The 72,089-nt window shown below is 35.4% G+C and overlaps 3 protein-coding genes across 16 annotated transcripts; 1 reads left to right on the top strand and 2 right to left on the bottom strand.

The window, feature by feature from the left end:
• Positions 1-30,477: 30,477 nt before the first annotated feature.
• On the top strand, positions 30,478-32,495 carry LOC141671500 (delta(3,5)-Delta(2,4)-dienoyl-CoA isomerase, peroxisomal). The gene is made up of 2 exons (XM_074477779.1): positions 30,478-31,192; positions 31,901-32,495. Exons 1-2 carry the CDS (start codon positions 30,559-30,561, stop codon positions 32,089-32,091), a joined length of 825 nt encoding a protein of 274 aa, XP_074333880.1. The 5' UTR covers positions 30,478-30,558; the 3' UTR covers positions 32,092-32,495.
• Positions 32,496-33,550: 1,055 nt separating this feature from the next.
• LOC141671487 (protein NRT1/ PTR FAMILY 6.1) lies at positions 33,551-36,510 on the bottom strand. Of its 2 annotated transcripts, none has more exons than XM_074477765.1 (5): positions 36,233-36,510; positions 35,838-36,151; positions 35,466-35,683; positions 34,795-35,375; positions 33,551-34,680 (listed from the first exon to the last, which is right to left on the bottom strand). In XM_074477765.1, the coding sequence occupies exons 2-5, from the start codon at positions 36,094-36,096 to the stop codon at positions 33,771-33,773; spliced, it is 1,968 nt and encodes a 655-aa protein (XP_074333866.1). In that variant the 5' UTR covers positions 36,097-36,151; positions 36,233-36,510; the 3' UTR covers positions 33,551-33,770. The 2 variants fall into 2 exon arrangements, with proteins under 2 accessions (XP_074333866.1, XP_074333870.1); XM_074477769.1 differs by having other exon boundaries at positions 36,281-36,510.
• A 472-nt stretch (positions 36,511-36,982) lies between these two features.
• On the bottom strand, positions 36,983-49,419 carry LOC141671419 (pentatricopeptide repeat-containing protein At3g62890-like). Of its 13 annotated transcripts, XM_074477755.1 has the most exons (16): positions 49,144-49,419; positions 46,662-48,924; positions 46,299-46,422; positions 46,086-46,171; positions 45,875-45,985; positions 45,581-45,673; positions 45,117-45,374; positions 43,854-43,964; positions 43,686-43,746; positions 42,718-42,842; positions 41,945-42,061; positions 41,447-41,568; positions 41,148-41,217; positions 38,831-38,962; positions 37,341-37,482; positions 36,983-37,257 (listed from the first exon to the last, which is right to left on the bottom strand). In XM_074477755.1, exons 1-2 carry the CDS (start codon positions 49,334-49,336, stop codon positions 46,946-46,948), a joined length of 2,172 nt encoding a protein of 723 aa, XP_074333856.1. In that variant the 5' UTR covers positions 49,337-49,419; the 3' UTR covers positions 36,983-37,257; positions 37,341-37,482; positions 38,831-38,962; positions 41,148-41,217; positions 41,447-41,568; positions 41,945-42,061; positions 42,718-42,842; positions 43,686-43,746; positions 43,854-43,964; positions 45,117-45,374; positions 45,581-45,673; positions 45,875-45,985; positions 46,086-46,171; positions 46,299-46,422; positions 46,662-46,945. The 13 variants fall into 13 exon arrangements, with proteins under 13 accessions (XP_074333856.1, XP_074333789.1, XP_074333795.1 ...); XM_074477688.1 differs by having other exon boundaries at positions 46,252-46,422; positions 46,662-49,419; XM_074477694.1 differs by having other exon boundaries at positions 43,854-44,039; positions 46,662-49,419.
• Positions 49,420-72,089: the final 22,670 nt, after the last annotated feature.

Genomic DNA, 72,089 nt, shown 5'->3' with positions numbered 1-72,089 from the left:
TTGACCCATATTTGGGTGTCTGCATCGAACTTTGAAAAGGTATACTCTGGGTCATTTACAATAAACCCAGAGCACCACTCTTCAAACCCAGCTGCGAAGCCGTTTTGGTAAACCAGCTTTTTCTCCGCTGTCCATCCATGCAGTCTTTCATCGTTCAGAGTGTCAAGCTCCAGCTGCATGGTGGAATTCAGTGTGATAACACTCTCCATTGTTTTCTCCATAGAGGAGACATTACCTTCCAACACGGCCTTCTCCCCCTCAAGACGCGTCTTCTCCTCCTCCAGGCGTTTGATCTCAGCATTCTTTTCTTGGACAAGCAGATTAATGTACTTTTCCAGAGATTTTATCTTATCTTCAGCTTGGCTCTTTGCAGTGTCGGTGGCTGCAAGACGCGCCCTGAGCCTTGCAGACATATTGGCACTTTACCTGGCGTGCAGGTGAAGCTCAGCTGCGGCCCTCACCATAGCCTCCTCTGTCTGTTTCTCTGTCCTGAAACTCCAGCCTCTAACTTCGTCTTCAGTGAAGTCGCCGGCTGAGGACGCGCCCAGATATCGAAGCACAAAAGATTGATCATCTGGCACTACTTTCTGACGTTTTGAAGGCGCGTCCTCCTCCTTCTCAGGGATGTCAAGCACAGTAGTGTCAATTATTTTTGGTGGAGGAGAAGGAGTTACAGCAGGAGTGGGGTTTTTGACCTTTGGATTAGACTTTGCAAGGGCCTGTTTTCTGGCCCTTAGCTTTTTGGAAGCTCCAATAGCAAATCCTTTTGGAAGAGAGGCCATATCTGTGATATAAGCATGGAAATGTGTCAGTTGAATAAAGAAGACGCGTCCTGATAAGAGGACGCGCCCATATTATAATATTAAAATTTTACATGCATACAGTTAAAGGCATGAAAGTGCATGAAAAGATGTCAAGTAAAACATATGTAAAAACATGTAAATGCATGAAAATATATCAGGGAAAGTATATGATACATGAATAATGCGTGTATGTGTCAAGTAAGAAAAGGATGACGTGTCCTAAATATATTGCGCGCCCTTCCTAAGGACATACTGGCTATAACGAGTTATGGGAAAAACATAAGTCACGGGAATATAGCATTGGCTGCCATGGTCATTTGTTCTAAATGATTTAGAATATTATATTCAGACATTCCATCTATATTCCATTCATAAACAGATGATGCATTGAATTTAGACTGGGTTAAAATTTCAGGTCTATTTTCAACTCCAATGTCTGGGGCTATGAATTTTGGAATCATTTGTCGGAGGTCATGAACCTGGGGCATGAAAGCATCTTCATCTGAGTCATGATGTATGACATTTAGTTGTTTAGATGAAACACTGTCAGCAGCTATTTGGGTTGTGGAAGAGGAAGCCTCAAGTCTGCTAAGATGGTCTTTGATGGCTTTAACGAATTCTGGTCTATTTTTTTGAATTTGTTGTTGGCTTTGTCTAGAAACTTGGTATGACTTAAATATGGGTTCTTGATTATTAATACTTTTGGGTAAATCTATTGTTTTTTGAATCCGGTCTTCTATTCGGTTTAGATGACTTCCTATGCTATTTAGGTGGGTGTTTGTGTAATTAATAGCAAGGATTGTATTCCTATTATTTTTTAGTATGTCATCATCTGGTCTTTTGATGGGGTGTGCCTCGATTTTTTCACTATGAACTGTTAGTGTGACATTTCTAAAAGGTGGGTGGTGTGATTCTATAGTTCCGCTGGTTGTTTCCCATTTTTTTTGTTTTTGGCTCATGCTTCGAGTGATGGGGTTTAGGTAATTTGTGAATGGGAAAAATAAGTTTTGGTCAGAGGAGTAAATTTCCAACCAATCAAAGAATATCATTTGGATTTTGTTTTGGTTAAGAAATTCATAATAAATTTCTTGAATTTGTGTCTTTTGTTCTTTGAAGTTGGTAAAAAACCAATTTTTTTTCCAGTGTTTTGGGGAGAGTAGAACTCTTCACGGAGAAAAGTTTAATTGATTTGGAATTCTATTTCAATTACATTTAGCTCACTTGGCATTCCCATATTCTCAGTTATAGCAGAGAAGGTTGGGGATGTTGGTGAGGAAGGGGAAACCGTGTTTTGGTTTGGTGGTAATTGACTTTGTTTATAGAATGGGTGAGGTATATTGGAAGAATAATCTACACCTCCCATAGAGGTATTGGGTATATCTGATGTAGAGTATCTTGATTTTGAGGTAGTGTTAATGATAGAAGGGATTTGAGAAATCTTTTCTAAGATTCTTGAGGAAGCATCGGAATATCGAGAACTAATAAAAGAGGCTCGGGATGATCGATCAAATGCAAGAGTGACTCTTCCATTATCATCTTGGTGAACTTGGTGTATTTGTGTGTTTGGTTCTAATCTTTCCGGTAATCTAGGGCGAGCTACTCCTTCTAAAACCCATTCAGTGGGAAGGGAAATGTCCTGCCATTTTATGGATCGAGGAATAACTGTGTTAGACCTTGAAAGGTCAGTTTGGAGAAGAATGGTTTCTCCTTTGACGAAAGCATTTTTATGCCCATCATCTCCAATGGACATTATTGCTTTGTAATGAATTCGAAAGATTAAAGCCACTGGAATTGATCCTTCTAACATTTTATAGTTGTGAGTTTTAACTTGGAGTGTCATGCTATGGATAACATTCCTGTCTTTAAGAGAAATGGATAAATTTGGATAACAACTAAAAGAGATGGGTCCGTTGCATAGACTTGATTCTATGAAACTTAACAGAGAGTCATTGAACTCAAGGAATCTAGCATCTCTTAAAATGGCTAGTATTGAGGTGTCTAATCCTTCTTTGGTTAAGGGCTTAATTCCGACTTGGACTAAACCTATATGGATGTAATTGTATGATTTTGCTAGTTTTTCTAGGGAACTTTTGGTGAGAAGGTGAATTGTTTCGCAAGATTTTGATAGGTGTATGTCCCTTTCTTCGTTTTTGATGGAAGAACTTGAACTATGCCATTTTGTATCATAAACTTGGCTTTTGGGGATTTTTGGGATGTCCCAACGCTCTATTGTTTTTTGGAGGTTTTCGACGTTGGTTTCGGCACTATGTGTAATATTTCTTGAATCTAACGTACTAGTGGAAGAGTTTGAAAGAGATGTAGTTCTGCAGAATACAGAATCCATGTTCTAAGATCAAAAAAGACGTAGGCTAAGCTTTTGCTTACAATCCTAGAAAAAACGGGTTTACTGCCTCCTATGGACTTATAACCGATACACTAGGAAAAACGACTCGGCAAAGGCTTAACTACAAAAATTTAAGAACTGAGAACAGAGATACAGTAGACAATAATAATACAACTCCCTCCTGGCTCTGATACCAAAACAAAATCCAAATGATATTCTTTGATTGGTTGGAAATTTACTCCTCTGACCAAAACTTATTTTTCCCATTCACAAATTACCTAAACCCCATCACTCGAAGCATGAGCCAAAAACAAAAACAATGGGAAACAACCAGCGGAACTATAGAATCACACCACCCACCTTTTAGAAATGTCACACTAACAGTTCATAGTGAAAAAATCGAGGTACACCCCATCAAAAGACCAGATGATGACATACTAAAAAATACTAGGAATACAATCCTTGCTGTTAATTACACAAACACCCACCTAAATAGCATAGGAAGTCAACTAAACCGGATAGAAGACCGGATTCAAAAAACAATAGATTTACCCAAAAGTATTAATAATCAAGAACCCATATTTAAGCCATACCAAGTTTTTAGACAAAGCCAACAACAAATTCAAAAAAATAGACCAGAATTCGTTAAAGCCATCAAAGACCATCTTAGCAGACTTGAGGCTTCCTCTTCCACAACCCAAATAGCTGCTGACAGTGTTTCATCTAAACAACTAAATGTCATACATCATGACTCAGATGAAGATGCTTTCATGCCCCAGGTTCATGACCTCCGACAAATGATTCCAAAATTCACAGCCCCAGACATTGGAGTTGAAAATAGACCTGAAATTTTAACCCAGTCTAAATTCAATGCATCATCTGTTTATGAATGGAATATAGATGGAATGTCTGAATATAATATTCTAAATAATTTACAACAAATGACCATGGCAGCCAATGCTTATACAACCCAAATAGGAACCCCAGACAAAGCTATAGCCGAATTACTCATAGCAGGGTTCTCTGGCCAATTAAAAGGTTGGTGGGACTATTACCTTACCCCTGAAAATCATCTTGAAATCCTAAATTCCATTAGGGAAGATGAAGAGGGAAAACCCATTTTAGATGAACAAGGAAACCCTATCCAAGGAGCAGTCGCACAACTCATTCTAGTCATAACACACCACTTCATTGGTGACCCTTCTCACCTGAGAGATAAAAATGCTGAGCTTTTACATAATCTCAAATGTAAAAAACTTAGTGATTTCCAAAGATATAAAACTACTTTCCTCACCAGAGTCATGCTCAGAGAAGACTCGAACCATGCAAATTGGAAAGAAAAATTCTTAGCCGGACTTCCAACCTTACTCGGTGAAAGAGTTAGAACCTCTTTAATAACTGAACACGGAAGCCCGATACGTTACAAAAACCTGACATATGGCCAACTCATAAGCCAAACACAACGAGAAGGCCTAAAGATTTGTCAAGATTTAAAACTCCAAAGACATCTCAAACGGGAAATGAAAAGAACAAAGCAGGAATTAGGGACTTTCTGTCAACAATTTGACTATAATCCCAACAAAAGCTATTCAAAACTAAAATGTGATGGTGAATGCAAGCCATATCAAAGACCTTATCAGAAAAGGTCTTTCACAAAGTCTAAACATTTCTACAAAAAATTGACAGAACCGTTCTATAATAAACCTTCCTACAACAAAAAACCTTTCAACAAAAATAGATTTACTAAACCAACCAATAAAGATATAACTTGTTACAAATGTGGAAAAAAGGGACATATATCTAGATTCTGCAGACTTAATAGGAAAATACAAGAGTTAAACATAGAAGAAAGCTTATCTAACAAAATCTCGGCTTTACTCCTTGAATCTTCCGACTCTGAGATATCTGAAATGTATGGAAATGATGAACCTCTTCAAATAGATGAGATTGCAACATGCTCATCTTCCTCTCATAATTCCTCCTCTGAAGACAAACGCATCAACGTCCTAACTAGAAATGAAGAACATTCTCTCGAAATCATAGAGAAGATAACTGATCCCCAAATAAGAAAAGAGCTCTTAGAAAAATTACTCCAACGACCAATTGAACCCAAACCAGAACAAAAACCTTCTATTCTCCCATCAACAAAAACTACATATGACTTGGCCACAATATTAAAAAAGCAAAACCCAACCAAAAATCCGTTCCAACAATACAAGACCTACACAAAGAAATTAAGGAAATCAAAGAAGAATTAAAAATCCTTAAAGTGCAGCAGAAGATAGATTCTGAAGTTTTAAATGTCCTTCTAGTTCATGAAGTAGAAGAGAAAAATACTGAACAAAAACAATTAAGTAGTTTAAACAATACTCCTGATCAAGATGAAGATTTCTTATATGAATTAAGGCAAGTTACCTACCGAAAATATCTCATAAAAGTCAAAGTTTTCTTCTCAGATGACTTTATCTTAGATACCATTGCTTTATTCGATACAGGAGCAGATTTGAATTGCATTAAAGAAGAAATAATACCAAAAAGATTTCATCAACATACCAACGAAAGATTAACCGCCGCTAATAACTCAAACCTCAATGTAGTTAGTAAGGTTGACGCCTCTATCAATAATAAAACCTTCCAAATTAAGACATCTTTTCTCCTAGTTAAAGGAATACATCATCTTGTCATATTAGGTACACCTTTCTTCAATTTAATAACCCCCTATACTGTCACCTACGAAGGTATTACTTTCAAAAGCCATAACACCAAACTTACCTTCCCATTTCTTGAAAAACCCAAAACAAGGAACCTCAATACAATAAAGGCATATTCTATATATAATAACGAGATAAATGCCTTAATACAAGGAAAACAGATACAATTATCCCATCTAAAACAAGACCTTTCCTCTCACAAGATTGAGAAGCAATTACAAGACTACTTTATCAAAGAAAAAATCTTAAAATTACTAAAACAAATAGAAGTCGAACTCTGTTCTGACTTACCAAATGCTTTTTGGCATAGAAAATAACATATGATTGATTTACCTTATGAAAAAGATTTTGATGAAAAGGAAATACCAACAAAAGCCAGACCTATCCAAATGAACTCCGACCTAGAACAACATTGCAGAAAAGAGATCACCGATCTCGAATCCAAAGGAATCATATCAAAATCTAGATCCCCGTGGTCCTGTGCAGCTTTCTATGTAAACAAAAATGCTGAAGTTGAGAGAGGGACACCAAGGCTAGTTATCAATTATAAGCCTCTACATAAAGCCTTAAGATGGGTACGATACCCTATACCTAATAAAAAAGACCTTTTACAAAAATTAAGATCTTCAATAATATTATCCAAATTTGATTTAAAATCAGGATTTTGGCAGATTCAAATCCACCCAAAAGATAGATATAAAACCGCTTTTACGGTCCCATTCGGACAGTATGAATGGAACGTCCTTCCATTTGGAATCAAAACTGCCCCTAGCGAATTCCAAAGAATTATGAATGACATATTCAATGACTATTCTACATTCTGTATAGTATATATTGATGATGTTCTAGTTTTTTCAGAAACTATTGAGCAACATTTCAAACACCTTAAAACTTTCTGCCAAGTATCTAGAAAAAATGGTTTAGTCATATCCAAATCCAAAATTTCCCTATTTCAAACTCGTGTAAGATTTCTTGGTCACTATATATCAAAAGGAACAGTTACACCAATTGAAAGAGCCCTAACTTTTGCAACAAAATTTCCCGATAAATCACAGATAAAACCCAACTCCAAAGATTTTTAGGAAGTCTCAACTATGTCCTAGACTTCTATCCAAACATCAATAGGATAGCCAAGCCCTTACATGACCGCCTTAAAACTAACCCTGTCCCTTGGTCATCTGAACATACCGAAATTGGACAAATCAAAGCTCAGGTTCTAGAAATCCCTTATCTACACCTTGCTGATCCAAATGCTTCTAAAGTAGTTGAAACAGATGCTTCTGAGTTAGGATACGGCGGTATACTAAAACAAGTAGTCAATGGTAAAGAACAAATAGTCCAGTTTACATCTGCACATTGGAATGATTGTCAAAGAAATTATTCTACTATAAAAAAGGAAATACTTTCAATTGTTTTATGTATTACAAAATTTCAAAGTGATTTATTAAATCAAAAATTTCTCCTTAGAGTCGATTGTAAATCGGCAAAAGAAGTTATACAAAAAGATGTCCAAAATATTGCATCAAAACAAATTTTCGCCAGATGGCAAGCATTATTAAGCATTTTTGATTTTGATATTGAACACATTAAGGGAGATATGAACTGTGTCCCTGATTTCCTGACCCGTGAGTTTCTACAAAACAGATAAGTTTCATGCCTCGAAAAAGCAGAGGTGGGGGAAAAACCCCAGCCTTTCCCGGAAACCTCCCGGCCACTCAACAAAGCAAAGCGAGTACTTCTTCAGGAAAACCGATCACATCTTGGATCGATAAGGTAATTGCAGATGAAGAAGACAATAACTTATTTCTAGCTCTTCAAACCATCAAAGCCCATGGCCTCAACATCCAAAATCCCTCAACAATCTCCCAAAGCTCTTCAGAAAAATCAACTAAAGTTACCCAACAAAACACTTCTTCCAGCCAACCTACAAATACTCCTTTTCAAACTACACAAACAGTCAGTTTTCAAAACCCAACCCTCTTAGTTCCTTAAAGATCCATGTCAAAACTAGATATAGTTACCCCAAAAATGCAAAACCAGGAGGTAGTAGTCAACCAGTCAAATTTTTTAAAATCTAATTCTGATTACTATACCAAAAGAAACCACCAAAAAATAGTGTCAGTCGAAAGAGGATTTAACAATGTCGATGCCTCCTTAGCAATTTCAAATATTTTCCCTAAAGGATGGCTGTTCAAACCCTGGGATCTATCAAAAAATAATGACTATTATCAAGCCATTCTCTTGTCTACTGAATCAGTCACATTCAAACATTTTTACAATGCCCAGGATAGAGAACACTCAACGCCTTCATACACAACATGTCAAATACAAAAGGTCATCCACCTAAGTCAATGGGGCCAAGAACTCCACAGTCCAAAATTTTTTCCTTCGAACTTCAAAAGACAACTAAACCACTGCTCCTCATATTCTTACTGGGATTACCAGCAAGCATGGCATAATTCATTCTTTATCCACAATCAGAAAAATAGTCATTCCTGGTTATTTTATTTCAATACCAAAATTCAAGTCCAGGAACTCCCTATTTCGTTCCTTCAATGGTGGGATTTCTTCGGAGCAATTGAAGACATTCTTACTCCAAATGCATCTGAATGTCTAAAACTGTTCAAAACACACTTCAAACCCACAGAATACGAAAGACGTTTTCCTCCTCTCTTAATGTTATGTTCAAAATTCTTCCTTCCATGGGTCTGTTCTTGGGAGTTTAAAATTCATTTCAACCAAATACAGTCATGTATTGTTCGGTCCTTTAAAGTCAAATGGTGGAGCAATTTCAAAGAAGACCAAAAGATTTCTAAAGAGATCATTCAAAAATGGTTATCAAGTCAAAATTTTATTACCAACAAAGAAGTTACCACTTTCTTTGCCCAAAAGTCAAATGCCCATGCATTATTAGCCCAAGCAAAAACCAGAAGCCAATACAAAGAATCCTTACTTCAACTCGCAAATTCAATTTATGATTCCGATGACGACAACAGTCCGGTTCATTTAGGAAATGACAACGAAGATGACTGTCACGGGATTTTTTCCCCTGTAGTTTCCACTGATTAAAATAAAAATAAAAATAAATAAATAAATAAATAGAAAAGGTCCAAAATACCCCCAAAAATTTCATCCAAATTTTCATCATTTCATATTGTTTAGTTTTCCTTTATTTCAATATTATAATCAGTTTGTAAAGACACTTCTTTACTCCAAATTATTAGGGGTAAAACGGTAAAAAAATAATAATTGTACATCATTTAAATTTTGTATCTAGTTTTTATTATATCAGCATTTCTCCCGAGACCACAAAGAAGACACTTCCCATTGAGACTAACTCATCATTATTCAAAAGAAGACAAAGAAGACACAAAAGAAGATTCCCACTGAGACCAACTCAGCAATATTCTCCAAACAAAGCAACTTTCGGTGGAAGAGGAATCATACTCAAAATCCTGTGAAGAAAGCAGCCTCCCACTCAGGAAAGCAGCCCCTCCACTAAGAAAAAGAGGACCTCCCACTCAAGTCATGCTGTCCACTCAGGAAAGCAGAACTCCACTACAAGAAAAACAATAATGCTGTTTCAAGAAATTAGACTCCTCATCCTTCTATAAATAGGAAGAAGAAGAGAGTAATATACACACTTGAAATTAGAGAGCAGATAATATACACATCTTGTACCAGTGATAGCAGTTCATATTTCCGAAGTTTATTTTCAAGTTTTCTCAAATTGTAACACAAAGACTGGCAGATTGCTTTCAGTTATATAATCAAAAGCGTTTCCAAGTAATTTCAAAACCTATTCTTGTTCATATCATGTTTTAATATTCATGTTTTAATATTTTGTGTTAATATGCATACCATGTCTTAGTATTACTATATTACTCTCCCTACTATTTCTATTAATACTTGTTGGTCCTATTACGTCCTTTTTGGTATATATATATATATATTATACTCGGGAACATCGACTCCCGGTTTAGAAATATGTTCACCTTTGGGTCCCCTATACTAAGGGTATACGCAACTACTGCTTATCTCTAGCATAGGTATTATGCAACTTATAAGCAATTGAATCAACAATTAGATATCAAGATTATGAAACAGACATGCATATATACCATATCAGCATGCTCCAATATATCGCAAGATTTGCTAATAACATTCATGCACTTATCACAAGATAATGCAAATACATATATACATCACAACAACAGTATAACGGGTAGAAAACTTGTCTGAGCAACTGGGGGTGGTAAAAGGCCTGGGACGAGCCTGGTAACCTATAAACAACATATAAGTTGGAATTAAACCAAAGTTGCTTAAGAATCTACACTTTAACCAACTAGACTCTAACGCTCGCTTTTGCGCTTAACGATTCACTTAAGTCGCTCGAGTACCCTCGGCTCCACCATTTTTAATAAATTAACCATTACGAATTTTAAGGAGATTCTTTCACGAGTACTTTACCAACTTCCTAATCCACATTACATAATTTTTTGTAATCTAATTAGTCTTTTAGGGGCCTTAACCAAGGTTTCAAAGTAAGGCGAGGGGTAATGGTCCGTTCGCGAAACGCCGTTATTTAAAACGGTCGTTTCTCCTAAACTGTACATCGGATTCAAGCGTACCACATATCAAAACGAAGCTCGTAACATGAAATATCTAATCATGGAAATGGTAAAAACTAACAGTGAGTTCACGGGTCCTGAACTTAAAAACAAAAACAGTCTAAGGAAAATTGGGCATTACGACGGCTATAACTTAGCAATTCCCAAATTTTTACCCAATCAATTCAATATGAAACCACCACCAATCAACACCATTCCACCATCATTCAACCACAAATCAACCATACAACTAAACTTCATCCAAATCCTATTAAATCAGTCCATTACTTCATGTTTTATCCATATTATTCAATCACAACAAGAGCTACTAACTATACTTAAGGTTCATCAACCAACAACCAAGATTTATAACCCAAAATCATTATAATTCCAACCAAACTCTAAACATATAAGAATCATGCTCTTGTGAACTATAACAAACAAAACTAAACCTAATACTCAAAGTAAAGTTAGGGTTTGGAGGGGTTATACATTCCTTGGAGAGTGGAGAATCACTTAAGAAGCCTTAAATAACCACTAACTATCTCTACTAAGCTTGGATCTTGAAGAAAATATAAGAAAACACAAAGTTAGTTTCTTGAAAACACTATTCACCAAGAACTTTGATGAATTGATTAGCTATGTTAAACATGGAATCTTGAGCTTAAACTTATGGCTCATCTAAGTTATGAATTATGGAAGCTAAAGAAACAAACCTCTTGATTTTTGAAGGTGTGTAGCTTGAGTTTTGAAAATTTTCCTTTGCTTTTCATGGAAAAGCCGAGAAAAAGAATGAGGGGGGAGAATAAATGCTTCTTGTTTGGTTGCCTAGGTATTTGTGTGATGATTTGCTTGTTAATAAGGTTGTTACCATGGTAAAAATTGTGTGGCTCACAATCATCCAACAATTCCTTCCCTTTTGGTCATGCTTAGGTTATCATTCTTATGTCATCTTCCCATGCTTGTCCTCTTCTTATTGGTTTGATGGCATCATCATCACTAACCTCTTTGATTAGCTTCTAATTACTTGGCTAATGACCGATGATCTGCTATACGGTTCACTTAACTTCCGTTCTCGTTTATCGTTTGAGGGATCATACCCGAGATCTTATTACCTGGGTTTCCTTAACCTTTCTTAATACATTATATTCCTTTTTTGATCCTCTCTTATAATCCTTGAATTTAAATCCTTCTTTTCATGTTACCTTGTACTCAATTCTTTCGGTATCTGGTGGATTTTCGGGAAAAATCAAAGTGTTCGAATTTGGATTCTAACGATCTTTACATACACTTATATACCATATAGAGTACTAATAAGATCTCAGAATAACAATAGAAGAACCCCTACATAGTGTGGCATGAAAAGTTTTCTTATTCAGCATAATCAGCAAAATCACTATTCATAAGGGTTACACCTTCAAAATCAATTTTGGTGTAAGCACCATTCTAGGGATCCTTTGGTTCCCAATGTTGAAGATGTGTGGCATCATGGTCCGAAGAGGGCGCGCCCAGATGCCCTCCATGTCATAATATTTCATGTGCCACTGGATCTCCAAGTTTGTTGCGGTGGAGTCGAGGGCTACACAGGCTAGCTTGCCTTCTTTCTTCCTCCTGGCGTTCTTCTCTGCCTCAGTTAAAGCATCAAGCTTGGTCCAGTCACAATCCACTTCGACATCCGAGGGTTCCCAGTGTTCGAGGGGTGAGTCGGATTTTTGAGGAGACACATGATACTTCTCAAGATCGGGACTTCTTTTTTCAAACTCACTTACGCTGAGAGGGGTCGCGTCCTGAAAAGGAGTCGCGCCCTGTGAAGTTGACGCGTCTTGAGATGGGGACATGTCCTCGTCTGAAACAGTCATGGTGGGTATAATCTCATCATCCGTCCAATCTTCGATGGCGGCCCTAGCATGTAGAATTGGAGTTCTTTTGCGTTTGAGTCCTTTCTTTTTCATTCTTGAGCTTATGGGGACGTGATCCATGGAATCGGAGATGGAGTCAGACATTATAGAAGTCTTTGAGTTGAGATATTCAAAGACGCGTATTTCTTCCTTAAGGAAGGAACTCGTCCTATGAGACTCAGGGAAGTCGGGTTTGAAGGAGATCAAGTGTGGGGAATAGATCCCAAGGCGTTTGTTGAGTACTTTGAATGGATGAAAGGGTGACGAAGAAGACGCATCCTCCAGCTGCAAAGAAGGAAGAAAAAACTGAGGACGCGTCCACATATATTAAAAAAAAAGAAAAAGAAGAAGATACTGGAAACATTCGAGGACGCGTCCTAAGAATCTGTCACAAGAGATGTACTACGAAGACGCGTCCTAGTAAAATATTGTCCCTATGTGACCTCTGGATAAAACGACATAAACATACGTCTTAAATAAGGGAAGATGGGACGCGCCCTGAAGGGTAGACGCGTCCTATGTGGTTGCAATTCAATGGAATTTTAACCGACTGTTAGTAGTTTGGGGAAATCCGATTAAAGCCCTAAACATATGATTACGGAATCAAAGAAGCAAAGTATGATACATTTATAGATATATACACATATATACACGACGAAAACGAAGAACAGTCAAAGTAAAAACGAAGCATATGAACGGTTTCTTGCTCTTTAAAGTCGATTTACTCAACCAAATAAGGAAATAAAAGAAGATATGCGTACCTTGTGAGTTGACGGTTGGATTGAGCTAAATAAATCAGGAAATGGTCGGCTGAATCGTCGGGGTTTTGAACTTGAAGTTTAGTGGCGATGACGGTGGTTATTTTATGAGAGGAGAAGGATAAAAATGTCGGTGGGAGTTCCCTCTTTGGGTATTTATAGAGGAAGGGATAGCTGACGTGGAGGACAGCTGTGTGCCACAAGTACGAAGTGAGGTTAAGGCGCGTCCTGTGAGCCAAATTTCGTTGCTTGGATTTAAGGATAAAAATTCTAATTTTGTTTTCAACTGCAAATAAAATTTGGGGGGTAGTTGTTATACCCAAAATTTGGCATTTAATTGACTCGGGTCAAATGCGGATTACGTGCGGTCAAACCCGGTATTGCGTTGTAGGAGGTTAGGACGCGTCCAGGCATAGAGGACGCGCCTACTTGTGAGAAGATGTGTTATAGCCTGGTAATGACGGAGCATGGGAGTGCATGATCGGGGAAGGACATGCCCAAGCTAGGTGGACGCGTCAACCATGGTGAAAGTACTTGGCAAATGTGATCTTATGGCAATGGAAGTTGGAGGACGCGCATGTCTCTATCAGGACGCGTCTTGTTGCTGTGGCATGCTGTAAGGAACGGTTGATGAAGAAACAAGGTTGGTTTTATAAAGGTGAGGACGCGCCCAGAGTCTTAGGACGCGCCCTGTGTTTGGTCAATACACTTTTGATGGTGACTTCAGGACAAAGCTTGCATGGAGAGGAGCAATGGAGATTATTTTTACTAACATATTTGTTGCAGGTACTATTTGAAGAATTCCCTCCTTGAGACGGTCAAGGAGGGGGATGTCCGTGAAAAGCTTGAAGGCCTCCAGGGGTATGCCTGATGATAGAAGGCCTCCTCCTGTATTCAACGGGTGTCCTCATTGGGGATGCGGGGTTAACATTGGTGTGTGCTTTGGGAACTCTGTTCTTGTATTCAACGGGTATCCCCGTTGGAGAACTTTGGAGTCATCCTGTACTTTGCACCCAAGAGCTTGGGATCACCTGTCCTGTTATCTGGTGGGTTATCCTCATTCGGGGGACAGGGATGCATCTGGCATTTGGGGTGAACTGTGGCTATACCTGCGTTCGTAAATAAAGGGAGATAGTTGTAGCGGAGTGTTGTCCTTACACAGGGAGATGCATTATCCGTGAAGTCCTGCGATTACGGACGAGCCTTGGGCCTTTGCGGTTGGGCCTCATAGTTGGACATTCCTAAAGCTAGCGGAAGACGGACTTTGGATGGACTTCTACCGGGCTTAGGGAATAAGAAGTCTAAGCCCATTAGATTTGTTGTTCCACAAGAACTACGTCAGGCTTGATCCCTATATAAAGGGTACGTAGGCACATTGAGAGGGTAAGAAGTTGAGAGCTGATAAGAGAGCCACCACTTACTCTGATCAATCTCAGCCTAAAACAACCACAAACCACCACACACTGTTTGATTTTCTGGCGAAGAATCACTGTCATAGATCTTAATTCCGGCGAGAAACCTCAATCTTTGTTGTTACCAGATTCCTCCATCAACACAAATAAAAGAGTTATTACCCAAAAAAGATAACAAAAATTGACAACTTAAATATGTTTTAGAAAGGGATAAGTACTGCATACTGACACAAATATTTTGTTTGTAGAAAGATTTAGATTTATGATACGCACCTTGCACGAAAGGAATGCTTATTCTTCGGTTTGTCTCAAATACTTACCGGTAGACGAGATCTAATAGTTAAATATTAAGAAAATGCCTATAAATATGTATGAGTTATATGAATATCTAGTGTACGATGATAATAAAATTAGGATTTTTTTAATCAAGTCATGTAATAACAGATTTATTCCCGAAAAAACCTTTGTATTTACCTAAGTAATTACCTACTTTTTTTTTCAAACAATAATAATTACGTACTTGGAGTATCAAACTCAAAAAATAATTTATTAAACGGTTTTTAATATTAAAAATTTGATAATTACATAATATAAATTTATAGTTATCGTAGTTGACATGATTTTTTTTCATTTTTCTTTTTAATCGTGAGCGCGTGCTCTTTCTTTCATGAGAGTCGCCCCCACCTCCCCCTAACCCTAGTTGCCCCATCTCATTTCCACTCTTTCTACCCATCTTCATCTCCATCCCTCTCCTTTTATTTGCCTTTTTTCGATAAAATCGAGTTTTGTTCCAGAAAATTCGAAAAATCTATTAGAGTTTTTCACGTTAATTTTCAGATATACTAAGATAAGAGCTCATATTTTATAATAAAAAATTGTTTTCGGATTCAAAATCTCCGGTCTAACAACATATTAAAATTTGGTGTTATTCCAAGATCTTTGAATTTTGGATTATTTTCGTTTTATTTTATTTGCGTTACTATTTGTGTGTTTAATTGTCTCGCTTTATACGATGTGTCTCGCTTTCTGCGATGTGATGGTTGTGCTGAAATTGAATTTGATGGTGTATTGGGATATCTAAATATCTCACATCAACAATACTTTCGGCATGTTTATAGTTGGTATCCGACAGGTAAATAGCTGGGCGCGCTTGGAACAGTGGTGAAAATCGCATGTGCACACGTCTCATAAAAAAATTTTGTTCATAAATGAGGTCTCTAATGTTAGATATATTTGATAATGTCATGACTAATATGATTTATGTTTATTTTCAGATCTTACTTAAATAGGACAAATCAGTACTTAACTGAAATCAGCACTTATACTGAAGTCAGAACTTAAGTTATCAGTACTTAAGGTTCAGGAGATATTTATCAGAAGATAATATCATGACTTAAAGGAAATGTTCAGATAAGGAAGGCGGCTGATTGATTAAAGAGAAGATCAAGACAAACGTAAGAAGAGATATGCATGAAGAAGGAATTCTATGAAGAATAGAATACTTGGAAGAAAAGATATCTGATTGATATATTTTAGGAAGCAGAATTATATTCCATATCAATTAGCGATTATCTTGTAACTATGTAGTATATAAACACAGACATAGGGTTTACACTATAAGTGTTATCATTATCGAGAATATTATTCTTTGTAACCCTAGCAGCTCTCGTAATATTTGTTCATCACTGAGAGAGGACAGTTCCGTATTGTAACAGAGTTTATTGCTTTGAATAAAGTCTGTTTTTCTGTTACTTGTGTTATTAGAATTCGATTTGATTGTGCTATACACTGTATTTAACCCCCTTCTACAGTGTATGTGACCTAACAAGTGGTATCAGAGCCTATCTGTTAACACACAAACAATTTAAGATCCAAAAACAATCATGTCTGAAGTAGAAACTCCAACTAAGCCCACCAAAACTGAAGAACCTCCAAAGACACAAATTTATAGCCGATATGAGGCTATTAGAGTTCCCATATTGAAACCATCTGAATATCCCATATGGAAGGTGAGGATGACTATGTTTCTGGAAGCTACAGATTTAGAATATCTTGATAGAATCAAGGAAGGACCTCACAATCCAACAAAACTCGCAGTTGCAGTTGCAGGTGAAGCACCAAAGTCTGTACCAAAGGAGAAGAATGATTACACTGCTGAAGATATCGTATCAATTGCTAATGATGCTAAGGTACGACACTTACTGCATAGTGCCATTGATAATGTAATGTCAAACAGGGTAATAAACTGTAAAACTGCAAAGGAGATATGGGATGCCTTGGAAACAAGATGTCAGGGAACTGATACGATTAAGAAGAACAGGAAGACAATACTCACTCAAGAGTATGAACACTTTGACTCAAAGGCTAATGAGTCATTGACTGATTTATATGATAGATTTGTCAAACTCTTGAATGATTTGTCACTGGTTGATAAGGAGTATGATCTTGAAGATTCAAACCTTAAATTCCTGTTAGCTCTTCCTGAAAGTTGGGATTTGAAGGCAACAACTATAAGAGACAATTATAATCTTGATGAAACGACTCTTGATGAAATCTATGAGATGCTCAAGACTCATGAACTTGAGATGGAACAAATAAGCAAGAGGAAAGTCAAGAACAACTGCTCTTAAGGCTGAAGAAGAATCTCCCAAGGCAGCAACCTCAAGGAAAGGCAAGGGTAAAGCGCTCTTCACAAAGTCTGATACTGAGTCATCAAGTTCTGATAGTGATGATGACTCAGAATCTGAAAGCTTGCCTGAGACGGATGCTGATGAAGAGATGATGAAGCTGTGTACTCTTATGGTGAAAGGAATCACAAAGATTGCATACAGGAAGTTCAGGAAGGGAAAGAAGTTTTCCAGGAAAGGTGCAAGTTCTGATAAGAAGAATTTCAGAAAATCTGAAGGCAAAGGAGGAAAGTATGACAGAAGAGATTACATAAATATCAAATGCTACAACTGTGGTGAGAAAGGCCACATATCTCCTGATTGCAAGAAAGTGAAGAGTGACAAAGGCAAGGCTCTTGTCACAAAGAAGAAAAGCTGGACAGACACCTCAGATTCTGAAAGTGAGGAGAACTATGCCTTGATGGCAAATACTGATCTGACAAATGCTGAAAGCAGCACTGAAGCTGCTGAGTTAAAGGTACCTAAAACTACTTATGCCTTTCATACTGATGATATTAATGAGTTGAGAAGATATCTTAAAACCATGTTCATTAGCTATAGAGATCAAACTTTAACATGTGAAAGATTAACTTCTGAAAATCTTGCTTGTAAAAAGAGGAATGATTATTTAGAAAAAGAATTATTCATGTTCCATCAAATTCAGAAAGATAGAGATGATGCTTTCTATGTTAGGGATGAAGTACTTAAAATGAATGAATCTCTAAAAACTGAGTTAGAAAAGGAAAGAGAGATTATCAGGACTTGGACTAACTCTGGAAGAACAACTCATAATTTGTTAAGTAGTGGAAACTGGAAAGAGGGCTTAGGTTATGGAGATGATAAGAATGATAAAGGAACTGTAGATATTAAGCCTATAGTTGTTAAACAAAAGCCAAAGTTAAAACCTGTTAAGTTTGTAGATGTAAAGTCTGATACTGAGAAATCAGAAGTTAAAAAGGAATTAACTTCCGACAAACTAAAACAGGAAAAGACAACTGAAGTAAACGTAGGCTTAATGACAATGAAACAGCTTAAGCATAAGCTGAAAGATGTTAAGAATGCAAACAAGGTAAAATCACCTAGGAAAAATAGGAATGGAAAGGAAGGTGTGAATAAAAGCAATGATTATAAGCCTGTTCCTGATGCTCCTAGAAAAACGTGTCATAACTGTGGAAGTTCTAACCATCTGGCTTCTTTTTGCAGGAAGAATATGAACATAAACTCCTTACATTCAAAGTCAGGGGTTAAGAGTCAGTCTGTTAGATATAAGCCACAAAATCCTTGTTTTCATTGTGGTAGTTTATGGAATTCCATTTATACTTGTAAGGAATATCATAGTCTGTACTATGATTATTATCAAATAAAACCTTCTTTAAAGAAAGTTAGCATTGTTCCTTCTAGTGTAAGTTCTGATTCAAAGTCTGATAGTGTAAATTCTGATAAGAAAAATGTTAACATAAACTCTGATGCTAAATCCACTGCAAATGTTAACAAACTTAATAAGGCCAAAGGATCCAAGCAAGTCTGGGTCCTTAAAACTAATCATTAGTGGTCTTTGTGATTGCAGGGAAACAGGTTAAACATCCTAGTTCTGGACAGTGGATGTTCAGGACATATGACTGGAAATAAAGCCCTTCTATCAGACTTTGTGGAGAAGGTTGGCCCAAGTGTTTTTTTATGGAGATGGCAACATTGGAAAAACATTGGGATATGGAAATACCAATCTTGGGAATTTCATCATTAAAGAAGTAGCTCTGGTCTCAGGACTTAAACACAATCTGCTGAGTGTTAGTCAAATCTGTGACAGAGGTTATTATGTGGATTTCTTTGAAGAACACTATGAAGTTATAAGTAAATCTACAGGAAAAGTTGTTCTGAAAGGATACAGGTGTGGTAACATTTATGAAGCCAAGCTTTCAACAAGTACTGATGATTCTGCAATCTGTCTGATGAGTAGAGCATCAATTGAAGAAAGCTGGAACTGTCACCAGAAACTCTCTCATTTAAATTTCAACAATATAAATGAACTAGTCAAGAAAGATCTTGTGAGAGGACTACAAAAATCAGTATTTGCTCCTGATGGCCTTTGTGATTCTTGTCAGAAGGCTAAACAAAGGAAATCTTCATTTAAGAGCAAGACTGAATCATCAATTCTTAAGCCTTATCACCTACTACATGTTGATCTATTTGGTCCAGTGAATGTCATGTCTATTACAAAGAAGAAATATGCTATGGTCATAGTGGATGAGTTCACCAGATACACATGGGTGTATTTCTTGCACACAAAAAGTGAAAATGAATCTATCTTGATTGATCATGTTAAGCAACTGGATAAATTAGTTAAAGACTTTGTGAAAATTATAAGAAGTGATAATGGCACTGAGTTCAAGAATTCTACAATGAAAGAGTTCTGCAAAGACCAAGGAATCAAGCAGGAATTTTCTGCTCCTGGAACTCCACAGCAAAATGGAGTTGTTGAAAGAAAGAATAGAACTCTTATTGAAGCTGCACGAACTATGCTTGATGAAGCAAAGCTTCCAACCTATTTCTGGGCTGAAGCTGTGCAGACTGCTTGTTTTACTCAAAATGTAACACTCATTAACAAGCATGGAAAGACACCATATGAGATGGTGAAGAAAAAGAAGCCAAATCTGAATTATTTTCATGTATTTGGATGCAAGTGTTTTGTTCTTAAGACTCATCCTGAACAGCTATCCAAATTTGATCTAAAAGCTGATGAAGGAATCTTTGTTGGATATCCACTTTCCACAAAAGCCTTCAGAGTCTATAACTTGAGAACAAGGGTGGTCACGGAATCTATCAATGTCTCCTTTGATGATAAGAAAATTACTGGACTTGAAGATTTCAATGATCATGATCAGCTGCGATTTGAAAATGAAGACTTAAATTCTGATACTGAAAATCCTGACAATCTAAATCCTGATACTGCAAACTCTGATGAATTAAACTCTGATGTTATTGAAACTGTGGTGACTACACCAAAGGAAGATGCACATGTGCAGGGGGAGCATACTGAAGATACAACCACATCTCAAGAAGCATCAGAACATACAACTGGCTCTTCAAGTTCTGATTCATCAAGTTCTGATAAGCCAAGTTCTGATAATTCTGAAAATTTAAATACTGAAGGATCCAACTCAGAGAGCATAGTTTCAGGGGGAGCATCAGAAGATGTTGATGAAGATGGCATGGATCATGGGGGAGCATCCAGTTGTAGAGAAAACCTTCCATCTTCAAGGAAGTGGACTAAATCACATACACCTGACTTAATAATTGGAAATCATGATGCAGGTGTCAGAACTAGAACAACTACTTCAAGTGAATGTCTTTACAATTCTTTTCTTTCTCAGACTGAACCAAAGAAAGTGGAAGAAGCTCTTCAAGATGCTGATTGGGTGCAAGCAATGCAGGAAGAGTTGAATGAATTTGAAAGAAACAAAGTCTGGACCCTAGTGCCAAGACCAAAGAACAGATCTGTTGTTGGTACAAAGTGGGTGTTCAGAAACAAAACTGATAGTGATGGCATAATTACAAGGAATAAAGCAAGGTTGGTTGTAAAAGGATATTCTCAACAGGAGGGAATTAATTATGATGAAACATTTGCACCAGTTGCTAGATTGGAAGCCATAAGGATATTTTTGGCTTATGCTGCTCACAAAAAGTTTACTGTCTTTCAAATGGATGTGAAAAGTGCTTTTCTCAATGGAGAATTGGAGGAGAAAGTATATGTTGAACAACCTCCAGGCTTTATAGATCCCAAATAACCAAATCATGTCTACAGGCTTGATAAAGCACTTTATGGCCTTAAGCAAGCTCCAAGAGCATGGTATGAGACTTTAGCTCAGTTTCTTCTGGAAAGTGGATTTAACAGAGGAACTATAGACAAAACACTGTTCTACCTCAACCATGGAAAGGACTTACTTCTGGTTCAGATATATGATATCATCTTTGGTTCTATAAATGACAGACTTTGCAAGAAGTTTGCCAAACTGATGCAGTCAAGATATCAAATGAGTATGATGGGGGAACTTAGCTATTTTCTGGGCCTTCAAGTCAAGCAGAATGAAGAAGGCACTTTTATTTGTCAAACCAAGTACACCAGAAATTTGCTGAAGAAATTTGGAATGCAAGATTGTTCAAGTGCATCCACTCCCATGACCACTGCAATAAAACTGGATAAGGATACTGGTAAATCAGTAGATATTACTGATTACAGAGGTATGATTGGCTCTTTACTCTATTTAACTGCTAGTAGACCTGATATCATGTATGCTACCTGTCTTTGTGCAAGATTTCAAGCAGATCCAAGAGAACCTCACTTAACAGCTGTGAAAAAAATTTCAAGTATCTTAAAGGAACAACTGATTTGGGATTGTGGTATCCTAGAGAATCAGATTTTAAACTAATAGGTTACTCAGATGCAGATTTTGCAGGTTGCAAAATTGACAGGAAAAGCGCAAGTGGAAGCTGCCAATTTCTTGGAGGCAGATTGGTTTCTTGGTTTAGCAAGAAACAAAAGTCAATTTCCATATCAACTGTAGAAGCAGAATATATTGCTGCAGGAAGCTGTTGTGCACAGATTCTTTGGATGAAGAATCAGTTACTGGATTATGGGTTAACATACTTTAAAATCCCTATTTACTGTGATAATCAAAGTGCTATTGCTATGACAGGTACTCCAGTTCAACACTCAATGACAAAGCATATCAGCATTAGGTACCACTTCATAAGGGAACATGTGGATGAAGGTACAGTGGAATTGCACTTTGTTCCAACAGATCAATAACTAGCAGATATCTTCACAAAACCACTGTGTGAAGCTACTTTTACAAGATTGGTAAATGAACTTGGAATGGTTTCAGGTTCTTTCTCTAAATCTGCTTAGTTTTGTTCTGATGCATCAGACTTTATGATCAGTATTTACAGATATTACTCTCTTTGTGTATTTTGTGCCTAATTGAAAATTGCTTAAGTACTGATTGTTGTTTGATGTGAATTTCTAAAACTCTGATAGTGAAATGAATGTTTCTGTGACTATTCAATCCTATGAGGATTTCTGTGCTAGATGCTGACCTAGTAGTCTTTAATATACTAAAGATCACATGTTAGAAGTAATTATTTATGTGGAAATCTATTGACACAAGCAAATTCTGATATTGAGCTTAGTTAAGTTTACTTTGTCTATCTTATTACTAAGTCAAAAACTAGAATAATGCTTCTCATCTGTTAAGTTCTAATGTTAGTAAATCTGCTGAATGTACTAAGTGCTGATAAACCTCACTTATCGAAAGAAAAAGGAAAAGAACAAGGAATAAAAATCAGGTACTCCTTTGAGATCTAGAGTAAAAATGTGGAAGGGACGACCCAAATGCATTGCTGGTATTAAGTAATATGCATTAGAAAAGCAAATAATTCTTTTTCTTGGTGACTTTTCACACTCTATGATTACTGGAGAAATACTCTGATAATAGCATAAATTCTGATAAGCAGTCGTGACTCACTTACACTGAGAAGCCACTATAAAATGGAATTTCAAAAGATGCATAAAATAAGCACAAAATAGTTGAGGTGGACTCATGCATAAACTCATTCAATAGTAGTCTTTAGCATAATGATAGATTTTAAGTAAAGATTCTTAGTTATGCCTTATTTCTAAGATGTACTTAAGTGAATCAGACTTTACCCTTTGTCTGATATTTAGCTTAAATGCACACACTTTCACTGCATATGAATGATGAAAGTTACTGTGGTGATCAATATTGTTTTAGATGAACAGTTTATGTGTCAGATTGCATACATTCTGAGGACAAGTTATGATGGAAGTTCTGATGATTAAGTTCTGAAGAACCGAAATCAGAATTTGTGTGAAGAATTACAGAAATAGGCATACACTTTTCGAGTTAAGAAATCATGTTCTGATGACTGTTAAGTTCTGATATAAGTCTAAGTGCTGATATTAAATTCTGATCCTTTACTTGACTTATTTGTGGTTAAAATCTGAAACAGTCTTATTTTAAATCAGAATATGTTCGGGTGAGATATTAACAGTCAATACATTTAGGGTTAGTGGTACACGTCGATGCACAGTAATGTTTACTTGTTTCTTGTGCGCATTAAACCCTGTTTTACACTTCCAATGGCTTTTTTTATTCTCCTCGGTCTAGGGAGACAAGGTAGAATTATTTCTACCTGTCAGCATTAAATTTTACTTGCGTCTCCTGATATTTAATTGCCTATATAAACCAACACTTCACTCCAGCCAGGACATCTCTAAATTCCTCACAAACTCTCTCTCATTTACAACTCAAACTCTAACACTCATTTCTTCTTCACTCATCACAATCATGGTTACTTACAACTTAGCTCTAAACTATGATACTTTCTCTCTCACCATGAGCTGTCCAGAATGGCAGCAGGAATGGCATGTTACTGCCATTCCTGATGAGGTTTGGGACTCTGTTCCCCAAGAGGTTCTGACAGACCTCTTGTTCTTCTATATGGATTATCATCGCCATGTTGAGCGACTGGAAGAAGAACGGTTGGAAGCTCTTCGACAGCAGGAGCGAATAATTCATCTCGCTGTTCTTTTTGTTGAAAGTAGGAAGAAGAAATAGGATTTGTAGCTTAGGACAATCTTGTAATGTTGTGCTGTAATTTAAATTTCATGAATGTATTTTCTCAATATATTAATGAAATTTTCTATTTTTGCAAGATTTGGTCTAGATGTTTGAAATTGTGATATATTTTTAAATCCTGATTTATCCATATTCTGATTACCATTTTATTTCTGATACAAATCAAGTTCTGATTCTGACGTGGCACTACTTGTTTACTTGATTTATTTTATTGGGTTAAATATCAAGTAGGTCACTTACTGCGTCCAAATATATCAAGTGAGTCACTCGTTACAAAACTGACTCAAATGAGTCACTCATTTAAAAATTTATATCAAAAATATCACTTTATCGTTAGTCGAAATTCTTAAAAATATTATATATTGAGTTTCCCACATTTTTTGTGAATCATATTACATCCAAATGAAAGGTTACGAGTTCTAGTATTTTAGATAATATTGTTAGATTTTTAAAATTTTATCAACTATTTATTTTTATTTTTTAATTGTATTATTTGATTTAAATAAAAATAAATAGTAAATAAATTTAAAAAAAAAATTAAAAATATTTTCTAAAATACTAGAGCTCAGAATCTTTCATTTGGATGTAATATCATTCGTAAAAAATGTGTCAAACTCAATAAATAATATTTTTAAGAATTTGGACTAACGATAGAGTGATATTTTTGATACAAATTTTCAAATGAATGATTCATTTGAGTCAGTTTTGTAACCAGTGACTCACTTGATATATTTGGACGCACTAAGTGACCTACTTGATATTTAACCCTTATTTTATTTGGTCATTCTCTCACTTAGTGTATTTATACAGAATATTGGTCTCGCAGTAAAAATAATTTTTTAAGTGGGAACAGTTTAAATTTTAAATTAAAACTGAACTACCTAAATTAATGGGATTACTTGGTAAATGGAACGGTTTTTCCTTGAAAAACTGCATGTGATAAGTAATGATTACAGTTTTCCTGTGCCCATTAATTATTCTTTACTGCTGCATGTCTGACATGTGTCCAACGGTTACTTTTTCTACCGTGTATAAGTAACAGAGAGAGAAGATTGTAAAAAAATTTATTTACTTTCACACTTTATCTCTCTTTCTTTACTTCTATTCTCTCTAATCTCCTGACGTTTTTTTTCATACAGACATTTTGTCAAACACCTTACAGGCAAACTTATTTCTCAATTTTTCTCATGGCACCTAAGAATTTGATCATAGGTGGAGCCAAGTTTGTTCCCAACAACTATGCTGCAATCTTACACCATGATGAAGCTCCATCTGATTTGCACTTTGTGCAAGATCTTCTAGCACACAGTGAAATTGGGTATGCATTAACCCAACCTCAACTCATTTCCAGACAACAAGTTCTGACATTTTGGCGGACTGGGCATTTTGATAATGGTGGTGCTACTGGTACTCCAAGCATTATTTTCGAAGTAAATAATGTTGAGCATGTGGTAACTCCTGGAGCAGTTCGTAAAGCTCTACACTTACCAGAAGGCTGCATTTTTTCAACACCGGAGGAACCCGTTCTCCAGCAGCTCATGGCCAATTTGGGGTATGAGAAGAGTTTGGCCAAGCTTGGACAGTTGAAACGAGCACATATCAGAAAGGAATGGAGCTTTTTCTTCGAATGCATCACTAAAGCATTCGAAAACAAGTGTTCCAACTTTGATGTCATTCCAATCATGAGTCAGCACATCGGGTATGCTATTATTCACCAAACTCATTTTAATTTTGCAAGTGCTGTGCTAGGCTTTATAGGGGATAGGATGACAGAGGATAGGAATGTCGTATACTTTGCTAGATTCTATTAGCTTATATATACTTTTTGCTGTGCTGATGAACCTCAACTAGCCAGTTCTTTATTTCCACCCTTTAAACTTGTAAAACGGGCTTTTAATGACTTGGTAAATGCTGACCTTAAGAAAAAGGTGGTTAGACCCTTACAGATACCTCAGTCTGTAAAACAGATCTTGGTAAATGCTGATCCACTAACCTACAGATCTGTTTATCCTGATGTTCAACCTACCACCACATCCCAAACACCACAATAACCTTCAGAACATACCATAAATACACCACAACCTACTCAACCCTCTATCAGAACACATTTCAAACCTTCACAGATAGCTCAACCTTCATCATCAGCACATACTGTGAAGCCTTCATCTTCCAAGCCTAAGAGGATAAAGACTGTCCCTCAGACATCACAGAAGAGAAGGAGGATTGTTCTGAGAGATGAGTCAGATAGTGAGGAACAGGTTTCTGCATCAGAACCTGTTGTTACAAAAGCTGAGAAGGTCCCTTCTCAGAAGAATACTGGACTTGGGGGATCTAAGCTTCTCAAAAGGCTTAGAAGAATGTCTTATGCTGAAACTCCCAAGGAATCCACACCTTCAAAGAAAAGAAAGAAACAGAGAGCTCACAGGCCAGCTTCAGATGACGAGGAAGCAGCAGCTAAGGAAGGAGATCAGGAATCTCTGATCTCAAAAGAGCCAGAATTTGCTGAAGCTACTACATCTCCACCTCCATTGTCACCAACTCAGGAAACTGCTACAGATAAAGCAACTACACAACCTGTATCTCCTGTACATGAACCAGTATCTACTGCAGACCCAGGCACAAGTGCTGAAATTGATATTCACAACCTAGTTGTGCCTGAGGTTCTCTACTTAGAAGCTCCAACAGCAATTAATCCATCAACAACACCTCTTACTGATGCTAATGAAACTCCAGAATTGTCTATAACACCTTCTCTGCATCTAGCTGTTGATGATCAGAATATAGGTGAGCATCAGACTATGGATGTTGATCAGAACTTGGAAGCATATCAGCACTTAGAGGATGATGTTGAAACCTCAATAGCTTCTCATACTATTCTTTTATCAGAAGATGTTGATTCTGTAAGTTCTGATGCTGCAAATGCTGATACTAATGGTGATGCTACTATAAATGATGATGCTACTGCAGCTGTTCCATCAAGTAATGCACCTCAACAAACTGTTCACAAAAGTGAGATAGTCAAGAAGTTTGTTACAAGGGAAGCACCGGTACCTTGGAATGAAACTCCTAGAGGACAGGAGTGGACTAAGGAGTGGAACACAGTTACCTTTGTTCCATCTGAAACAATTCTTGCTGAACACTTGGAAAAAGCTGATGAGATGCTAATTAATGTTGATTTCAAGACACAACTTCGAGTCACTGCATTGAGTACTAGACATCTGCAAGGTCTACATTCAACAACTCATGCAGATGTACATAAAATTCAGGAAGAATTGCTCAAGCAATAAATGACTAAGAAATTTGATAAGAAAACTTTCTTCCAACCTACCTTTGACAGAGTTGCTTATATTGAGAAGACCCAAGAGAAGCAACAGTCTCAGATTAATGAAATTTTGAAAAATCAAGCTTCTCAGCAATCTCAACTCGATGAGATCCAATCCTCAGTGGAATTGCTTGTCTCTCTTCTTTTACCTGCTGATGCCAAAAAGGGGGAGAAGGTAATTACGTTCAAATGCAAAACTGTTAAGACACTGAAGGGGAAGGATGATAAAAAAGATGACCAGGGAAACTCTGGAATGGGTAGAGGTCATAGTCAAGGTAGAGGTCTTTCATCAAGAAGAGCTGAAGCTACAAGTCTTAGAACAAGTTCTGATACTGGAAAAAGAATTACTTCTGATACTGGTAAAAGAATAAGTTCTGATGAATTTTTGGATCTTGATGAAGAAATTTCAAGACAGTTATTTCAGAAGAAAAGTCCAGGAATGGACTTTGAGAGTCTATTGGAAGAAGAAGCTAGACTTAAGTCAGAAAAAGTTAACTCTAAATCTGAAGCTTCTGTTGGTAAAAAGAAACTTCTAAAGGCCAAAGACATTGTGATAAAAGAAAGGACAAATATTGAGGCAACTAAGGCCAAATCACAATTGCAGATAGATCCAAGGTCTAAGGGCAAAGAAAAAGTTGGTGAACCTATAAAGGTTTATGTGCCTCCTGTGGATGAAGAAATTACTGTTGAAGATACTGATCTTTCTCTGACTTCAAGAAAGATTTCTAAGACAACCTCTGACATGGCTCAAGTTGTTCAGAGTCAAGATATAGTTAGTTATGATATTACAAAGAAGCAAGTAACCTCAGACATAGCTCAAGTTGACTTGATATCAGAAGATAAATCAAAGGAAACCTCTGACATTGCTCATATTAAACCTTCAAAGTTACTCCTACCAGGTTTCACCAAAGCCAAACAGACTCAACCTTTGAAGACTGCTGCAAGTGGTTTTGAAGCAAGAGTGGTTACTGGAAAGGAAGCAAGAGATAAATCTAGATTGGGTAGTGCTGATGAAAGAAGAGTACAGAACACAACCAATGATCCAACTTCCTTAAGTAAACCAGGTATTGGAGCAACTCCTGAAAGATTGAATCAACTAGAATCTGTACAGATGGTTTACCATACCTATTTGAAAGAACACATCTTGTTATACTTCATGACAGACTGTAGGGTTTACCACATAAGGGAAAATGTTATTCCACAAAAGTATTTTGAAGAACTGGAACATGTTTTATTTTTACTTCAAGTGAATGACAGAATAACAGAAAGTGCTGCAAACTATTTGAAGAGTCAAATTCAGAAACAGACTTTATTCTGTAAAGTCTGACAGCACATATCTTCCAAAGTACAGAGATCACAAGGGTGATATTGTTGAGATGAAGCCTAACTCTGCTAAGATTATAACTACCTTTCTGGGTTACAAGGCTGTAGAATTCAATCTTGAGTCTGATAAGGCTTATTTGATCAGACGGGATCAGGACATAAGGAAAGCTAGAATAAATGATCTCAGGGCTGCTATCTTCCAAACTGGTGAAGATTCTGCAGAGCTTAAAGATGTTAAAAGGAGGATGATTGATGAACTCAGATATGCTGAGAGATGTTTGTTAAAGAACTATCTCAGAACAACTCCTGACATCAGAGAGATCAGAAAGTGAAGTCAAGTCAAGATCTGCAACTGCTCAAATTCTGATATGAATACAGACTGAAGTTGTTATCAGAAGTTAAAGTTGGTAAAGCTTTAAGGACTGTAAGTTGTAGTTATCTAGTCAAATTCTCATGCATTTGTACTTAATATTTTTGACATCATCAAATATCTGTTAAACTTGTATATTATGCTAATTTATAAGTTGGGGGAGATTGTTAGATATATTTGATAATGTCATGACTAATATGATTTATGTTTAGTTTTCAGATCTTACTTAAACAGGACAAATCAGTACTTAACTGAAATCAGCACTTATACTGAAGTCAGAACTTAAGTTATCAGTACTTAAGGTTCAGGAGATATTTATCAGAAGATAATATCAGGACTTAAAGGAAACGTTCTGATAAGGAAGGCGACTGATTGATTAAAGAGAAGATCAAGACAAACGTAAGAAGAGATATGCATGAAGAAGGAATTCTATGAAGAATAGAATACTTGGAAGAAAAGATATCTGATTGATATATTTTAGGAAGCAGAATTATATTGCATATCAATTAGCGATTATCTTGTAACTATGTAGTATATAAACACAGACATAGGGTTTATACTATAAGTGTTATCATTATCGAGAATATTATTCTTTATAACCCTAGCAGCTCTCGTGATATTTGTTCATCACTGAGAGAGGACAGTTCTGCATTGTAACAGAGTTTATTGCTTTGAATAAAGTCTGTTTTTCTGTTACTTGTGTTATTAGAATTCGATTTGATTGTGCTATACACTGTATTCAACCCCCTTCTACAGTGTGTGTGACCTAACATCTAAGCTCAGTTGTTGCAACCGAACATTGTAATATCCATGAAATAAACTTACTATCGGAATATTCTCCTAAAAATTCTACTTTATCTTTAAATCAACTTACCATTTTGATATTATCCTAATTTTTTTTATTCTTGATATTCTCCTAATTTTTTTCTTTTAAATATCAATTCTTCTCTTTCTTATAAAATCAACTTGCTATATTATAGTTTTCTAAAATTTTCTGACAATAAAATATTATAAAGACAAGTATCCACACATATATTTTTTCAATGACTTTTAAGATCAAAATATCGTTATATTATTATATTTAAGTAAAGGAAGCGACGATGGCGGTGATGTGGCGCCTTTCATATCGTTTCCATCTATTTTTATAGTTTTCTCAAATTTTTATATTATTAAATAGAAAAAAAAAGATTAAATTTATTATTGACTCACAAATAATATAATTTTATGATATCAAATTTGTGAATAATAAGAGAGCGACTTATTGGAATAAATATGTTTAACACAAGAACGATTTTTTAAACTTTTTAACTTAATATATTTATTTATTATTCACAATTTTAAAATAAAAGCGAAATATTATTTTTGAAGGTGGCTTCGAAGGGCGGCTAATCTTTTTATGTAAAACATATAGGCTTACCAAACTAACAAAGCCTTAATTGTATTATATTATTTTTTTGCATAAATGGTGAATTAAACAATATTACAAATACTGAATTGTGAGAGAGAAATGAATAAGTTGTAGTTTCTTAAGTATAATTAATAAAGTAAAAGAAAATACGTGTTGGATAAACATTAAACAATTTAACGGGATAGAAGTCAGACTTGGCGTGTGGGCGGTAGACTGGTAGGCTAGAAAGCTACCGTATAAAACAAAATCAAACCAAACAATATTCCCTGAACGAGAAATGACGGATCCAGACTACAAAAGCCTGAAAATAACAAACTTATCAGGCGGAGTATACAATCTAATCCTGAATCAACCAGCAACTCTGAACGCTCTCTCACCTGATTTCTTCACCGAGTTCCCCAAAGCCCTGTCTTATCTCGACTCGAATCCTGATGCCTCAGTTATTCTCCTCTCCGGCCAAGGCAGTCATTTCTGCGCAGGCATCGACATCAACTCTCTCAAAGCAATCACAGCTACTCCTTCGTCTGATCGTGGACGCGCAACCGAAAGCCTGCGTCGACACATTCTGTTTATGCAGGATGCTATTAACTCTATCGAGAAATGTCGAAAGCCTGTCATTGCCTGTATTCATGGTGCTTGTATTGGAGGTGGAGTTGATGTGATTACTGCCTGTGATATTAGGTTTTGTACTGACTCGGCTTTTTTCTCGGTTAAGGAAGTTGATCTTGCTATTGTTGCTGATCTCGGGACGCTTCAGAGGTTGCCTCGGGTTGTTGGTTATGCTAATGCTATGGACCTTGCTTTGACTGCCAGACGGTTTTCGGCTTCTGAGGCCAAACAGTTTGGACTTGTTTCGAAGGTTTTTGATTCTAAGAGTGCTATGGATGAAGCTGTTCGATATTATGCTCAGGGTAATTTCGCTTTCACTATTTTCCCCTCTTTTTGTGTTTGTGTTTTTGATTTTGAGAGAACTCGTGCACAATTGCCTAATTTGTTTTGTTTTACTTGCTCTTTATTGTCGTCGTCTGTGATCACCGTTGTGTAGAATTTAAAACATCAGGAGAAGTAGTATGTTAACTAAATCCACATAGTTATGATAATATAATTAGTTCCAATTGTGTAATTACATTGTTATGCATATCAGTGGAGGGTCAATTGTATCCCTTTTAGCATAAGGAATTAGTTCATTGGTTTTATTGAGTTTTTCATTCTTTGTGAGAGGTGCACCCCAGATATTTAGCAAGTACACGTAAACACAACATCAATCGTGGCACTTTGTAGCGCCCACAGCAGTTACAGGCAGTAATAAATTTATATAATCTGTATATATCCAAGCATTGGCAGTGAAGTGTGTAAAACGCTCTGTAAACATCATTAAATGGTTTTTAGGAATTTATACTAGTTTGCGTATCTCCATGTGTTTCAGAATTCAGGCAAACCTTGAACTTCATTTTAAGCTATGAGGGGTTAGTTCTCTACAACTATACTGACTTTTTGTCGATGTTAGATCATGTTAGTGAGATTTTATGCTATGAATAATTCTCAGACTGTTTAAATGATTAAAAGTTTACTTGATGTATTAGTTGTTTCTCAAGTGAACAGTTGATTCTGTATCATAGGTATTGCTGCTAAGTCTCCTCTTGCTGTCACTGGGACGAAAGCTGTGTTGCTAAGAAGTCGGGACATGACAATAGAAAGAGCTTTGGATTATGTTGCAACATGGAATGCTGGTGCAGTTATATCTGATGATTTAACTGAAGCTATCTCAGCTCATAGCCAGAAAAGAAAACCTGTTTTTGCCAAACTATGATAGTACATTTCCAGTTGATACTGAAGGCCAATGCTTTCCATCAATTAGATCACTACAATGAAATTTTCTTGTCCTTTGCGTGGAGATAAAGTTGGGTGTATCATCTGTCTGTAACATGATAAGCTCTGACCAAGTTCTTGGTAGATATTGGAATTTGTTGTTACTTTGTGTTTGATAAAAACATGGAGAATAAAGTTGGAATATCATTTCTGTAACATGATAAGCCCTAGTCAAGTTCTTGGCAGATATTTGAATATTGTTGTTGCTTTGTGTTTACAAGCTGCTTCCATAACGTGTTTTCTGTTTGTACTACATCTAGGGAAGCCTGGAATCTGGCGATTCATTTGTTTTTATATAAACTTACTGGGATATGTTTCTTAATCATATCATGCAGTTTCCAGTCATTCTCAAGTGAGGCTGATCCAGTCATCCAGATATTAGTTATGTTTACTTGCTTCTGATCTCCTTTTTAATCCAGCCGAGTGATCATTTTGTGAATCCACTCTAATAGTTCCTCTTCTTTTATCCCTCTGAAGCTGGTTTAGTTTCTTAAAACTATTAAGTGAAGGGTTAGTTGATCTCATCCTCCCTGTCATCATCTTGATGACTGGCATAGACATGGCCTTACACCAGTAACTTTGCCACCATTTCTGGCTGCAGCTGATGTCCACCACCACCAATTCTTATTCCTCTAACTATCAACATGGTTACATAAACCAAATTGTCACTTATGTGCTCCATATATGGATACTGATGGTTGTACATACAGATCCTACACTAGCAGCTGCAGCTTGACTTGAGAAAACAGATCACCCAGTGTTGGCTTAAACGTTCTTAGCTATCCAATCTTCCAACTTTAACTGCATAATCATGTCCTCCATTGTTATCGCCTTGTACTTATCGCTAATTGCTTTCATCATTATCCATTGCTAGAGAAGCTTATATTTGTGATCGCAGCTAGTATTGCCAACCTCCTCCTCTTTGGACATTTTCATCTTGTGTTGATCGAGGGTTGAACATAAAGCATCCCTGTCACCGAAATTTCTGAGGCCTTTCCTCATCTTGCCGTGGTAGCTAGTTTTTTTATAAGGGACACTGACAAGTCCTTCATTGGTCTTCTTATTTAAAGCTACATCTTAAATAACATTTATATCAGGCAGACAAAGCTTAATTTGAAAGGGATGGATGGAGTTTACTTAACATGGATGAACTCACAAGTTTTTGCTCTCCTCTCCCTGTGGGTATTGTCTTGCTAAACCCTTTTATATCTTATAATTTAGTAACAGAAAACATTATACATGGATTAATAGCTTATCGTATATTTTCCAAATTATCATGAATTTGATTAATAGTCAAATATTTCCTCTTTCTTTTGTGTAAGTACTCTAATTTGTTCTTGAAATTTTGGTTGAGTGCTAGTTAGTTGGTTTCTGAAGGATAAAATTATAAAACAGAGTCAGATCATAAAATTTATTAATAATACCAAACCCCCTTGAGTGGGTTAATGAGTAAATTTAGTTGGCACATAACACGCCAAGAGTTTAATGGTAGCAAGCTTACAATATCAATTGCAACTCTTTCACTGACAGGTAAAAATAAATATTTCCCGTGCAAATTGAGTCCGGCAACACTTTTTCTAGCTCGAAATATTTTTTTGAAGTATCGTTATACAGATCAATCTATTCAGGGATGCTGCTGCTACTTTCTTGCTTAACTGGTTTGCCTACTGAAATTTCAAACCCTCCTGCAGTGCCAGTATGCTTTGTCCTGTACTGGTATTTCCGCGCAAAGTATAAGAAGATTAAAAAATTGATCAAACTCATTGCTGTGAGAACCCAATAAAGATAGTCAAATCTTCCGCTATTTATATTCTGGGACAGCCATGAAATTTGCCTTTTTTCCAGGTTTTCTGTTGCAGAGTTGATTATACTGTTCAAAGCAGTGGCAGCAAAGCAACCCAAACCCCCAGCTAATGCAGCATAAGCTGAACCAATACTTCTCATTGCATCTGGGGCCTCCTGATAGAGGAATTCCAGTAGTCCCACAATGCAAAATACTTCAGCTAGTCCAATGAGGCAGTACTGAATCAACAGCCAGTATGCGCTCAAGTCAGGCATAGGGGTAAGAAAACTAGCCTCGTATCCGTGTTTTATTGCATAGTTTCTTCTGTATCTCTCAAACACTGCAGCCCACGCCACAGACACTATTGACAGTCCCAAACCGATTCCTACCCTCTGTAGCTGGGAGGCACCGTGAGGATGACCTGTAATGCGCTTGGACAGAGGAACAAATACTGTGTAATAAAGAGATAGCAATAAAAATATGCTGAGGCCAGGAAACACTGGCATGCATGTGACAGGGAGTTTCAGACGACCCATATAGGTATTTAACGTATATGCTTGTTGCACTGATAATGTCAAAAATTCAGTTAAGATAAGGCTTAACATGATAGTGCAGGCCGGAATTGGTAGAAGTTTTATAAGAATCTTCACTTCCTCAACTTGTGTCACTGTGCAGAGTTGCCAGCGACTCGGTACCTGGTATTCTCCTCCATCATTCTTAAGTTGTAGAGCTGCTTTGTCCAAGCATCTGGACCACAAATTAAAGGGATTAATTTCTTTTACAAACAAATTACACTACAAAGACAATATACATAAACAAAAGAGAATAATTACTGTTATCTTGGTCCTGAACAGTTACTACCTATAATCATCAGAGTGCGGTATCTTAGTGCTGCCCTTGACTGCAGATCTGGTCCCTGGTAGCTCGTAAAGGCCTATTAATTCAGTGGTATCAAAGGAGACGTTTCTCTTGCGAAAAGCAGCAACCAGGACTTGTGCAACACGGGTAAGAGGACTGCCTCCGGGCAGCCTATGGCGGTATAAAGGAGTTCCCAAAAAGAAGAGCAAGTTGGAGACCCCCATGGCTATGGCGAGGGTAGCAAAGGCAAGTCCCCATCCTTTTTTTATTTGGATGTACACAATGGCTGTAAAGGCCACAATAGCCCCTAAGGTGACACAGAGGTAGAAAAAGTTAAAATATCTATCCAGGTGAGTCTTGTAATTTTTGCTTCTCTCGTCAAACTGATCAGCCCCAAAAGAAGACACACAAGGCCTTATCCCTGCTGCTCCAAAGCCCGTTATGTAGAGTACAGTATAGAGGTAAAACATTTGCCATGGCTTTGCAGATTCACAATTTCCCAGAAGGAGCGCAAACTGACTACAGTCATCTTGGTTTGGCACGAATATGTTCATTGTAGCACATAAAGTTATTCCGGTTAAACCCTAGCTTGACAGGATCATTCAAAAACACAAGTTATTAATATATCATTCACCTAGCTACAACCTACAAGTAATTTCTTATTCAGTACTGACCACAAGATAGATGGTGGAGAAAATAGCAATCGTCCAGTACCGACCAAGATATGCATCGGCTAAGAAACCACCAATAACCGATGAGGCTTGGGAGATTCCCAAGAAATTGTTTACAGCATTTGCAGAACTGGAGAAGGGTCTGTGCATCACATAGAACATAAAAGCTACCATGTTAACAGACAGCCCAAAGTAAGCCATTCTTTCTGCCATTTCATTTCCTGCAATTTGAATACCAAATAGCCGTGTACTTGTATTACTTTTATATAATACTAGCATCTATCAAGAAACATTTCTCATAAATTAAAAAAAAAACAAGACCTTTTCATAGGGAAAATAGAAAATATAAAAAAACAAAGAAAAGAATATATGTACCGAAAATGAAGAGGGCAGCTGTCCAACCACCGGTTTTGGAGAGACGTTGTTGGGAGATAGGTTTACGGTGAATATTAACCGGTGTAGTTCCTCCTCCTTCCGAAATGTAACCACCGGCAAAAGGTGTCCTCTTGCCCTCATCTGACTCCATGAAATACAGACCAAGATTCTTTCTACTACTCTTGTATATCGAAGAAGATGACGCCTGTATATAGTCTGACCTACCATTAACTGGTGACTCCATTTCTGTGCCTTTCATAGTTGAATTAATCTACACAGATACTAGTGAAGCTACCGGTTGTGAGCTAGCTAAGCTGCATGTACAAACATGAACTATAAAATAAACATGGTACAAGACGAATCAGAATCACTGAATTGCATAACGAATACATTACCTCGAATCCTCAATGATCACAAAATTTATAGTTTTTTTCGATCCCTACCTATAAGAACATGATACTTTTAATGTCGACAAATGAATAATTTAGATAATACAAGCTTGTCATGTTCCGACGGTGTTCATTTATCGACGGATCACTAGCATAGAGTAGTACAGACAGCTTACTGGCCAACTAACACCGGAAGGGGGATTTAAGTTGACATTAAATACCCCCATATGAATGGCAACAAGCTTCCACACTGACGGAAGAAGCACCCATAAATGCTAGAGGACCTACGATAGTATCTATTATGTAGTATCTACTTACTTATAAAGTCTTGAATCAATTTATTGGGACCTAAGATGAATAAAAAACTAAAGGCATCTTTTTTTTAAAAAAAAAATCAAGTGTAAATAGTTTTATAACGGATGAGTATATACTTAGATAACCATATTAGTATTAATCTTATGATAATTTTCATTATATAAACACACGAATGTACTTGATTGTTTAGGTGCCATAATTTGTTCTCGCTGCATAGAAAAGAAATAGAGAATCCTTACTTCGTACAAATTGTCTCCACCACCGAAATAGTGGTTGATTTTGTAACTGGGGGTGTGGTGTGGTGTGGTCCATTCCACACGTTTAGCTGAAAGTAATTAACTGTGTCCTGCTTCATTTTTCATTTTCATTACTCAAGCCGTACTGATTTGTTTTTAAGATGCATCAGCTCTACTTTACCACATCAACTATAAGCAATACAAATCTTACTCAATAGTAATATTTAGTCTTCATCTTTTTCGAGCGCTAATCTGCTTATTCTCGAAAATTTTAGAGAACTACCTTAAAGAAATACACACAAGTCCTTTTAAAAGTTAAAAACAGTAAAAAAAATCACAACCCCGAACGCACAATTTGTCCTAACGGCTGAACTGATGGCCAATTTTATGCATTCTTCCGCAAAAAGAAATGGCACGAGTATTTTACTACTTTATGCACATTGCTTCAAGGGTTTGAGCAGATTCCACATCTCAGCAACACTGCAAATCCAGGCAACAACCCAGTAAACAAACAGATACATCCAGGAAATACAGAATCGCAGTTATCTAGGAATTGCGGCTACCGCAGTATCAAAGTCCTTCGACTTCCTTAGCTACTTTCTGTGAATAGTTGTAGAAGGATTCTGATCAACTTTCTCTTGCGGGATGCTTCCCACATTAAGTGCTCAATATTCAGTTCTCTTAGCTCCATAAGACCTTCCTCAACTGAAAGACACAGGCAGAAAACACACGCACGTACACCATGAGTAAATATTGGATTTACACCCACAAGTCTGAACTTCGAAGAAAAGATTAAACATCACAAGTCTTTTTTTAATGTTACTACAACCAAAAAAAGGTTCAATGGAAATACATCTGGCTGCTAGCCTACCGCTACCAACTGCAGTTATATATAACAGTTGGTCATAGCTGCTGTGCATTTTCACACTACAGTCAAAAATCAGTCGAGGCGGCATACTTTCTAACTGGACAACCTGACTCTTATTTTCATCCTGTTCTAATTATGATCCCTTCCATCCAAATATGTTAAGAAGAAGAAGAGGAGTCCATAAAGTTTGTAAGTTCAAAAAGCTTTTTCATTTTTATCCTTTCCCCCTTTTTCTTCTTATCCTTTCTCCTCTTTGTATATGTACATTGATTTTACCGCATAATGTCTGCCCGAAAGCAATATACTTTCAGCCACTAAAAAATCAATTTCAGTCTCAATCTTTCAAGAAATATGTTCTCGGTGAACAAGGCTCTGGATCAGCACGGTCTATAAAAGGTCCTAATATTAGCAAAACCCAAGGAGTAAATACAGTATTGGAATCAGCAAGTCTTTTTCTGGTGGCCTTTTATTTGGTTCATATAAAGGACCGGATAACAGTTGTGTTGCTGGACCATGTGAATGAAGTGCAGTTGAGGCAGTTTTTCAGCATGATGTATAGCGTTGTTGACAGTAAACCTAGAGAAATCATTGTCATCAGAGCAAAGACGCTTGTGCAAATGTGAAGAGGCTTACTAGGTGATGTTTATATATGTTTTTGTCGTCCTTATCACCCAGTGTTGTGTTTTGTAACTTAATGGGTCCCTAACTGACTTCATGAATTAACCTCTTCAATGTTAATATGTCATACATTGATTTTTAACTGTGACTCTGCTTCTCTTTAGCACCTATATATACTGAAAACGTATGCATTTCAAGACCACTTAATTATTTTGTCTTGATTTTTGATGTTTTGAGGTCTTAATTATTCATGATTATATGGACTTGAGATGTAAAAAGAAAAAAGAAAAATGGGGAAAACTAATAACCCAGTATTAATGTAAATACGGTAATAGACATCTACCCAGAATTTAAAACAATATACTAGGGGGCCTTTTGACTACATAAATATAAATACCTTTTTACATTAATAATATCATCTTAATGATTGTGATCACTAGGATAAAAAATACTGCAAATTGAGCATGCCTTCCAATTATTTTGAAGTATGAAATTGATTCTTCGCAAAAGGTGTGAGCAAAAAAGATCAGAATGAAATAATATAATAAATAGTCAGAAAGTAGTTACCATCATCGGCATCGTGTGAAGTTGGTGACTGCCCACTGCGGCTAATCCAACATTGCAGATGTTTATTCGCAATGTCTTCCTCAATAGCCTGCCCACTTTGGCATCGTGTGAAGTTGGTGAGCTTCCTAAACCCTGATTGAATATCTCAAAAATTTATACATACAAGGCGAATGATTCAAGTAACTATTTCATTTTAATTATATTTTCTGAGCTCTATAATTGTTTGTTGATTATCACAACAGAGGTGGCACAAAGGAGGCATCCCTTATTCAGTCCATTGTTTTGTGAAGTATCGGTTATCGGTTACAGGGTCGCGTCTCTATATTCTATGCCAACAAAATAAATTTTATTTTTATGTGTATTTTAGCATGTTATTTACAACATTCAATATTAATGTGACCACTCAATCCATTTAGAAATTATCTATGAATTTATTTAAGAGTAAATGACACTTTGCACCCCTTATAAATATTCACATTTTCGGTTTGATCTTAAACTTTTAATTTTGGCAGAATGCATCCCTTGATTTTAAATTTCACTTCATATTGCACCATTTTAATAATTTTTGTCCAAAATAACCATTATTGTCAGGGGTAAAGTCGGATTTTTTTTCAAAAGTTTATATAATGACGATATGCATCCCATGGTTTTAATATTTTGACGATATACACCCTATATAGTTTTATAGCTTATACTTTATTTTAAATTTTCATAACTTTTGAAATCCATAAAATTATATATTAAAAAATTAAATTAAAAAACAAAACATATAACAGACAAACAGGCTAGGGTCTAGTGTGTTTTTCTTTTAAATAAACAGAAACCCAAAATTAATGTTATAAAAACGATCCAAATCAAAACCAAATGCTATAAAATTAACGAAATCTTGAGCTCAGACATAACATAAAATTCGATGGTTTTTAGTAGATTATTATATTATGAAATCCAAAGCAAACACTATAAAATAGAAAATTTTGGTTTGTGTAGTGTAGTTCAGTGGATTCCGAGAAAAAGAATGTCTTTTACAAAATTTTAATTTGGTACATAAACATAAGAACATGAATCAAAAGAAGTATTTAGTAACACTAAAAAATTTGAAAAATAAGGCAACTTATAGTTTTAATAGAGATTTATTATAAAAATATTAAAATAAAAATAAGAAATTATAAATTATAAATTATAAAGATTGTGTCAAAAAAGTGATATCAAAACCTAGGCACATATATTTGATAAAATAGATATCTTTTGATATTATTATTTAAAAATATATATGATTTAAAATTATCTGCATAGTATTTAAATTAAAATAATTTGGATAAAAGACTTATTTGTGATTTCAATTCAGATTTAATAGAGAATATTTATATTTTAACAGAATATTTATATTTTAATTATTTTTAAGTAAAAAAATATTATGGAATATTATCATACAAATTTATATATTTTTTGAAACGAGTTGAAGTTAAAATCGAGGTGTAATTTGTTACAATATTAAAAATACGGGGTGCACATTGTAATAATATAAATATAAAAAAATTATTCCGATTTTACCCTTGAAAATTGTTAAAAGAGGTGCGATATTAAATGAAAATAAAAGTTGAGGGATGCATTCTGCCAAAATTAAAAGTTTAAGATCAAACCGAAAAAGTGAATATCCATAAGGGGTGCAAAGTGCAATTTACTCTTTATTTAAAGAGTTCTACCATGGTAAATATCATTGTATAGCATGTTCAGGGGCTCTTCATCTGGAAACCGCCACAAATAGTTTTTTGTCAAACAAGTGAGCAACCAACTAAAAAGCATTTTCGGCACCTTGCCATATACATAGTCTTAACATTAGTTTTTTTATAATTAGACCATACAGACTTTAGACTAGGGATTCTTTGAATATTGAAAGAACTGAAGCAAAATTTCAGTCACAATATTAGAAAATAGAGCCCATCACAGATGTATATGTAGTTGAAGCCTTGTAAAACCATAGACATGTACTAATTTATTGTAAGAAAATAGTAACGCAAATGCTTTAAATCAGAAACTTGCCATTGTTAATTCTAATGGAAGGGAAATTCTGTAGAATGAGTCATCTAACACCAAATAAGCTTATGGAAAATCAACATTCTAAAAAGTGTATGGAATATTTAAGGTTTTACAAGTGTCTAAGAAGTTATAATTTCTTGCAATTTTATATGAACATTCAAACCAGCCTAACAGATTTTTAGAAATGAGATTAAAAATTAAGCTCCTTTTCATGGATAAAAAAATGAAAGGCATCACTAGTGAAAATATCCAAACAATTTCTACTGTATACAGAAACAACCTGAGATGGATTGTCGAACAGAGTTTGGTCTTCGCTGCTGGGCCAGTGCAAGAACAATGGCATCATCAACCTTTTGACAAAAAAATGAAAAGAGAAACACATAAATAAATGTGGAAATATTTTCAAATAAGAGGATACTAACATCAGCATAGTTTGCAGATCTACACTGAAGCAACATGATGGAGAGTAGAGAGGGACAATAATACTTCACAACTCTATAGTCAAACTAATAGACTGAAGTCATAGAGGTATAAACTGTAATTAGTGTACATAAGAAAGCAATCTCAGTGTAAAAAGACCTTCAAGGCTACCAGCTCCTTTAATCCCATCTCAACTGAAAGCATACTCACAATATTTGCTTCGCCAGTTAGATCACCCAAGTCCTGGACATGTTTGCTTCTCTACTCTGGATTCTCGTCCCCTGCTCAGTTAGTAGATAGATTTAATGTAATGTGAACACACACATAAACATACATACATATAAACAAACACACACACACACATATATATATTCTTTATTGTACAGATAGAGCCATGGAGGAATTTTATGACATGTTTGCTTCTCTACTCTGGATTCTCGTCCCCTGCTCAGTTAGTACATAGATTTAATGTAATGTGAACACACACATAAACATACATACATATAAACAAACACACACACACACACACATATATATATATTCTTTATTGTACAGATAGAGCCATGGAGGAATTTTATCAGTTGAAAATAAGATAATTATAAAACAGCATAATAGAACAATAGAACAAATCAAAATCTTCCACTATCGGTTACTCACCTTTTCCCCAGCTATTTTCTTTTGCCTTTTGCCCAGCAGAAATGACAACTTCGAAAGGAAGAGGAGCTAATGCTGACCAGTACTCATGCTTAGACGCTGCAATATCTGAGCAGATGCCTGGAAAATAAGTTAATGCTCAGAAAATATTTGATACTGACAGATACATTAAAATTTTAGAATCTCAACTAAGAAGCATATATATTATAATAGTTAAATAAAAAACATTAGCAATGAAAAGAGCATAGTGCATTATGCATATATAATTTCGAATAAATACCAAAAAAATGTGTAAATCCCGCTCGAAAAGTAGAAAGGGAAGAAAACAATACACTATCCTGTAACAGTAACATTATGCATAATTCATTACAGGATTTAATCAGAAGGTATAGTCAAGTTGCAACAAAAGGAGACCATGATTTAACCAAAAAAAGTTCTTTAACCCTTTCCACAGTTTTAAAAGTCAATCCGAATCAAAAGCATATCAAGCATTGTCAGTCTCAGTGATACATAACAGAATGCCGAATTCTGCCAGAAAAAACTGGACTTAAATATAGTTGTGGATCATAATAACCTTTAAAAATGAAAGTTATGGCATGACAGAACGACATATATATGTAATAATTAATATACAGTCCAAACAGAGACTTTATTTAGCCATAGGGGTTAAAGGAGCCAAGTGAATCTGGAATTTTATTAGTTGAAGATAACATAATAATAAAACAGCATAACATAACAATAAAACAAATCAACATCTTCTACTATCGGTTACTCACATTTTCCCCAGCTATTTTCTTTTGTCTTTTGCCCAGCAGAAATGACAACTTCGAAAGGAAGATGAGCTAATGATGACCAGTACTCATGCTTAGACGCTGCAATATCTGAGCAGATCGCCAGATACCTGGAAAATAAGTTAATGCTCAGTATTTGAAACCGACAGATCCATTAAATTTTAGAATCTCAACTTAGGAGTATATATATTATAATAATTAAATAATAATAAAAAACAAAAAACAACATTAGCAAAAAAAAGCATAGCGCAGAGTATGCTTATATAATTCAAATAAATACCAAAAAAAAGTGGAAACCCCGCTCGAAAAGTAGGAAGAGAAGAAAACAATAAACTATCGTGTAACAGTAACATTATGCATAATTCTTTACAGGATTTAATCGAAAGGTATAGTCAAGTTGCATCAAAAGGAGACCCTGATTTAACCAAAAAAAATGGTCATTAACCTTTTCCCCAGTTCTAAAAGTCAATCCGAATCAAAAGCAAATCAAGCAGTATCAGTGATACATAAAAGAATGCCAAACTGTGCCAGGAAAAAAAACTGGAGCAAAATATAGTTGTGGATCATAATAAACCTTTAAAAATGAAATTTATGGCATGACGGCATGACATATTCATGTAATATACAGTCTAAACAGAGACTTTGTTTAGCCAAAGGGGTTAAAGGAGCCAGGTAAATCTGGATAGTTTAACTGTTGGATTGAAGTTCCACAAGTCAAAAGTTCATTCATATATCAATTCATGCACATTCCATCTGCCAGCTGAAGGGAATAAATTGTGCTGTTGATAACAAACAATTATGTATTCGAATTGCTCGGCGTGTTCTGGTTGGTTCAATGAAGAAACAGAATTCAAGAACAGAATAAAAACTCGATGAGGAAGAAACAAGGTAGCTAAATTAATTTTTCGAGAAAGCTAAATTAGAGTAACTATGATAGTTTAATGGTAGATTACCATGCCGTGCAGCTAAACACCAATAGCGCGCAAGCCAGCATCGCTTAAGAATAACTTCTTCCTACAAAAGTAAATAAACACTGACAATTATATGACATGGGTATAGAATTCATCTGCACACGCACACATACAGACACACTCAATCACATGTATATTTTACCCACAAACCATATCATGCTGATTTAAGACCATCCTTTGTGTCATCAAATGTAGATCTCTAACTTCATACTTCACTTTCTGAAACTGGTCTGTAGCAACTGCAGCCTCAGCTTTCACTTTCTAAATCAAGTTGCAAGCCAAATCATTATCTTAAAAATAAACCAAAACGGTGCTCTCAGAAGGCGTAACTGATCCCTATTCATAATATGAATTAAGCACCCAAGATACAGTTACATATTGTACCAATATATACCTCAAGTTGCATATGAAAAACAGTGATAATTTAATGTTATACTGCATATGAAATAAATGTAAAAGTTTTAGCAGTACAGGAATCACTTAAAGGCTACAAATACAATTGAGGAAACAAACTAGCCGGAAATAAATGCTCCTAAAGTTTATATTATTGGCACAAAAGGACTACTACATTACCTTACGTTCAGCCTGAAGAGATACAATTTCATCATCTATCCTAACTTTTGCATGTTTTGCTTCTTTAAGTGCTTGAGATATGGCCGTCTCCCTATTCGGATTGATAAAAGATAGAAAGGGACGAGGCAAAATAACACAGTATGGATATGGAACATGTCGAGCACAGAAAAATGTTTCCAGCTACAACTTCTCATTAAATTATTATGCTTTGCGGAGGACTTCTAACTTACGAATTATGATGTACATAAATACTTCTGATACTTAGCAGCATGAATATCGTACTACGAGATCAAAACAAAGGATCATTGTTGTAAGAGCAAATCTCAGTTCCGCTCTCATAGTCCAATTCAAGGGATACCCGGTACATAATTCCCTGATCCTTTTTCTTAAGAAACCACGCCCACAAATGCGGGAATCACAAAAACCAAGGACTCTCTTGCACAAAAGATCCACCAATTTATACAATTCTATTACAAATAGAAAATAAATATGAAAATAAAATTTTTGAACTGATTTTGAAAGCCAATAAAAGTTCACACCCACATTATAATTATGCAGTTTTAGATGTCACGTGATCCTATGCACCATCTGACAGTGTCACAAATCATTGCCTGTGAAAGTTGCGTGCTTGTTGTTTTTATCGCCTATATGTAACACATTTCTTTACAGTGATCATCATGCCAATCAATCAATAATTTTACTATATTTTTATTGTACCCTCATCAGATATTGAAAATTAAAGTAATGAAAATTTAAGGCAACAAAAAAAATCAATATTAATGAATGGTGAATGACTCCATAACAAGAATCTACTCTTTAAAAATATATAAGCAAACAAACCTCACGACTCAAGAAACTTCATATCTTTGAAAAGAGTTTTACACTCCTTTGTTTCTTCATCATCTTCATCCTCACCGGCAGCATCTTTAACAAGGCGCGTTAATGCACCAGGTTCCTTAGAAGGAAGTTGGTGTTGAAGTTGAGCTAACCTAAGTTCAGACTCATCAAGGTCTGCATCATCCTTTTTGTCCTTAACTTGGTCGGTCACAATGGAGGCCTTTGAATTAGCATCAAAATACCTTGATAAGGTATAAAGATCTGCACACATGTACAAACATCAGAAAAACCTTGTTTCATGCTCTAATAATTCAAATAGCACAGAGCATTAACCAATTGACCTGTACACTGGGCACTATTAGCGCAATTTTAGATTCGTGGTACATCTTGAGGAGTTCAAAATCCAATCAAGTTGCATATTAGAAGGTAAAGAGAGAACGAATATTTCAGTGAAGCCAGATTTATACCTTCTGCTAAAGCTTCAACCATGGAACAAGGATAGGCAGATACTTTAAATTGATTGAGTTGTAAATTTTGAAATTTACAAATGCCAGTAGAGTCTGCATGGACAAAGAGAGTATCAATCATTATTTATAAACCTAATAGAAAATTATGGCAATTTTGGTAAAGCTTGGACTATCTTAAAGAAAACCTTGACCACTAAATGGTGAAATAAAGCTCTGGGTATTTTAACAAGGATATGAAAGCATTACTTGCAATTTGCAAAAATAATAATGAATAATAATACTGCCATACTATACCTCGTACAGTTCCAAGAGAGTTAACATGACTTTATAATCGACATCATCAGGTAATACTTGCTGCAGTGCATGAGGAGTTAACCAAGCCACCTTCTGCCCTTCAACTTCAGCCTGTCAAATAAAAATAACTTATGGACATTTTTCTATGGTAGAGGTACCATTTTATTCCATATATAAAATGTAAAAAACATAAATATAATACATATGATACCTATATGCCTTTCACTGAGATGAATACTTTGCGCAATTTATGACAACGCAATATATATGCCTGCCATTCATGGGCCATGGCTCAACCTAACAATCAGCAAAAAGGAATTGTAAACAATTATGCTGACAAACTAACACTTTAAACTATATGGGATATAATTACTAACCAACTAAAGCATGTAAAAACACTTGCAAGAAAATTCTATTTTAAAACCTTCGGCAGTTGTGAACGCATTTTACTTGATCTTTTCTCTCCTGTAGCAGGTAATGCAGTAAATAGATAAACCATACTCGGACAGTCATCTATATCTCTTAATGCATCGATGAATTTCAGATACCTACGACCCAAGCAATACAGAAACAAGTTGATAATAAGCAACTCGACACACCTCTCAAGAATAATCTTATCCAGAGTATAACTTGCTAGTCAACAACCATTCAGCAAGATCCTTGTTCTATATCGACAGTTCAGTCTCATCAATAGAACGACAATATTATAATTTACATACGAACATCAACTAATTCTATATTTACTTCTTCATCAGATCTTAATCAAGCAATGAGAGAGAATGCTTACCAAGGGTAAAGAGGTTTAACATACTCCTGAGAGCTGATTAAAGTTCAGCATGATTAAAGTATGCTTCGAAGCCAACTTTCCTTAGATATGGAGCACTCTTAATACTAATCTTCGTATAAATATACCGTGTAACTGAATCTCTTTTTAGTTTCTACAACATCTGTGTTCAAATATATTTTTATTGATATAAAAAAAGCTTCAAGCCAGCCTTTCAACTTCGAAAACCACCCAATAATCAGTCATGTTCAAACAATTTTTCCTTCGAATTACTGTGTGCAGGACTGTTACCAATACTCCTTGCAGGAACAACTACCATCCTTAAAGTGGTGAAAACGATGGCGGTCCCTTATTATGATTTCACGATTAAAAGCAGTAGAAACTAGTTTTGCTGCCTGGTGACAATCATTACAGATGCGCAAGTTCTTGATTATTCTAATTGGTTCTGGAGTATTTATAGCTATGAGACCAAAGGCGATTGCAAGCTTTTCGCTATGTCTAAAAAGAGTAGTTTCCTTGTCCTCCTCATCTACATCATAAGAGACCTCATTTGTATCTGGTGAATAACCCATTAATCTCAATCTTTTAGACATTTCAAATAACATTCTTTCGATCTCGTTAATCCTAGGATGTGTCCTATCACCTGCCAAGAATTCATGAACACTTCCAGTTGCCTCAATTGCACTGCAACCAGGAGTTTTAACCATGCTGTTTTGCGTCATCATCCCTCGAATTTCTCCGACATCATGCCAATTACCTTTCGACGCGTATATATTTGATAATAAGACATGGAACCCATCATGATCAGGTTGAAGTTTAATAAGCTTCCTTCCTATCCTCTCTCCCATTTCATTATCACCGTGCTTTTTACAAGCACCAAGCAGCGCACCCCATGTAGCAACTTCAGGAACCATTGGCATGCTTTCAATTAGCTCCTCTGCTTCTTTTAGCAATCCAGCACGTCCAAGGAGATCAACCATACATCCATAATGTTTAATGTTCGGTGCAATCCCGTGTTTCTGAATCATGCTTTCAAAGTGACTGCGACCCTCCTCTACAAGGCCCATATGGCGACAAGCACTAAGAACAGCCACAAATGTTATCTCATTAGGCTCTACGCCACATTGCTTCATCATTAAAAACGTCTCAAGTGACTTCTCTACAACACCGTTCATTGCAAAGCCAAGAATTAGGGCATTCCAAGATGAAACACCCTTCTCCTCCATACCACTAAAAACTTCCTGTGCGTTCTCTATACACCCACATTTCATGTACATGTCTATAAGGGTTGTGCCAAGAATAGCATTAATCTTGAAACCATTCTTCCTTATGTAGGCATGTACCCATTTTCCTTGTGAAAGGGCAGCTAGGTAAGTGCAAGCTGAGATCACACTAACAAAGGTGACTTCATCTGGCCTTACTTCTTTATTAAGCATCTCTTGGAATAATGTCAATGTATTAGCGAACTGACCAATTTGGGCATAGCCAGATATCATTGCGCTCCATGTTACAATATCTTTCTCGCTCATGGAGTCAAATAACTCTCTGGCATTGTCACTATTGCCACATTTCAAGTAACCAGAGATCATAGAGTTCCACGATATTTGATCCAATTGGTAGCTCGCTTTAAATAAATTTTCGGCAGCCAGAATATTCCCGTATGTTGAATACATGTGAATTAAAACATTTTGAAGGTTAACATAAGAATCGATTCCAATTCTTAAGCTTAATCCATGAATCATCTCTCCTGTCCTCACAATACACAAATGTGCACAGGCAGAAAGTACGCTAACTAACACAACCTCATCCAGCACAACCCCACAACCATGCATTTCCGCAAACACAATCAATGCCTCTTCATACATCTCTCTTTGCTCATAACAAGAAATTAAAGCAGTCCACGAAACCAAATCCTTCTCCTCAACCTCATCAAACAATTTCCGAGCCTCTCTCAACCAACCACATCTACCTAACAACACAATCATAGAATTCGACGCAATCACATTCCTTACCGGCATCAAATCATACATTACCTTAGCCTCGCTCACATCTCCATTCATAACATACCCCGCCAACATCGAATTCCACGAAACCAAGTCCCTCTCACAACTTCCATCAAACACTTTTCTTGCATCCCTCACACTACCACAACCAACATACATACTAATCAGAGTATTTTTCACATATAAATCGAACTCAAACCCGACTTTTAAAACATGATTATGCACTTGTCTCCCCGCAAACAGACACCCTCTAGACCCCATAGCTTGAACAAGAATAGGGTAAGTATAATTATCAGGAAACACATCGTTAAACAACATCATTTTATAAAAAAAGATGACATTTTGCACACAATTAAGATTAAAATAGCCTCTCATCATGGTATTATAAATAAACCCATTTGGGTTTTCAACATAATTAAAAATCTTGGAAGAATAATGAATATGAATAAAGTGTGATTCAGTAGAGAACTTAAGAAGCTTACTTGCAGCATAGGTGTGTTTTATTAAGGAAGAAGTGAGCATTTGAGAGAGAATTTGATTGAAATGGCGGTAGTTTTGACATTTAAGCAGAAGGGTATTCAAGATGAAGAGATTAATGGTAGGTTTTGAGGTGGGTTTGTGGTTTAAAGTGGATTTAAGGGCTGTTGCAACACTCTTCCCCCTTGGCAGATACATGTATGCAACCACGGAGTTGGGGCTGGGAGGAAGCAATTCCACCAAATCTGTTCTTTTTAGCCCGCCCAAAATTCTTGTATATACTCTTTGTTATGTTAGGCAATAATGACAAAAATAACATTTTTTTGGACTAAGTGACAAGAATACCTATTTTTCAATATTTTGGTCATTTTTACCAATCAAATACCCATTCTCATTCTCAGATTGGGTATCTCAACTTTTTTTTCTGTAAAAAAACATTTTTCAAAGAAAAAAACAAAAAAAAAATTAGTTGAAATACCCACTCTGAGAATGGGTATTCGGGCATATACACAATCTGAGAAAGCGTATTTCATATATCCAATCTCAGAAAGCGTATTTCAACTTTAAAAAAATAAAAAAAATTGGTTGAAATACCATGTCTGAGAATGGGTAATCGGACATATACTCAGTCTGCGAATGGGTAATCGGGCATATACTCAATCGGGAAAGCGTATTCCAAATACCCAATCTGAGAAAGGGTATTTCGTCGGTATTTTTGGCCGCATTTCTCAAATTTGGTATTTTGGTCACAAATTTCAAAAAAAATGGTATTTTTGGCCATTATCCGTATATTTTTAGTTTAAGCACCGGTCATTACAAGAAAAAATAATAAAAATAACAGATTTTTCAAAAAAAAACAAAAATAATCATTCTTAAAATATGATCAATTTTAGCCGATTGAATATATTAGTTGAATATCTCAATGTAAGATATTAGTTGGATATTTCATATATGGATACTTCACTGATAATTGGGTATTTCATATATCTGGGTGGACCTGTCAATGAAGCGAAAATCCGACCTAACTAGTTCGATCCGAGAGCATTTTAGCGGATATGGATCGATCTATTAAAAATCCGATATGGATCCGATTCGATAAAAAAATCGATTATAAATAAAACGAATATGGATTTAGACCGATCCGATCTGTTAATAATCCGATACGGTTCATATATATTTTTTTGTTTATTTAAAATAATATATATTATATAATAAAAATATTTTTTAAAATTTCTAATTTAGAATTCTTATCCTCATCCAAGGTCCGTTGTCTGTACTTGTTCGATCTAGTCTCTGTAGTCCGGTTCATTTATATATCAGACTCTAATTTTTTTTAATTTTTTAGAGCTGTATATCACCTCAATCTCAATTCATATAACAGTCCCCATAAATACATCAATTTTTTTCATAGATAGAATCAAATACTCTACAATTAAATGGTATGTTCAATATTAGGGAATTTGTATAATATGTCTCAAATTAATATGTTACTTTACAAATATATCTCATCTTTTTTAACAATTATAAAAATGTTCCAGGATTATATTTTAACTCTTATGTAACTCATATACATGTAATTAATTATATTTTTTGTATTTGAATTGACTAAAAGGTCCCCCATAATATAATATAAGTGGCAATAAAATTAATTATCACGATAGATCCGCACTTTTGAATTAAATTTCTTGTAAGAATTTGAGTGTGATACTTGGGTGACTTAAAATTCTTTATTTTAATCTCTCCTCTCTCCTTTTCATCAAAAATTCTTATATGTTAGATTTTTTATTAGGATATAGCTAGTCATAAAATATATTGTTAGTTAGTTAGTTAGTTTTTGTTGATTTGAAACTAGGAATATAATGTTGTCAGTTAATCTTACACGTAACCTTATTATTAATCTTACTACTTAACCAAAAAAAATAATATAAATTTTTTAATATTTAAGTAACTAATTATTTAAGATAGTAAAATAGTAACATATCAAATATGATATTTAAGTAAATGTTAAACATATCATTTCAAAATGTGAAATAGTAAAATTAACTATGTTTAACTTAAAATAGTCAAACAAATTGAAATGGAACATATTTACAAATAATATTATAAATGGGATATATTTATAAATGGGTTTTAAAATGGGAAATAATCATAAAAAAAACCCTTAATATTAGTATGTTTCCAAATTATAATAGTTTTTGTAATAATTTACGTTAAAAATTAAATAGTGAGAGTTTGTGTGTGATATTTGGGTGACTTACACAACTATTTGATTTTGTGTAAGATGGCGGCTCTAGCAACTGAGAACAACGGTAAGAAATTTAAAAATGGTAGGCTTGAGGATGGTAATAGTAGGAGATTTGAGACTGGTAACCGATCAAAAGCGCATAGAGAAAATCAGGGGAAACTGTACTTAGGAATTTTATTTGGGCAAATAGGAATCTGGTAGATAGACAAGTTAGTGATAATTTCTTTAGAGGAGATAAGCAGGCGATTACGGAGGCTTTGGATCAGATTCACCGGAGAAACTTGAAAGCTAGGGGGTTAGATTGGGAAAACAAGGAAAAGATTATATGGAAAGGGAAGTCAGTTGAGAAGAAGGAGCCAAGTCTGAACTATCGTTCTTATTCGGAAGTCATAGCTGGAAAAGGCTTTGTAGAAAAGAAGTTGGAGGTGGAAAAAGGGGTTATGAGCAACAAAAATGATGAAGATGGATGGATCTTGGTGCAGCGAAAAAAGAAATCAAGGAGTACGGGGACAAAGTACAAATTCATCACACAATCTTTCTATTATCCCATATGAAGTTAAAGCTAGGGATATGTGGAGCTGCTTTAAGGGTAGTGGTGTAATTATAGATATAATATTACCAAGAAAGAGAGATAAGAACAATAGGAGGTATGGTTTTGTTAAAACGACTACAGAAAGGGGAAGCAGGACAAATAATATTAAATGTGAAGGAAAAAGGGGGTCTAGCTACTAGGATTAAGATGTCAATTATGGATAATGATAAATCTTCAATGCCTACTAGAAGAAGATTTAGTAACAAAGGTAGGGAAGGAATGCAGGGTGCGCATAGGGCACCTATATCAAAGTCGGAAGAAGTGAAGAATAAAATAGATAAAAAGGAGAATTTGGATTGGGATTTAGGAACTAAAATGTTTAAGTTTATAGAGGCAATAGTAGTTGAAGAAAGCATTGAGGAGGGTTTGTTAGAGACTCTGGTAGGTTATACAAAATCAGATAGCGATTCTGTTACTATCCAGAAGGAAATTGACAGAGAAGGTCTTGAAGAAATTCAAGTGGTGGGCTTAACATAAAGGAAATTTCTTCTCCAGTCCAGAAAGGAAGATGGTTGGAAGAATATTGACCAAAAAATCTTAGAGAAGTGGTTTTTTTAAATTAGGAAATTTATTTATGAAGATATGATTGTTCCCAGGACAGTGTGGATTGAATGTCAAGGTATTCCTATGATTGTTTGGCTAGAAGAAAACTTGAAAAGTTTTACTAGAGATTTGGGGGAGTGTCTGATATGGTCATATTAAAAAGATAATGGCAGTGATTTCTTCAACCCTCTGGTATGTATTTCTACTACTAAAATGGAAAAGATTGAAAAATGTTTTCCAATATTAGTTAAAGGGAAAAATTATGATATTAGAATTGTGGAAGTAGTTAATAAGGATAAGCTAAGAGATAAAATGTTGGGGATGAGTGATAAAAAAGAAAGTGTGTTTTCGGATGATAATTAAGGATCTTATAAAAGAGAAGGGTAGATTAAATATAGAAATAATGTCGAAAGTAGGATTATTCAAACGGGGAGTGTGGATGTGGGAAAAGAGAATTTGGAAGAAGGAGAGATAAAAGATCATGGGAAAAATATGGATGCTATAGAATTCAGGGATGATAAGATTACAGGTAATGAGATAGTAATCAGCACATTGGGTAATATGGGTGGCAACAGTCATAATGTGGAAGTGGATTTTGTTGGAAGGGGAAAAAATATAGTGATGATCAGAGATGTTAGGGATTCAGTAAGCTCTGACCTCCAAACATGAGCAGAGTTAGAGAGTATTCTAGAATTGAGGAGTGAGGATTTAAGGGATTCATCTTCCCAAAATTCCATTTATGCAAAGATATGACAACTCAAAATGAAAGGAAATAGAGGGAGGCCAAGGAATGCTAAAAGAATAATAAACAATCCATTTGACATTGGAAACTTTGGTATTAAGAAAGGTTTTAGAAGGGTGTCATTGATCAGAAAAGATTCAATTTCTAAAAGAAATGAGTCCAAAGTCACTTTTGATTATATAAATAGTAGTAAGGAGGAGCAAGCAGAAAGGATATTGGATTGTGCTTCAATGCTGGGCTTACAATTTTCAGCAGGGAAAGCAGAAACAGTTAAAGGCATTGTGACGCAATTGCAGAAAGGGGATTTATAGGAAAGTAATAAATTTTTGTAGTATTTAAACCTTTATCATGTCATTAAAAGAAATCAGTATGTTGTCCAGGAATTGTAGAGGTCTTAATAGTAGAGTTGCAAGACGTAATGTTAGGGATACAGTTAAGGAAGTCAATGCTAACTTTCTATGCTTGCAAGAAACAAAAGATAGTGCAGGGCAGAAGTTGTGTGTTGACGGTTTGTGGGGAAATGGTAATTATGGATGGATAGTTCAAAATGCTATTGGTTTGTTAGGGGGTTTGGTAATCTCCTGAGATAGAGAAATGTTTAATTGTGTTGGATGGGCTCAGTCTAGAAATTGGATTTGGTTCAGATGTCTTCTTTCAGTTCGGGGGAGGAATTCCATGTGATTAATGTTTATAGTCCATTACAACTGCAAGATAAAAAATTGTTATGGAAGGAGTTGGGAGACATTGTTCAGATGATTTCAGACAAGTCCTTGTGTTTAGTGGGAGATTTTATGTTAGGCCCTTAATCAACTGTAAGGGGGGATGAATACAGTTAATATAATCAACTCGACAAAACTTCAACAGAATCAACAGTTTTTATATAAATCTAATAAAAACTTATTACACAAGTACTCTCTCAAAAGGATGAACTAGATATCCTTGAGAGCTGCTAGGTTATGCGAAAGATATAATAATGTCGCAATGCTTATAGCATGAACCTAATATGTGCTTTATATAGAGCACATCTACCAATGTATAAGGAATCTTAGTCTATTAACAACAAGAAAACCTATACAATTGCTTCTGAGATAAAGTTCTTCACCACCTTAAAATTCATGTTTCCTTTTCTCCTCGAAGATCAACTGATGTGACAAATACTGATTTCATTATCCATTGACACCATCATCTGTTGAAATCATCATCCGTTGATATCCTATCGTCCGTTGATATTTCATTATCCGTTGATGTTGTCATCAGCATCCGTTGATGTATAAGTTCTGAAATGAACTTCTGATAGTTTCTGTTTGATATCATCAATTGCTTCCAACAATCTCCCCCTACTTGTTCATTATGGAATTATGGACAAGTTCCAATTGATGATGTCAAAACTATATAAATGCAGGAATCAAGTATGCATATTCAATCTTGCTTCAATGAATATCAGACTTTAACTCTTCATCCTGAAATGCTTCTTTAACTTGAGCAATGTCAGAGATTAACTTCACTTCCTCAGCTGGTAATGCTTCCAGAAATCTTCCTTCTTTGACCAGCTTAGATGATTTCTGCTTCAATTAAATTTTCTTCATTATCAAGAGCTTGAACTACTGTATAGATTAAATCTATCAGAGTTTAAGATTTGAATTCCTCAGATACTGACTCCAGCTTTGGCTTTAGATTTTGAAATCCTTGACTTTACTTCTATTTTCTCATTTCCTTTAAGCTTCATGTCAGCAGTTACAATAGCTTATGATCTGAGAGATCTTTCATCTTCTGGCTGACTGATTTCCCTTATAACTATACCTCTGGCTGGTCAATTAGAAGGATCATCTTCATAAAGTACTTGAGAAATATCAGCATTTGCTGCCTTCATAGAATTTTTAAAGTCTTCCTCCATTTGCCTTAGATGTTTAAAATCAACTCTAGGATGTTAGGTCACACACACTGTAGAAGGGGGTTGAATACAGTGTCTAGCACAATCATATCGAATTAAGAACACAAGTATGAAACACATATTTTATTCAACACAATAAACTCTGTTACAAAGAACTGTTCTCTCTCAGTGATGAACAAATATCATGAGAGCTGCTAGGGTTACAATGAATAATAATCTCGATTAAGATAACACACATAGTGTAAACCCTATGTTGTGTTTATATTGACACACAGTTACAAGATAATCTTCTAATTGATATCGAATATAATTCTGCTTCCTAATATATATCAACTAGTTATCTTTTTCTTCCAAGTATTCTATTATTCATAGAATTCTTCTCCATGCATATCTCTTCTTATGTTTGTCTTGATCTTCTTTCCTTTCAATCAGCCGTCTTCCTTATATGAACGTCTTCTTAAGTCCCGATACTATCTCCTGATAAATATCTTCTGATAACTTAAGTTCTGACAACTTAAGTTTTGATATCTTAAGTCCTGACTTCAGTATAAATATTGATTTCCAGTTAAGTACTGATTTGTCCTGTTAAGTAAAGATCTGAAAACTAAACACAAATCATCATTAGACATGACATCACAAATATATCTAACAATCTCCCCCAACTTGTAAATTAGCATAATATACAAGTTTAACAGATATTTGATGATGTCAAAAACATTAAGTATAAATGCATGAGAATTTGACTAGATAACTACAACTTACAGTCCTTACAGCTTTACCATCCTTAAAGTCTGATATCAGCTTTAGTCTGTATACACTTCAGAATTTAAGCAGTTGTAGATCTTTGACTTGGCTTCAATTTCTGATCACTTTGATATCAGGAGTTGTTCTGAGATAGTTCTTCAACAGACTTCTCTCAGCATATTCAAGTTTATTGACCATCCTCCTTTTAGCTTTTTTCAGTTCAACTGTATCTTCTCCAGTTTGAAAGATAGCAGTCCTGAGATCATTTATTTTAGCTTTTCTTATATCCTGATCCAGTCTGATGATATAGGCTTTATCAGACTCTAGATTGAATTCAAGTCCCTTAATACCAGAAAATGTAGTGATGATTTTAGCAGTATTAGGCTTCATTTTAACAATATCTCCACTGTGAGATCTGTACTTAGGACAGTATGGGTTGTCAGACTTTACAGAGTAAAGCCTCTTCTGTCTTTGAATATTTGATTTTAAATAACCTGCAGCACCATATGTTGATCTGTTTTTCACTTGAAGTAGATATAGAACATGTTCCAGTTCTTCAAAATACTTCAATGGAATAGCATTCTTCCTGATCTGGAATACCCTCCCACCTGTCATAAAGTATAACATGATATCTTCTTTCAAAACAGAGTGGTAAACCATTTGTACAGATTCAAGTTGATTCAATCTTTCAGGAGTTGCTCCTACTCCTGGTTCACTTAAGGAAGTTGGATCATTGGTAGTGTTGTGTATTCTTCTTTCATCAGAACTACCCAATCCTGATTTGTCTCTTGCTTCCTTTCCTTGAACAACTCTTGCTTCAAAACCACTTGATGTAGTATTCAAAGGTTGAGTCTGTTGAGCTTTGGTGAATCTTGGTAGTAGCATCTTTGAAGGTTTAACATGAGCAATGTCAGAGGTTTCTTTTTCTTTATCTTCTGATATCAAGCCAACTTGTGCTATGTCAGAGGTTGCTTGCTTCACTGTAATATCAGAATTTACAAAGTCCTGATCTTGAACAATATGAGCTCTGTCAGAGGTTGTTTGAATATCCTTTTTTTCAAAATCAGACTAGCATCTTCATCAGATTTTGTCTACAGATCCATGATTGGCATATATACCTTTACAGGTTCATCAATTTTTGCTTTGCCCTTGGATCTTGGATCTACCTCCACTTGTGATTTGGCTTTGGTTGCCTTAGAATTTGTCTTTTCCTTAATCACAATACCCTTAGGCATTGGAAGTTTCTTTTCAACAATAGAAGCTTCAGACTTGAATTTGACTTTTTCTGCTTTAAGTCTAGCTTATTCTTCCTTTAGACTTTTAAAGTCCATTCATGGATTTTCTTTAAGAAATAATCTCTTTGAAATTTCTTTATCCAACTTCTGTAACTTAGGGTCTTGATAGTAAACTATTGTTTCCTTCCCCTTGAGCTTCAGTTTCTGCATAAACTCTTGACTTTCACCCTGTATAGGAACATCATGCTTTGTTAGAAATTGTTTACCAGAACTTATTCTTCTATCAACATCAGAGCCTGATCTCTGTATAGAAGTTCCAGTTGTCCTTGATGAAGAACCTTTACATTGACCATGACCTCTACCCTTTTCAGAGTTTCCCTGGTCATCATTTCCATCATCCTTACCCTTCAGTACTTGACTAGATTTTCATTTGGACTTAATCACTTTCTCCCCCCTTTTTGGCATCAGCAGGTAGAAGAAGAGAGACAAGCAATTCCACTTAGGATTGGATCTCATTGAGTTGAGTTTGCTGAGAAGCTTGATTTTTTAGAATTTTAGAAATTTGATCTTGTTGTTTCTTCTGAGTCTTTTCAATATACCCAATTCGGTCAAAGGCTGGCTTAAAAAATCTGTTTTCCAATTTTACATTCATATCTCGCTGGATCAGTGATTCTTGAATTTTGTTCACCTTGTCATGAGTTATTGAGTGTTGACCTTGAAGGTGCTCGGTACTCAATGCAGTAACTCTCAGATGTGCCTTGAAATCATCATTTATCAGCATTTCATCAGCTTTGGCCAGGTGCTCAGCAAGAATTTGTTCAGTAGGAACAAAATCAACTTTGTTCCACTCCTTAGTCCACTCATTTCCCCTAGGAGTTTCACTCCAAGGTACCGGTGCATCCTCTCTAACAAACTTCTTGATTAGATCAGCTTTATTAATTTTTTGTTGAGGTGCATGTCCTGAAGGACCAACTGCATCTGCATCTAGATTAATAGAAGCTTCACCAGTAGATTCAGCATTGTCAGCATCAGAACTTATAGAGCCTGCAGTATCAGCATCCTATGATAAAATAACAATATGTGAGGCTATAGAGGCTTCAACATCATCCTCTAAATTCTGATCTGTAACTAAGTTCTGATCAACATCCAAATTTTGATGCCCACCTAAAATCTGATCTTCATCATCTAGATTCAGAATTGGTGTTGTTGGAATATTGGCATTGAAATCAGCATCCAAAATTGGTGTTGTTAGTGGAGTGAGTTGAGTTGGTGGAGCTTCCAGGTACAAAATCTCATGGACAACCAAGTTATGTAAGTCTATTTCAGCACTTGTACCTGGGTCTTCAGCATGTACTAGATCAATTATAGGAGACTTTTGAGCTTGAGTAAAGTCTGATTCAACAGTGGGAAGTAATTCAATTACTATATCTAACACAAGATTTTCCTTTGCAAATATTCTTCTACTCGCCTCAGAATCAAATAATTGAATCTCTAGATCCTTGTAGAATAGAGTTGTCTTTCTTCTTTTAACTTTCAGAGTTTGAAGATATTGGCTTGCTTCAGCACCAGCTTCTTTCTCCAAAATACCTTGGTCTTCATCGGCAACAGTTGTGACTTGTGAAGATTTTTGCATTTTAGTAGTCACGGTCAATTCTTTAACTCTTCTTTCATTCCTCTTGCTTCCTCTCTTACTCTCCGTCTGTTCCCCCTTATTACCTCCATCAGGATTTTCATCATCAGTACTTAATAATGACAGCTGTTTGCATTTAGATATATCAATTTTCTCCCCCTTTTTGGAATTATCACCAAGCAGTAGAGAAAGAATCAGCTCCATTGAATCTTGTACTTTGGTAAGTTGATCAGACATTTGAGCTTGATGAGCTTCAATCTAGCTTGATCGGCTTCAATTGCAGTTTGTCTAATAACTATTGGTGAAATTTGTTTCTGAATTTTCTGATGAGTAAGCAGCTTTGAAGCAATCAATGATTCTTTAATCTGATTGATTTGAGTAGTAGTTGCTTCATAAGTTGGGTGTAAGGATCTGACAACCAAAGTTGATACTTTTAGATGATTCAGCACATCATGATTTATAATCTTCTGTTCTGCTATTTCCAGATATTGAATTGCATGTGTTCTGGAAATAGGATATTAATAATCTTTCCAATAAGCATTCTAGAGATTATCAGAATAATCCTGCTTCTTTTTAGCATCTAACTCTTCCATTTTCTGTTGTCTTACATGCATAAACATATCTTCAGGAAAGAAAATATCATTCTCAAGATCTAACATAGCATAAGATACATGATTTTTTTACCATCATTAGATTCTTCAAAAGTAGTTGGATGTTGCACTAGTTTCTGAACTTTATCATCAACTTCAGAATGCAGAATAGAATGAGAAATTGATCCAGTGGCTTCAGGAGCTTCAACACCTTCAACAGTTATCTCCACATCTTCAAGTATTGTAGATAAATGAATTGGAGCTTCAATATAAACTTTCAGGAGTGCAGGTCTTGTAGAATGCTGTGGTGATTCTGAAATGGATGAATTTTAATGAATGGACTGTTGTGCTACTACATCTTCAGCAACAACATGGATTTCTTCAATTGATGAAAAAGAAGAATGAATGGACTGTTTTTCAACAAAAACAAGGATTATCTTATGTGGTGGAATAGTAAAATGCATGGACTATAAGAAAGTATCAGTACTTAGACTTGCAGAGAGATCAATAGCCTTTGATACACCAGAGTTGTCCTGAGATTCAACAGACTGCTTTTCAGCATCTTTTCCTTTAGTATTTTGAGCATCTGCAAATATATAGCAAATAAAACTTAATCTCTTTATTTTTTTAAAGTAGTCTCACTACTCCTCACACCACACATCTCATGACTTTTAATAGTCAGAGCTTCCTCACAAGAATTACTAAATCATATTTCTCATCTACCTCTACTTTTTCCAGGAAAGATCCTGCCTCTCTTAAATTCCGTTTTTCTCTCAATCTTTTCATAAATCTCACACAAAAAGGCTCAGAAAGATTATCCTACAGAAATAAGAGGTGGCTAAAGAAGGGTGATTTGTGATCATACAACTAGAGGTAGTCCTCAACTAAGGTCTAGATGTAATCATGTCAACATGATTCATATCATGAAAAGCATACTATAAATGTTGAAAGAACTAAATCATTATTTAAAATAAATGTTGATAAAGTAATAACAGTATTTATACCTTGTGAATTCACAATTAGACTCACAGTAGATATTATGGTTATGACAGTTGTTGTTCATCAATAATGAAAACCTCCATTTGAATTTGACAGGATTTGATCAGGTTACTGTCATGTACCATGATCTCAAACCTTTGTCCTTCTTGCAAAGAAATAACACTTGAATGTGTTTAATGAAAGCTATCACAGAGTCTTCAGTAAAAACTGATGAAACCTCTGTGTCTCTGTTAGTATCATCAAGATCTACCTCAGCGAGTAGTCTCTAACCAACTTAATTTTATTTCTGAGTGGTGAACGTAATTCAAGAATTATGACACTTGATTTTTGGAAACATTTGAGAAAAGAATTCAAGTGTTTCAGTTGTAAGAAGAAATTTAAGATATGAGATATATGAAATTTGAGATTGAGTGTGGACAACTTTCTTGATCAGAAAAGAAAGTTTCAAAATATCTTAAATTATAAGCAACACTCAAAGATTATAACTCTTAGTGATTAAGAATTAAATCTTCGTTAAATTTTCTTCTTTAACAATAATTACTTCCTGTAGTGCTCAATCTGTACTGTAGTAATCATAAGAAACTTAAACAGAGATTAGTTTAGTCATATGCACTATAAAAAATATCTGATATTTAGCATGCAGTACTGATTTAACATTTAACATTGAAGAACATTCAAGCACACACACAAGAAAGTAATCAATAGTCACTTAATGAAGCAAAAAAAGATGATATATATATTCATTAAGAAGTGGAATACAAGATTTTCATAGAATTTTAAGAATAAAACCCTAAATAATCTATCTATTCTAGCTTCTTCTTCTTTTCTTCTTCTAACTTCTTCATTGTTCTCCAATGGAAGGTTCTTGACATTGAACCTGCAAGAGAAATAATATTCTCTTGCAACGCTAGCCATACGAGCGACATTGTTCTTCCTCGAGACGCTGTGGTGCAGCCGCATCAACTCGTCTCATCTCTTCAAACTGAACGTCTAGTCTAAAGAGACGAAGGGACTCAGTGTCATCTGAGTTCAGCCAATCAAGAACCGACTGAGGAATCTCATAGGGATGATAGACTTGGTCGTGGAAGACTGCCCTGAGTCGACCAATGTCAAAATACAATCTCCCATAATCAGAATTTGCTATTGGTTAGTAGACTCCATGAGAAAGGGAGTAGACGGTGGCCATATATGAGGAATGAATAAATTGAGTATAATTGGTTTTTGTGAGTGAAAGAGCAGTGAGAAATTTTGAGAGTGAAGGTTGTATTTATAGAAAAGAAGGTGGAAATTGAAGAGACTCTTTGATTGACCATACAATAATTAGACATAATAAGCATACACGATTACGCGTATCTAGGCAAACAAAAAGTAATCTTTCTCTTCATATTCTTATTCCCAATATAAATACTCAAGTATCAACGTATACTTGTATTAATAGTTAAACCATTCTAATCAATTAAAAGATATTCCACCCACTCACTGATTAATTAAAATACTGCTAACAATTTATTTCGAATAAATTCAAAATAATCAATGAAGTATAACAGTCAATCATGGGTTGACCATTATCAGTATCTTAATTACTAGTATCAGGATTTAACAACTACTGATATAGACTATTAATCAAAACAAGTTTAACTAATAACAGAGTTTATAAACATAATCAGTAGTTCAACATGCAATTATCACATAAGATCATTTAGCACATTTTGCATGTTATCATGGCATCAAACATTTAGCATAAGAATCAGTATCTAACAAGTACTGACTAATAATAAGATACCATGCTTCAAAAATATCAGCAGACTTAATTATAAAATCTGAGAATTGTCCTGAAATCATTCCCAATTCATTCACCAATCTTGTAAATGTAGTTTCACATAGAGGTTTTGTGAATATATCTGCTACTTGCTGACCTGTTGGAACAAAGACCAATACCACTGTACCAGCTTCCACATATTCCCTTATGAAATGGTATCTGATACTAATGTGCTTAGTCATTGAGTGTTGTACTGGATTTTCCTGTCATTTCAATAGAACTTTGATTATCACAATATATAGGAATAGAAGAATAGTCTAACCCATAATCCAACAGCTGATTCTTCATTCAAAGAATCTGAGCATAACAACTTCCTGCAGCAATGTATTATGCTTCTGTAGTTCAAGTGGAAATTGACTTTTGTTTCTTGTTGTACCAAGAAACCAATCTACCTCCAAAAATTGGTAGCTTCCAAAAGTACTTTTCCTGTCTATTTTGCAATTTTGCAAAATCAACATCTGAATATCCAATTAGCTTAAAGTATGAATCTCTAGGATACCATAATCTCAGATTCATAGTGCCTTTGAGATACTTGAAAATTCTTTTCACAACTAATAAATGAGGTTCTCTAGAGTCATCTTGGAACCTTGCACGGAGACAGGTAACATACATGATATTAGGTCTACTAGCAATCAGATATAGGAGTGATCCAATCATACCTCTGTAGTTAGTTATATCTACTGAAGAACCAGTATTTAAATTTAACTTGGTTGCAGTGGCCATATGAGTTGATGTAGTTGAGCAGTCTTGCATTCCAAATATTTTGAGTAAGTTCCTAGTGTATTTTGATTGATTTATAAAGATTCATCCATCATTCTGTTTGACTTGTAACCCCAGAAAGTAACTCAATTCTCCCATCATACTCATTTGATACCTTTACTGCATTAGCTTTGCAAATCTCTCAAAAAGTTTATCATTAGTAGATCCAAAAATGATATCATCAACATATCTGTACCAACAATAAGTCCTTACCATGGTATTTAAAAAAGGGAGTTTTATCAATTATACCTCCTGTGAAACCACTCTCTAGAAGAAATAGAGAAAGTGTTTCATAATAGGCCCTTGGAGCTTGCTTCAATCCATAAAGTGTTTTATCCAGTAAGTAGACATGATCTGGATACTTTAGATCAATGATCCTGGAGGTTGTTCAACATAAACTTCCTCTTCGAGTTCTCCATTTAAGAATGCACTCTTCACATCCATTTGGAAAACCTTAAACTTCTTGTGAGCAGCATAGGAAAGAAAGATTCTTATTGCATCTAACCTTGCAACTGGAGCTAATGTCTCATCACAATCAATTCTTTCTTGTTGTGAGTAACCCTTTGCAATCAGTCTTGCTTTGTTCCGTGTAACAATGCCCTCACTGTCAGTTTTGTTTCTGAACACCCATTTTGTGCCAACTAGAGATCTGTTCTTTGGTCTTGGCACGAGAGTCCAGACTTTGTTCCTTTCAAATTCATTGAGCTCTTCTTGTATTGTTGTGACCTAATCAGCATCCTGTAGAGCTTCTTCAACCTTTTTATGTTCAGTCTGAGATAGAAAAGAATGATAGAGACATTCATTCTGAGTGGCTTTTCTTGTTCTTACACCACTATCAGGGTTTCCAATGATTAAGTCAGGTGTGTGTGACTTAGATCATTTTCTTGCTGATGGAAGTTGACTACTTGAAGAAGAACCTCCCCCTTGATCCATGAATTCTCTGTTATTTCTTTGAGTATTACCGTTGTTGTTACCTGATGTTCCCCATGAATCAGTGTTCCTATTGTTATCAGTATTTGACTCATCAGAGTTTGAGGAAGATGAGTCTGATGATCTTTCTACTGATTTTTCTTGAGTAGAATCACTTGTAGTAGTCTCTGGATTTGTGTTATGTTACTCCCCCTCAACATATGCTTCAGTGTCAGAAGAATTTCCACTATCCTGTGGAATCGCAGACCTTCGAGTGATATCAGGATTTACTGTATTAGAGTCAGGATTTAAAAGTTCAGCATAAGGTACTTCATCTTCAAATCTCAACTTGTCATGGTCATCTGCATCTTTTAGACCTGTAATCTTCTTGTCATCGAAAAATACATGTATAGACTCCATGACTGTTCTTGTTCTCAGATTGTAAACTCTGAAGACTTTTGTAGTCAATGGATATCCACAAAGATTCCTTCATCAGCTTTCATATCGAACTTGGTCAGCTGCTCCGGATGAGCTTTGAGAACAAAACACTTACAACCAAATATATGAAAGAACTTCAAATTTGGATTCTTCCCTTTCACCATCTCAAATGGTGTTTTTCTATGCTTTTTAATCAATGTTGCATTTTGTGTAAAGAAAGCAGTTTGCACAGCCTCAACCCAGAATTAGGTAGGAAATCTTGCTTCTTTTAGCATGGTTCTTGCAGCTTCTAACAGAGTTCTATTCTTTTTTTCAACAACTTCATTTTATTGTGGAGTTCCAGGTGCAGAAAACTATTGTTTTATCCCCTTAAGTTTAAAGAACTCTTCCACAGAGCTATTCTTGAATTCAGTTCGATTATCACTTCTGATGATCTTCACTTTGTATGTTGATCATTTCTCCATCTCCCTCACATGATCAAGAAGAATGGATGGAGATTCATCCTTGGTGTGCAGAAAATACACCCATGTGTATCTTGTGTATTCATCAACAATCACAAGTGCATACCTCTTCTTGGAAATAGACATAACATTCACTGGACCAAAGAGATCAATATGAAGTAGATGATATGGTTCAAGAATTGAGGATTCAGTTTTACTCTTGAAAGATGTCTTCCTTTGCTTGGCTTTCTGGCATGAATCACATAAGTCATCAGGAGTAAATACTACATTGGGTAAGTATTGTCCTCATGTTCTTCTTGATAGCAGTTGTACCTTGACACTTTACTTCTAAAGCATCCCATATCTCTTTTGTTGTCTTATATCCAATGACTCTATTGGACATAACACTATCAAGACTGCGGTGCAAAGTATATCTAACCTTAGCATCCTTCATGATAGACGAGATATCTTCAGGAGTATAGTCCTTCCTGTCTTTGTCTATCATCTTCTCTGGTTCTCCTGCAAGCGAAATAACTACCTTCATTGGTTTATGAGGACCATCATAAATCCTGTTCAGATATTCAGGATCCGTGGCTTCCAAACATGGCCATCCTGACTTTCCAGATTGGATATTCATGTATTTTCAGGATGGGCACCTTGATTGATTCATACCTACTCATGTTGTTGCTTATCTGTGACGTGGCTGGGGGTTGTGGCTTCGGATCTAGATTCTGTGTTTCTTCTTCTCCTTTATCTGACATGGTTGATTAATCTTTAGATCTTAAACTATTTGTACGTTAACAGCAAACGCTGATACCAATTGTTAGGCCCTTAATCAACTGTAGAGTGGGGTGAATACAATTAATATAATCAACTCGACAAAACTTCAACAGAATCAACAATTTTTATATAAATCTAATAAAAACTTATTACACAAGTACTCTCTCAAAAGGATGAACAAGATATCCTTGAGAGCTGCTAGGTTATGCGAAAGATATAACAATATCGCAATGCTTATAGCATGAACCTAATATGTGCTTTATATAGAGCACAACTACCAATGTATAAGGAATCATATTCTATTAACAACAAAGAAACCTGTACAATTGCTTCTGAGATAAAGTCATTTATCCCTTGAATTCCTGTTTCCTTTTCCTCCTCGAAGATCAACTAATGTGACAAATACTGATTTCATTATTCGTTGACACCATCATCCGTTGATATTCTATCATCCATTGATATTTCATCATCCGTTGATGTTGTCATCAACATCCGTTGATGTATAAGTTCTGAAATGAACTTATGATAGTTTCTTTTTGATATCATCAATTGCTTCTAACATTTTAATAGTGTAAAGGATCCAACTGAAAGACTTAATTATGAATATATAGAAAATGATGTGAAGTGATTTGTTAAATTTATTAAGGAAGGAAACTTATTAGATGTGGATTTCAGGAATGGTTTTTTTACTTGGTTTGGTCCGGGAGGTAAATGCAATAAACTTGATAGATTCTTGGTTAATGGTGCTTGGATGAAGGTAGGTAATTGGTCAGTAACAATTAGATGTCGTAAGATTTCGGATCATAAACCAATTCATTTAGGAGTGTGTGATCTGGAATGGGGTCCTAGACCTTTTAGGTGCTTCAACTGGTGGTAGATAAATAATACTTTGAGATCATAGTTGGATAATTTCTGGGAACATATAAAATGTGACTCTTCTCGGAAGAATATTAAAGAAGTATTGAGAGAACTTAAAAATAGATTGAAAATTTGTAGTAGTGGTGCTAAGAAGGACTTGGATCAGAAAATTGAGATTCTTCATGAAAATTTGGATGGTTTTGATCTTCATAATGTATGGGGGATGGAGTTAATAGATATAGAAAGGAGCTTGAGGATTGTTACAATAAAAAAGACTCCATGCCGAGGCAGAAATCCAAAATAAATTGGGTGGTGCAAGGGGATAGTAATACGAAGTTTTATAATCAATTCATCCAGAAAAGAAGGTATAGAAATAAGATTCCAATGTTAAAGTGGAATGATAAGATAATTAATGAGCCTTCTGAGATAAGGGAAGTTGTTTTCACCCATTTCAAGAATGTTTATAATAAAAAGCAGCTTTCGATGCTTGGTCTGGGTGATTTGATACAAAGCATACTTAGTTTAGAAGAAAGAAGTAGGTTGGGGGAGGATATCAGTTTACAGGAAGTGGAGTGTGCTTTGTTTTCTATGAATAATGATAAGGCCTCTGGCCCATATGGATTCAACATACATTATATCCAGTGTTTTTTACTCACCTAAAGGATAAAGTCCTTGCCTGCTTTGCTCATTTCTGTAGATTTAGGAAGCTGTCAGGAGGCTTTAATTCATCGTTTATTGCATTGGTTTCAAAAGTTAGGGCTCCTGTCAGTGTTCAAGAATATAGACCTATTAGTTTGATCAATAGTACTTCCAAGATTTTAACTAAAATTTTGGCCAATAAACTTGTTCCATCTCTACCATTACTTGTGGACAATATCAGTTTGGGTTTATTAAGGGCAAGCAAGCAGCAGAGAGTATCTTGCTGGTTAATAAGGTGTATCATTATTTAAAAGTAGGAAGATCTGATGGGATGATTCTAAAGTTAGATTTTGAAAAGGCTTTTGACATGGTAAGTTGGAGTTTCTTGTTATAAGTAATGAGGAAGATGTGTTTTGGTGATAAATGGATTGGATGGATTGAGAATTTTTTTAAATCAATTAGAATTTTTTTCTTGGTGAATAGATCAATGACAAGAGAGTTTAGTGTTTCTAATGGGGTTAGACAGGGTGATTTGTTATCACCAATTATGTTTAATCTTGCCGGAGAAGTGCTAAGCAAGATGATAATCAAAGCAAACAAAATTGGTTTGATTAAGGGAGTGGTAATCAGACATGCAGAGCAGGTAATGACTCATTTGCAATATGTATATGATACCATTTTGTTTTTATCAGGAGATCCAGAGTCAGTGGTAGGAATTAAGCAAGTTCTTTAGTGTTTCCAGTTAATTTCTGGGCTCAAGATCAACTTTAATAAATGCAGTCTTTATTCTTGCTCTAGTAACTTATTAAAGGTTAGTGAGCTTGCATGGTGTTTGGGTTGCAAGGTTGGGTAATTGGCCGTTCAACTACTTAGGAACCCAAATAGGAGTATCAAGTAAGAGAATTTTTTTTTGGAAGCCATTGATTGATAAGTATAGAGGGAAACTAGCATCTTGGAAGATAGATTGCTTGAATCAGTCAGGTAGACTCGGCCTCATACATTCCACATTAAATAGTCTGCCTACTTATTGCTTCAGCCTGTATAATATGCCGAAAGGAGTTTGTAATCAGCTAGAAAGAATAAGGAGAAATTTCTTTTGGGGAAGTAGTACAGAGTTTGATGAAAAAAGAATAAAGAAAATGCATTTACTAGCATGTGATAAAGTTTTTCAATCAAAGCGGAAATGAGGTTTGGGATTGATATCTTTTCAAAAAAGGAATGTAGATTTGATGTGTAAATAGATTTATAGATGGACTTCATAAAGGGAGAAGTATTGGAATATTTGGTTAAGAGGTAAGTATGAGAGCCCTCCTGGAGTTTCATTAGAAGAAGGCCTAAAAGGAAAGAAAATGTCCAGCTTTATGAAGGATATCCTTGAGATTAAAAGTAACACATGATTAGGGAAAAAATGGACTCAAATCTTCTGAAATGGTCAGTTAACAATGGTGAATAGACCATTTTATGGGAAGATGTTTGGATACATGATTAATCACTCTCAACTCAGTTTAAGAGATTGTATAAAATTTCAACTCTTAAAAATACAATTGTAAGAGTTTTTTATGATCTTTGGAATTGTTATAATCATGATGATGAAGTTTTTTGGACTAGAAAACTTAGGAGTTGAGAATTGTCTGCACTTGGAAAATTGGAAGAAGTATTACAGAGAGTGCAATTGAACTCAAAGAATGATGTGCTCAATTGGCTACCTGGAAAGGATAAATACACATCAAATACAGTGGTTAAGTTGTGGCAACAGCAAGGCTATTCTTCTAATGAGAGTTGGGACTTTGTTTGGAATTTAAAAGTTCCACCTAAGGTTAGAATTTTCATATGAAAAGTTCAGAAGAGTATTTTGCCAACTAGAAATTGGCTTAAAGTTAGGATCAGTACTGATATGGAGTCAAGTTTGTGTAAATTTTGTGACAATGAAGAAGAAACTCAAAATCATATTATGTGAAAATGTGAAATCTCCAAAAGAATTTGGGTAATGATTTCAGGCTAGTGGGGAATCTCTCGTCGAACTTATATTGGGGATATGGATACAATGTGGAAATCGGTTAAAAAGTTTAAGGATGTTGTTCTAAGGAAAGTTTGGGAAATAGTGATAGTCTCTACCATTTGGACAATCTGGCTGGAAAGAAATAAAAGAGTTTTTTAAGATATGGCTCTTAATTATGATCAGATTTTTCAATTGATTAAATTCGAATCAGAATTGTGGTGCTCAGCTTTAGGTTTACTACTTCAAGATAAAATACAGTGGTGGAATAACAATCCAGTGGGGGCAATAACTGCTAGTGTTAAGACAAAATGGTTCCAGTTGTTGAGTTATTATAACTGTCAATTGCTAGCTTTTATTGATGGGAGCTGGAAGGAGAGAGCAGGTAGAGTTTGGGGTGGTTTTGGAGGGATAATGTTAACTGAAGTTGGTGCTACAGTGTTAGAATTTGCAGGTCCGGATTATGCTGAAAGTGTGTTTGCTGCAGAATCAAAAGCATTGGTAGAGATCATTCGATTGGTGGATAGTTCAAAATGGAAGGAAAAGAAATTGCTTATTTTATCAGATAGTTAATATTTGGTTAAATCAGTAATAAGAGTGGGTGTTGATCAGATAATAGGTTTTAAAGCACAAGTAGACGTGTTTTGCTGCATGTGGATAGGACCTTTAACAATATAGTCGATGTTAATGCCAAGAAAGGTGCAATACTTTCTGGCCTTTGGGTGCAATGATATGTGGGTTGGGATAACTAATAAGATGGACATCTATTTAGTGGGCATAATTCTCAAAGTTTTATTTGGCTAATAAATATTGGGCTAAGGGGGTTTATTTAGTCTAATTGACATAAGTAATACGGGGAAAGTGAAAGGTTTGATTAGAAAGGGAAAGAGAGATTAAATAAAAGACAGATGGTAATTATTATATTTATAGAGATATGTAGTGGAGGGATGTTTTACTTGGGGATCCTAAAGACTTATTGATAATAGGAACATAGGAAGGGGTGTCTTCAGTTAGAAGATGAATATATTTTGTTGCAATCTATATATATAGTTGATAGTACTCAGGATAGTTCTCAGTTGTTTAATTTCAAGGGTTCTCTTGCTTCGATTCATATGGAGCAAGAAAATATTAATGTTAATGCACGATGGGTGATACCTGTTCCTCGAGTGATAAAGTGTAATGTCCACTCTTTTTTCTCAGAAGTTGCCTTGTCGAATGGTAATCATTCTAGCATTGGGACGGTGTTTCGAAACAGTAAGGGAGTTATCTTGCATATGACTGCAGGATCACTGGGTTTTGAGGATGGTTTGGAAAATGAGTTCAATGCTATTATGGAAGATTTTAAAGAAGCCTTTTTTAAAGATTACACCAACATAGTGGTTGAAGTGGACCATCTGGATGCTTATTGGATTTTGTTCAATTCAACAGTGACGGGTGGGCCTCCTCAACATGAGTTTATACTTCAGCAACTGAATCAAAGGCGTGCATATGGTAATTTTAGTGATGATCTTCGCTTGGTTGACCATGAGGATAATTTGTGGGCTGCTTACTTAGCCGAATATGGAGCTCGTAACTGGAAAGAAATGGTCATAATTGAAGAGCCATTTGGGAGAGTGGAAGAGTTCTGGCACTATGACACGAGGCTTGGGTATTTTGGGCCTCGTTACAGAGCAGTTTACAAGGACATATTGATCCCATTGTTGTGGCTGAGGAATTTGTTGATCCTCCTGTTCAAGTCCATGAGAATGAGTTGGGTAATGATGTTGGAAATATGATAGATAATGCGGCTGCAGAGCTAATGGAAATAGGACATGAGCAGGATGGTCTTGATTTGGTCCCAGAGGTTACTGGGGGAATTGGTATTGATGTTGTTGGTAATGCTAATATGGGTTTGGAAGAAAATGGTATGGATGAACACATGGTGATTATTGGTTTACCGGCTATTGGAAATGTGGATGCTGAGCAAGATAATACGGTGTAAGAGCTGACGGTATCTTGGTATTGCAGGATGTTCAAGGAAGTGTAATGGAAGCTGTTTAAATAGTCCCGCATAGTTGCTATGGAGTTTCAGTGTTTTAATCAAGGCATACTTTTGTATTAGCAATAGTTATTAAGTTGCTTGCTTTTAAGATTGTTTAGCAGAAAGTATAGTATTAGTTATGGATTCATCTAATTTGTTGTGGATGGTGGGTTTCCTTCTCTTGGCTGGTAAGAGTTGGGATTTCCAAAATTGTTTATGTCTTGCTCTTTTAATCCTATTGCTTTCAAAAAAAAATACATAAATAAAGCGGATATCTGATCCGAAATTTTTGATCGTAACGAATTTGGATATGAATCGGTTTATAAAAAAATTCGGGGTCTATCCGGTCTGAATCTAAATTCCCAAAAATAAATGAATATATATATATATATATATATATATATGGATTTAGGTCGATGCAATCTAAATGAGAGGCTTATATATGGGATAGAGTTGTATATCTCACATAAAATTAATATTTAACTGACGATAGGGTATGTTAAAGTTGACCAACTTTTTAGAAATGGTCATTTTTGTTAATTTTATATTAAAATAAGCTAAATTTGTACTTCACCCTAATTACAACGTATTTGGTCTCAAATATTACTATTTGTAAAATAAATAAATCAATGTCACTTTCTGACCAAATATCATTATATCGCTCCAAAATGACAATTCGTATAATGTTTAATTTTTTAAGTTCAAAAAGTCGTTGTGTCTTCAGTTTCGATTTTTTTTCAATAAAAGCAAAACGCAATCAGAACTTACTTTTTTTTCATGTTTCATGTATTAAATTTAGAGTGGCATATATATAGTTTGCCCGGAATTTATCATAAATCCATATTTTACAAAATTATTTGATTTTATCAGTTTTTGAATTTTTTTGTAAAAATATTATTTTATTTAAAACATATTTAAAAATACGATTTTACATAACAGGTTGCATTAATTTTGAAATATGCAATTATTTTATGTTGAATTTCAGATATATTTTAAGTTGTAAAATATTTTGCAAATATGATTACAAATTTACAAAACATATTTTTGCAATTAGTTGTTAAAATTTAAATTATAAATGTGGT

Source organism: Apium graveolens, chromosome 1, assembly GCF_009905375.1.
Source record: "Apium graveolens cultivar Ventura chromosome 1, ASM990537v1, whole genome shotgun sequence".
In the NCBI taxonomy this organism is placed as follows: Eukaryota; Viridiplantae; Streptophyta; class Magnoliopsida; order Apiales; family Apiaceae; genus Apium; species Apium graveolens.
This window is presented reverse-complemented; position numbering and strand designations above follow the sequence as displayed.

What these genes read in the sequence shown, in the direction of transcription:
- LOC141671487 (XM_074477765.1), bottom strand. Translation starts at nt 36,096, where the DNA reads ATGAAAGGCACAGAAATGGAGTCACCAGTTAATGGTAGGTCAGACTAT. An exon ending in AGCTGCCCTCTTCATTTTCG is followed by an intron (nt 35,684 to 35,837) that starts GTACATATATTC and finishes TTCAAATTGCAG; the next exon opens with GAAATGAAATGGCAGAAAGA. An exon ending in TCTCCACCATCTATCTTGTG is followed by an intron (nt 35,376 to 35,465) that starts GTCAGTACTGAA and finishes CTGTCAAGCTAG; the next exon opens with GGTTTAACCGGAATAACTTT.
- LOC141671500 (XM_074477779.1), top strand. Translation starts at nt 30,559, where the DNA reads ATGACGGATCCAGACTACAAAAGCCTGAAAATAACAAACTTATCAGGC. An exon ending in TGTTCGATATTATGCTCAGG is followed by an intron (nt 31,193 to 31,900) that starts GTAATTTCGCTT and finishes TCTGTATCATAG; the next exon opens with GTATTGCTGCTAAGTCTCCT.
- LOC141671419 (XM_074477688.1), bottom strand. Translation starts at nt 49,336, where the DNA reads ATGTATCTGCCAAGGGGGAAGAGTGTTGCAACAGCCCTTAAATCCACT.